The 72,089-nt window shown below is 45.5% G+C and overlaps 1 protein-coding gene across 1 annotated transcript; it reads right to left on the bottom strand.

Moving 5' to 3' along the window:
• Nucleotides 1-15,365: 15,365 nt before the first annotated feature.
• Nucleotides 15,366-39,440, bottom strand: ZFP64 (ZFP64 zinc finger protein). The gene is made up of 6 exons (XM_083446864.1): nucleotides 39,241-39,440; nucleotides 35,273-35,512; nucleotides 33,217-33,378; nucleotides 26,513-26,575; nucleotides 24,805-25,056; nucleotides 15,366-20,220 (listed from the first exon to the last, which is right to left on the bottom strand). The coding sequence occupies exons 1-6, from the start codon at nucleotides 39,287-39,289 to the stop codon at nucleotides 18,935-18,937; spliced, it is 2,052 nt and encodes a 683-aa protein (XP_083302990.1). The 5' UTR covers nucleotides 39,290-39,440; the 3' UTR covers nucleotides 15,366-18,934.
• Nucleotides 39,441-72,089: the final 32,649 nt, after the last annotated feature.

Below are 72,089 nucleotides of genomic sequence, written 5' to 3'. Positions count from 1 at the left end.
TCACGAGCCAGAGCTTGCCCCAAGAACAGAGCCCAAGGCAAGTCTATGCACAGGGAAGCACTAAAGAAATCCAACAGTTGTTGCAGCACAATATCCTGAGAACTTCAGAGCAACTAAGCATACGAGAACATCAGACTGGGCAGCCTATGAAACATAGTTCCAGCTCTCCAGAACTAGGTAACCATCAGGGAAACAGGTGAGACGGGTCAAGAAGCTGGATTCCATGAGAAGGCAAGGCTGGAGGCATAGATGGACAGGAGCAGCCTAGAGAGACCCAAATGAACAACCCCACCACTTAATACATAGACTTTTTGGATTCCCCAAAGAAGTTTGCTTTCTAAATATGATAATTCCAGCTGGCACTTGTAGACGTGTGCATGCCCATTTCCCCTTCTGTGGCTTACAACATGGGCGGGTGGCGCTGGGCTAGGGAGCAATATGTGTCATAGAATCAGCAGGGGATTGTGGTTAACCCTTCATCACCATGCCACAGTCCTAGTCCAAATTTCTTATCATCATTGGCTGCTTTTAACACGGGGAAACCCCCACAAATCCCATTTGGGATTTTTTGCATCTCATGTTATCTAGCCCATAATTTTCAGAGGCACTTGGCATAAAGGTAAAGGGACCCCTGACCATTAGGTCCAGTCGTGACCGACTCTGGGGTTGCGGCGCTCATCTTGCTTTATTGGCCGAGGGAGCCGGCGTACAGCTTCTGGGTCATGTGGCCAGCATGACTAAGCCGCTTCTGGCGAACCAGAACATATAGAGATGTATTTCTTGTATGTCCTGCAGAGCAGAATCCGTACGGAGCAGTGTATATCACTTATGAAAGAAGCTTATTGGATTGGGATGGTGATTAGAAATTAGGGATGCCCACTGATTAATTATTGGCCTCATCACCAGTCAATCAATTATAACTGTTGACCTCTGAAGCAGGACCAACACAACCAAAACTTTGAGAGGCTACCTAGACATTTTCTTGAAAGCTGTTTCTGTTCCCAGTTTTATTTATGTTACACAATGCCAGTTTTACATTTGAATGTATTTTAATAAACAAACAAACAAACAAACAAATAAACATACATACAGAAAAAAGGCTTCTGACACAACTGTATTACAAAACCCCAATTATTCATACATCAGGATTAAACTTCTGTGCATTTGTACCATATCTTCATATCACACATGCTAGATGCAAAATACTTTTACAGCATTTTTATTTTTTAATCATTCCTCATTGATAAAAGGGTCCAGGGTGCCTCCCCACCTGTAACCACTTACTGAGGGATGCTTAATGGAAGAAAAGCTAAGTGGAGTTTAAACAACTTTGCAAATGCCAGATATCAGCATCCCCAATACACATTTTATACTTGAAGAATCAAACAGCCATCTTAAACATACATGCCATTCTGTGGCATACTAAATCCGACATCAAAAGCCACCTTATCATCAAAAGCCAACAAAAAACCCCGGTAACAAGTTAAAGCTTAAAGCACAATGGACAGAGTTTACACTTTACTTCTAAAGCAGCAAAACAGTCCCTTACATTCCCAGTTAATAAAACAGATGCTTTTATGAATGCCCGAAGCACAGCTGGAGTGAGGTAATAATTGGCACTGAGCAACTTGGAACTAAATTTATGCAATTTATATTCTAATACATAAGGCATTCCTCCCCTATAAACAAAATCACAATTCTGATCCTACCTATATATGTGTTTGTTTATATGTGTGGGTGTGAATGCATTTGGTGTTTCCTTTCGAAAAAAAATGACTTTAAAAATGCTAGCGTTTCAAAGAACAAATAGTTATTGGCAGCACTTTTGCATTGTTAAGTGGCAAAATTCTCTGCAAAGGGTAACCCATTCCAAAGTTTACTGTTAATTCCTGTAGATCTGCATCATAATTGAACAGCCGGATCCTTATTTACAAAAGAAGGATGTGCTGGAAGAACAAACAGTGCGTAGGGAGTCTCCCCCCCCCCCTCAAAAAAAAAAAAAAGACATGGGGGGGGGGGAGCACAGCAGCTTTCTGAATAATCACTGAGAAAGCTTTTAACCAACATGAAATACATCATTTCCATCCCCTGGAGGGAAAAAAAATATTTCTTTTATGCTAAACTTTTGGGTTGCACATTTTCCTGGTCAGTATCTGTGTTGAAAGTTATTGGCAAGCCACTGAACAGCCAAAACTTAGTGTAAGCTTCTATAATAATGAGGACACTTCTCCCTAGTCCCCCCCAAATGAGATCAGGGGAACGAGGGACAAAAAAGGGGAGGGGGAATAAATTTGACACAAAGAAATTAAGCCCACCATAATGTCTGTGTTTCATGTTAACAGCCTTCTCTATCCTGCTGCGTTGACCATAATGCTCTATCACAAGTGCTGTCAGGGGCCCACGCTGAGTAGCTAATTAAAACAATTACAAAGACAAAGAAGGTATCGATGGCATTCCAAGCTGCAAACAAAGAGATAAAGATAAAGAGAGAAATTATCAATGGTTGATCTCTGCGGTCTGGTTTTTGAAGTGGTAACAGTGTTCCCCCCACAGATGGAGAGGGGGTCCTCATATTTTCTGGGAAAGAGGGGTGGGTTCAGCTGGAGCTGCCTGCATTGTCCAGAAGGCAGGAGCAATAACAATATTTTTTTGCAAAGGAACAACTGGAAATTGTATAAAAAGGTACCATTTCTAGACAGTAGCCTTAATGTACTGGGAGCGCTTTGAGTTCTCCTACTGGCAGAGCAATATGCAACAAATTTCCACTGTACTTGAATGTAAACTGGGATGACTGAGATTCAATGTTTACTGTATTTAGTAATGTTTCACCCTCATTTTTTTCGTAACCAAGGAGATGGGAGTGAAATTCAGTTTTTTTGAGAAAAAGGTGAGATACAGGAACACCCCCTTTACATACGTTCAATATGTGTGCAACTGTGTACACATGCATTGCGACGAACCCAGAAATGACCTGAAAACATCACAAAAACAAAACAAGAAGGGGTGGTCATGAGGCAGGGGTGGAACAGGGTGTTTTGCAGGCTTTTTCAATGGTGTTTCAAATATATGCCATTTCACTTAAACATGCAATGCCTTGGAACACAATCCCCGTGTAAATGGGGGGTTGTTTGTAGAAATGTCTTAAATAAACACATAAACAAATGGGTCTTCCTTGGGTGGGCCGGGGTGGTGCTGGTTTCAGGATTTGAGTGGGGGAAACTTGACCAAGGAAGTATCTGTGGGTCCTCTTACCTTGAAAGAGGTGGTGAATGTAAGCAAGAACTGCTCTCCAGCTGCATCCAACCTTCTTTGATTCATGCCAAGTGAGAATGCTTAGTGCCATTGGGACAATAGGTTCTTTACAGCTCTTGAGACCCTGGCAAATCCCTGCAGTGTCAGCCCTGTTTGGGACACAGGTCTGTGTTGCCCTTTGGCTTAAAGTCAGGGCTGTGGCCCAGGACAATTTGCTACCTGAGGAAAAGGACAATGCGGAAACCACATGCAGAAAAATACTGGATCTCACTTCAGCCCTGGAGAGGGGACACCACACTAGTTTACAGTTCACAGGGCACACACAACTCTTTGCTTCAGTTCTTCATCCCTATATCCCATCCAGAAAGTGCTACAATCTACCTAATGGTAGGGATGGCTTGCACTCATCTCACTACCACCATTTTGGGAGCTAGGATTTTAAAAAGAGAGAAAGACAGAGAGGGAGGGAGGGAGGGAGGAAGAGAAAATGAACGAAATAGGAACTATACAGGATCAGACCAAAGGACCACCTAGTCTTGCATCATGGTCTCACAGTGGTCAACCAGATACCCATGGTGAACCTGCAAATAGGCAGATCATCTAGCACAGAAGGGGGACCCTTTTCAATCCAAGTGCTACATTTCCTTGTGGGTGACCTTCCAGTGTGGTATATACCCCTGATGAGCAGAGTCTGAGGCAAAGGGTGGCAGAGCAGCAGATGTTCCAGCCAGGCAAAAGTCAGTGGTGCCTCTGACTCCCACCATGCTTGCCCATTGGCCACCCTGACTTGGGCTGCTGGGAGCTGTAGTCCATTGACATCGCGTATATACCTCATTGTCTAGCCATGCATTATAGACTTCCAAACCCACACTCCTGATTTTATAATAAGCTCAAATCCCAACAAATCTATGAATGGAAGCTCTATTTTGGCTTGAAGTGGGTACAATTTTGTGTGAAGATTTTTTGTCTGGAGAGCTAAAGTGAAGGCAGCGGAAATATTTCTGAAGAATTGCAGGTTTGCTTCACAAAAACGCCTCTCCTTTTAACAAGTCGTTTTACACTGGTGTAATTCTCCAATTTCAGTCGTAGGTCTTTGTGGTCCCGGAGATAAATGTGTATCATTCATCTCATCAGTGTGAACCAAGCTGGCGGCAGCTGAGGAGAGATTCAGCTACCGCATTTTGAAAAGCCTTGATAAAACGAAGCCAAGGGTGAGTTTAAATATGCAGCCAGCCATTCAGAAGCATTTACAGCCTAGAATGTAGAAATACTTTAGACAATCGTGCTTGCCTTAATTGCAGGTTTAAATAATTATATGTGTGTTGTTGTTTTTAAAAGTCTAGGACTGATAAAGTTAACTTCCTGAAAGAATGGTCTCTGACAAAGAAAATGGAGGAGGGGGGAACACCCCCAATAACTTTTGAATTTAAGAACAGCCCTGTTTTCTTTTTTGACATTGTTAAACTGTTATCACCTCTATTATTTGCGGAGCGTTTGTTTAGAATTGTGTAATAACACTGAGTTGAATAGTGAGGAATTCATTTGTTAAATTAATCAGCGTAAACTAAACAGCAAAGCTATCATGAACTGGGTGGGCCTGATCTGTAAATGGACTTTGAATTCCAGTCAGCTGTGCTTTTAATCATCTGTGCACAAATGAGCCAAAGACTTCCAATTAGCCAAGAAATAACCTTGAATAGAGTTAACAGTGGTTCCCTTCTCCCTATCCCCACCACATGGATGAAAACGACTCTTCGCTGTGCAAACTTCCCTGGGAATAAACCCCTCTGAGCACAGTAGAACTTTATGCATAGAATTGCACTATAAGAATGGGAAGAGAAGAAAGGAGATTTCAAATATGGGGAATTTAGGGTCTACCAAAAATGTGTGCAAGCGGAATAAGCAATGAAATCTTTGCATTGCTATTATTTTGCTGGTCTAATAGCAAGCATGACCTCTCCCACATGAAAACCTGTTGCACCTGATTGAGGGCTAATTCACACACCCCCAGCAACCAGGGAAGATGAGCGTGGGGTGGGGTGGAGAAGAGAGGAGAAATTCAGTGGTTTCATTTATGGCACAGTCCATCCTGATCCCCAGGATACCTGTCAAGTAGAAGGTCAATTTTCAATAATAATAATAATAATAATAATAATAATAATAATAATACCCCACCCATCTGGCCAGGCCTCCCCAGCTACTCTGGGCGACTTCCAAGAGAGTATTAAAAAAAACAACAACATCAAAACATCAAACATCAGTTCTCGCAGGGAGGGAACCACCAGAAGACCCTCGGAGTTGGACGATGGAGGTTGAGATGCTCCTTCAGGTATTCTGGGCCGAGTTCATTTCGGGCTTTAAAGGTCAGCACCAACACTTTGAATTGTGCTCGGAAAAGTACTGGGAGCCAATGTAGGTCTTTCAGGACCAGTGTTACATGGTCTCGGCCATATGATGTATGATTCAACTTTAACTATACACTGGTCTGTGACTTAGGATTGCGTTTGTTTTTTTAAGTGACTGTGGGCATGAGGTGGATCAGGGATTGCATGGCTATCTGTCATGGATGCTTTAACTGAGATTCATGCATTGCAGGGCTTTGGACTAGATGACCCTCAAGGTCCCTTCCAACTCCACAATGGTACAATTCTATGGTTCATCTAGCTCAGAATTGTTGACACTGGTTGGCAGTAGCTCTTCTCCCTGGTTCCAGATGGGGGTCTTTGCCAGCCAGGGATTGAACCTGGGACCTTCTGATTGCAAGGCACATGCTCTGCCACTGAGCTATGGCCTTTAACCACAAGTGCCCTACAATGCAGAGCCTCTCTATCACTGCAGAGGGGACTTTAGTGTCAAATGCAATACTTCTTAGTGGAGTAACATTCAACTGCAGGCCGTATCCTACAAGTGTGCAGTCAGAAAGGAGGAGTTCTGAGCACAGAAAGAGAACATCCATTCTCTGTTCGCACAATTGCTATTGCCAGTGTGAAATGATTCTCTAAAGTAGCCTTCCCTAACCTGGTGTCCTCCACATGCTTCGGATTTCATGAACCCAAAACCGTTTGAGGGCACCAGGTTGGGGAAGACTGACTTAAGAACACTCAGCAAGCTGCTTCCTTTGCCTTTTTGGTTTGCAAAAAGGTGGTAGCTCCCACCGTTGTTCTTTTGCAAAACACTTTCATTGCTCTTTTGCTGCATAACTAAACAGTGTGTTTCTCACACTCCCTGATTCATTATTGTAGTGTGCTATGAAAAATGCCTGTCTCCATGAAGTACAGGAATGCAGTTCATTGAGCAAAGTGACTCATTGGCTCAAAATCTGGAGACGGATCTTCAGACAATAAAGCGACTAATTTCTGTGCATAAATGTGGGGCTGGAACTCAGGTGACTGACCCGAATGGGCATATCATATCATTAGGTGCAGAATGACAAGTGTGGACTTCTCATGGCTTCCAATAAATGCTTAATTATTCAGACTCCTTACCACATTCAAGTGTTGTTCAGCTTTATAACCTACTTATATTAACTTCCTTTTCTAACCCTTTCATTCCTCTTTTTTGAAATTGTGCTCTTATGTACAAAGCAATCTCTCATTTTGCTAAGGGTTTCAGGTTGGTCTGATGCAGTCGAAATATGTGTGTGTGTGTGTGTGTGTGTGTGTGTGTGTGGCACCTTAGAGACCAACTAAGTTTGTTCTTGGTATAAGCTTTCGTGTGCGTGCACACTTCTTCAGATACCTGAAGAATAAGTAAAGGTAAAGGGACCCCTGACCTAATGGTCCAGTTGTGGCCGACTCTGGGGTTGCGGCGCTCATCTCGCTTTATTGGCCGAGGGAGCCGGCGTACAGCTTCCGGGTCATGTGGCCAGCATGACTAAGCCACTTCTGGCAAACCAGAGCAGTGCACGGAAACAACGTTTACCTTCCCGCCAGAGCGGTACCTATTTATCTACTTGCACTTTGACGTGCTTTCGAACTGCTAGGTTGGCAGGAGCAGGGACCAAGCAACGGGAGCTCACCCCGTCACGGGAATTCGAACTGCCGACCTTCTGATCGGCAAGTCCTAGGCTCTGTGGTTATACCCACAGCACCACCTGAAGAATATCTGAAGATATTTGAAGAAGTGTGCATGCACACGAAAGCTTATACGAAGAACAAACTTAGTTGGTCTCTAAGGTGGTACTGCACAATTTTTGCTAAGGGAGTTATGGTACCTATTTACTTGCACTGGCGTGCTTTTAAACTGCTGGGTTGGCAGAAGAAGAAGAAGAGTTTGGATTTGATATCCCGCTTTATCACTACCTGAAGGAGTCTCAAAGCGGCTAACATTTTCTTTTCCCTTCCTCCCCCACAACAAACACTCTGTGAGGTGAGTGAGGCTGAGAGACTTCAGAGAAGTGTGACTAGACCAAGGTCACCCAGCAGCTGCATGTGGAGGAGCGGGGAATCGAACCCAGTTCACCAGATTACAAGTTTACCACTCTTAACCACTACACCACACTGACTCGAACCTCCAACCTTCCGATCAGCAAGCCCAAGAAGCTCAGTGGTTTAGCTCTACCCGCTCTCAGCTAGACACCAATTGCCTATGGATTCGAATGAGGGGAACACAACAGGAAAGAAGACATCATTGCCAAAGGTTTACTGATATGGAACTTCGTTATACTGCCCTTCAGCCCTGGCAGTTTACACCTGAAATCTAAAAATAATAAAATAAACCAGAATAACACAAGAGGATGATAAAATATATGCCGTATCTCTATTTTTAAGAACATTAATTCAAGGAAGTTTACAGTTCCGATAAAAATACACAACAGGTCATAAAGCAAAAACAATGAGAAATAAATTCATAATAAAAATAACTATGATTGTGGGTATGCTTGCTCAAAAGTAAATCTCTCATTTCAATGAGCCTTCATGCCAGATAGTTGGGCATAGGGCTACTGGCTAAAATTATGGGTTGCGTCTAACTAAATATTATTCAGAGCTGATTCGTTTAAATTAATACACCTAAATTAGTCATGCCCATTCATTTCCATGGGTCTCCTTTGAGTAGGACTAACACTGGACACAATTATAAGGTGTTTTTAAAAAAATGTTTTTGGAAGAGACTTGGGTAAGGATTTAAAAAAGTATTATTAGTACTGTGTAATTGCAGCTTATTTAATCAGGACTCTTTAAGAATGTGTAATGTAACCCTACTGCTAGCATTGCTGACCTCCTCCTTCACTCTTTCACCTTGGTGGGCTGTTGGATTATTTATTTCAGAGCCTTTGGCGGGTGGGGGCGCACATTTGTTTTTACACTAGCTTGACTCTGAAGGAGGAAGTGCAAAGCAAAGAAGACCCGTAAAATTAAGTAGGCTTAATGAACGTCTGTCAAGCCAGTCAACTGCCATCACCACCTTGTCTGTCACCCACTGTAGGAAGTGGGAGATATGTTAAAAACAACAGCAAATTTCCTCTTTTCCCTTTCCTGGCCTCCAAGCTACCTAGAGGAAATCTCAAGGCCAAGTCGATTAGTGACATCTTAAGGCCAAGACCAGAACTGGCAGGGCAGTTTGATTTAACAGACCAGGGAGGCAATCCCTAGACACAATTTGGGAATGAGGGACACCAGCTTGGATGGCTCTCAAAAGAGGATTTCACCAGATTCATGGAGGATAAGGCTAGTAGTGGATACTACTAGCCATCATGATGACGTTCCACTTCCAGTCAGGCAACTTGTTGGCCAGTCTAAGAACAGTGTGGCCAGTCTAAGACAGGACTTTGGCTCGGACCCAGTAATGGTCTTCTTATATTCCCCAACCTCGTGCCTTCCAGATGTTTTGGACCATGATTCCCATCAGCCCTGGCCAGCATAACCAATGGTCAGATACAACAAAGGCTTTGGGGGGTGGGCGCGGGGAACCCATCTGGAGGCTCACATTTACACTCTATAGGGTCCAGACAGAAACTGACCACCTCATTTGCTGTTCTTGAGAACTAAGTATAAGTACGACAGACGCAAAAGAGGTTTACAACATTTGTGAGAGTTTTCAAAGTCCATTTTTCTCCCTCCCACTCAAACCATTACAAACTGAGGTCATTCTGTGAAGCTGACCCGCTTGCTAGTTCAGGACAGATGAAAGAAAGTAGTACCTTTTCATGAATGCATAAGTGCAGCTTACCACAAGATAGGGTGATACAGCTTTGGGACCAGGAGACCTAAAAGACTGGTGCATCCTTAACTGATCATGGCACACTGCAGGAGAGGGCATCTCACAGTGGTACCTCTGGTTGCAGATGGGATCCGTTCTGGAGCTCTGGTCGAATCCCAAGGTTTCTGCAACTGGGGGGACCGCTTCTGCAAATGCGCATGTGGGGCAGCAGACCACTTCTGTAGAGCACTTCTATGCATGCGTGCGCGGCGAAACACTTCTGGGTTTGCTGCTTTCGTATCCCGAAGTTTATGTTACCCGTATATGTGTATATGTGTGTGTGTGTGTATATATATATATATATATGTGTGTGTGTGTGTGTGTGTGTGTGTATGCAATTGTTTTATATATCTTTCAGTTGTATTGCACACTTGAAATGCTTTACAGGAAGCAATTCATAAATGAAAAAATAATCGTAATAGTAGCAACAACACTTATAATAAAAAAATAATAATTCTATATAACAGAATAAACATTAGCCACCAAACTCAGAAGACAAGATGAATATGGAGTTGGCAGTATACCTGTTATTGATTGCCACAACAGAGACACATCATGCATTTGATTTTCAGATGCCATGGACAAAATGGAATGGTTGACCGCTATTGAGTTTTCAGAGGTGCTGAGCTGGGCATTTTGGGAAAAGAATGTCCGAATTTAACAATGAAGTCTCAGCTTAATGCAGTGAGACACGAACAAGCCTTTTGGCCATGCAGGTAGCCCTTTTACATGAGCAAGCCAGGAAGTCTTAAGATATTTACAGTTTCCTTTCCTGGACAAACTGGGAAACTTCAGAACAAGCCAATATATACAGTATTTTTTGCTCCATAAGACACACCTGACCATAAGACACACCTGAGGAAAACAAGAAAAAAAAAATCTGAATCACAGCCTCCTCGGGAGGAGACTGATCCCTGCAGAGGCTTGGGAGGGAAGCTGCTTGCCCACCAGCCATATAGTTGGCGGGGTGCAGCTTCCATCCTAAGCCTCTGCATGGATCCTATGGAGACTTGGGAGGCTTTCTTTCTCCCCACTCCGCCCCCCCCAAGCAGCACAGGCCCCTTTTACAGCCTCCTCCTCTCCATCCCTTTTGCCCAAACTCCTCAGGCGACGTCTGCAATTTCTCCCCTTCGCTGCTGCCTCTCCTTTGCCCTCTACCACGACTCACGGCAACCTACCACCTTTCCCTTCGCCCCGCTTCTCGGTCCCCCTCCTCTCCGTCTTCTTCCTCCCCTCTCTCGGCAGCTGCCTCTTCTCGCCATCCTCTGGCCAACATCCCCAGAGCCATCAGGGGAAAGGGGAGGCTGTCCGCCAAAGCCTCTCAAAAAGAGCAGACCAGGAGCATGAGGCAACATCGCACAGCCTGCCCGCCGCTCCCATACCTTCCCAGGGCTTCAGGGGAAAGGGGAGGCCTCCGGGAAGGCGGGGCAATGGCACGCAGCTCACTCAGGCGATTCGCTCCAGGGACCACACCTTCGCTCCATAAGATGCAGACATTTCCCTTTACTTTTTAGAAGGGGAAAAGTGCATCTTATGGAGCGAAAAATACAGTGTAATACCATGCTTTGGGGAAGGTTAAAAAATATCTCAACTTGTTCCAAAGCTGTTAGCCATAGTTCTCTTTTTTGAACCTAATGGGAAGCAGTAGTTATGGGAAAGCTTCCTGGTTTGCACTTTCCCACTATAAATGAGTAAAGGGTCTGTGCGCACACAAAAAGCTAATCTGCATCTCGGTTTATTAAGCTGAGATAAGATAGTCCAAACTGTTCCAGTGTTATACTACTTGATGGAACTTTGGCCTGATTTTGTATGTCACTCTTTAGTTACATTCCGATGCCCTGATGCTGACAGGAAAACTAATAATTACTGTACGTCTTCTTCAAGCAACTGATAGTCTCAGCTTCGCTCCACAGACTGTGTTGGTGTTCTTCTGACACCTGTTGCATCTTGGAGAGGGAGGGCAAACTCCATGCGACTTTAAACATTGAGTTATCTCCTTGAGTGCAAGTTTTCTTCCTATAAATTGCCAAGCAGGGAGCCAGATCCCAGCAACAGTGATTGGGGGGAGATGACTTTAACCCTTTAGGTAGTGTGGTAGGGTTTTGATCTAAAGTGGACCTCCTGAGCTGGCAATTTGTGAATAAAAAATGCACTATACAGTTAAGGTCACAAGTAGTTTGGGCTTGAGTGTAGCCTCTGTAAAGAAATATGGGTTATAGATTTTAGGAATGATTAATTCTTAGCCCTTTAGGGGGAGACTGTCTCACCATATATTATGGTGAGGTCTTTTTGGGGTGGGTGGGATTTATGCATTTTAATTAGACTACAAGCTCCGAAGAAGCTGTGGAGAATTAGAGAATCCATTCCCTTATTTTTTACCTCAGTTTCTTTCTTTCTCCCTCCCTCCCAATCATTAGTCTGTCAAGGCTTATGGGATTTACATATGAATGTTAAAAGTGAACTGTCCACAAAATGGCCATAGAAGCTATTAGCACAGAAAGATAATCAATGGGGAAATTGTTCCTTACTGTGCATTTTTCATGCAAAGTCATCACCAGAAAGCAATTTTACTGCCATACATGTATGTATGTGTATATATCTATATATCTATATAAATATCATGAATATCACACCCCAGTTAAACAGTTTCCATATCCCCTTGGATTTTACAACATGGGTGAAAAGGCAGTATTGTGCATTTCTAATGTGATGGCAGTGTGTTATATACAAATACTCTGCTTGAACTTGGATCCAGTTGTAAAAAATGCCATTTGGATGAATAAAAGCAGATTGCTTACCTGTAACCATGGGTCTTGAGAGAGGTAAACTGTGGTGGCGCAACACACTCCTCCTTTCCCACTGCAGATGGCACAGTGACCTGCTGTTGCTCTGGAGCTTCCTTATAAAATCTGTTTATAAACCCTGAGGAACTAAACGGGAAGTTGGAGGCCATGCCATGTGCACACTGAGGGATGGTGGCAAGTTTCCTACCAAACTGCCCAGCAGGAGTTTATGCATGACAGTGCCTTCTTAGTGGTGGTTCTCCATTTGTGGCATGTCCTCTGCAGTGAGGGCGGGGGGGGGGGGGTCTGCCCCACTCATTATTAACTTTAAGCAGAAACTTAAAAGTGTGCTTTTAGTACAGTGGTACCTCTGGTTGTGAACGGGATCTGTTCCGAAGGCCCGTTTGCAACATGAAAAGCCTGCAACCTGAAGCGCCGTATCTGCGCAGGTGTGCGGTGTGATTTGGCACTTGTGTGCATGCACAAAGTGTGATTTAGCGCTTTTGCGCATGCGGCGAAACCTGGAAGTAACCCTTTCCGGTACTTCTGGGTTGCCGCGGGACGCAACCTGAAAAAACGTAACATGAGGTATGAGTACTCTGTTGGGAGCTGCTCAGAGTGGCTGGGGCAACCCAGTCAGATGGGCGACAAACACATTGTTGTTTTCTGTTTAACCAGGCAATTTATGGCTGAAAGCTACTGCTCTGGCCAACCCTGAAAGTATTACCTATGTGGGTAATAGCTTGATGGCTGTACTTTTAGATGTTATATACTGTTACTTCTAGGGTGCTGAGAGTTGTTAAGAAGCAACTCCATTCCCTTCAAAGAACTGCAGTTGCCAGAGTTCCCTGTGAAGAACTATTGATTGTTAAAGTACTATTGGGAATTGTAGTTCAAGTGTCTAGGGTGGGGGACAGGCATCTTCAAACATCTCTCAGCTCCTTTGACAAACTACAGCCATCTCCACCCCCCAATTATCTGGGTGAAGCCATGACTGTTTAACATGGCAGCATAGTGCTTTAAATGTTCAGTATGGCTAGAGCAATAGTCGTGGATCGGTATTATATTATTGTGCATAATGAGGAGTAATAGAATATGTCCTATGATTTTAAAAATGAGAGTCCCACTTGTTGTTAGTCCTCTGTTTCTGGTGTGCAGGCGTGAGAACTTTTGCTTATGTAGCCAAAATGGCATCACCCACAGAAAAGGCAGGGATCAGTAGATTGGGGGGGGGGGGGGGCATCAATATTTGCAGAAGTATAAAAATGATATATAATCTAAGATGTGGGGTGCAGAAGATGACCCCACAAAACAGTCCACTGAAGACCGAGCAGTGAGCATGCTCTGCGACTACAGAATGCTGGCTGATTGTTCAGGAGAAAGAAATGGAAAACTTGGTGGGAAGGTATATAAAATCAGAGAGGAAGGTGAAGAGTTGCTACCAGTCCATGTTCAAACCCCGACTAGTGGGACAATAACTCAATGACTTCAAAAAACAATAAAGCACAATTCTGATAGGTAAAGGTAAAGGGACCCCTGACCATTAGGTCCAGTCGTGCCCGACTCTGGAGTTGCAGCACTCATCTCGCTTTATTGCCCAAGGGAGCCGGCGTACAGCTTATGGGTCATGTGGCCAGCATGACTAAGCCACTTCTGGCGAACCAGAGCAGCGCATGGAAACGTCGTTTACCTTCCCGCCGGAGGAGTACCTATTTATCTACTTGCACTTTGACGTGCTTTCGAACTGCTAGGTTGCCTGAACAATGGGAGCTCACGCCATCGCGGGGATTCAAACCACCAACCTTCTGATCGGCAAGTCCTAGGCTCTGTGGTTTAACGCACAGCGCCACCCGCGTCCCAACACAATTCTGATACCGTACATTAAATATATATATGCTGCAGTCCGTGTCTGAAATAAGCTCAAGGATGGACGATGCTTCTTTATACCTGTCCAAGTTTTGCTCTTTAAAACCAGTGGCTGAACCTCCATTGGTTTGAGAGGGACTAGCTCACAGCCTGAGAATTACTCTGCTTTGGATTGTGAGCGTTCATCAGCCTAGAGAGCAAAACCCCCACAAACGGCGCCTTTAAACATAACACACCACTGTGGTGCAGAGAGCAGCGCTTGAGTTATCAGCTTTTTCATTTTCACGGAGGTTATCTTTCCTGTTTATCTGATAGAACTATACACAAACCCTGTGTTATAGGTTAGCCATCACAATGACATAAATATACTGGTTTCCTACTATTGAACCAACTCAATACCTCTTGCTCCGAGAAAGTGAAAAGGCAGAAAATGCGGTTAGAGAACCTAATTGTGGCGTTAGGTTCCTGTGTGGGAGTGCACTGCTCTCGCAGCAACGCAAAAAGCACATTTGTGGGTGAAAATACATACGTATAGGGTTCTGGCTCCATAGTGCTTTGCTTCAAGTACTCTGAATTTGTAGTTTAGTGTGGGTGGCATCATGCCTAGTGCTTTTTCACCTGCAATCTCCCATGCGGATTAGCAGGACATGCTGAAAATGCAGATTCCATATTGGCACCTTAGTTCTGCAGGGATCACCAACGTAGTGCGCACGGGCACACGTGCCCAAAAAGCCATCCCTGGCCCCAGCAGCGCCCCCCACAGTAGCCTCTCAGAGAATAGGATGTGCTTAGTCTTCTCTCATCCCTAGGGAGCAGGGGGTGTCCTCTGAGATCTCCTGGGCTCTGCGCCCGCTTCTCCCACTTTAAGGCCCCTTTCTCCCACTTTAAGCTTTGGGCAAGGTTGATTTGATCCTCTCCCTCTTGTTCCTTCTGTAGAGTTTTATTCCCTTGTTCTGTAGAGTTTTATTCCCATAGCTCTTCACTCACCCCTTCTTCCTTGGCCAGGGGGAAGGCCCTATGCTGTAGTTTGCCTTAGGTGTCAAAATGTATTGGGTCAGCCCCCTGATGTTTGGTTGCAGGGAGTCTATCTCTAGTGCCCATGACTATTTTTCTAGCTTACAAAAAGTTGGCAACTCCTCTACTGCTGGTTCAGTTTCTACAGCATGTCAGAATAGTGAAACAGTGAAGCAGAGATAAGAAGAATTAATCGTTTCAGATGTCAGAAATGATTAATGCTTTGCTCTTTAGAGGGAGATACATTCGTGATGTAAGCATTTTATTTTATTTTACTACAGTAAGCTTTGAGGGAGCTGTTGGGAGTTATGCAAGCCGTACCCTTAGTTTCACCTTCGTGTTGAGAAACTGTTATGCGTGTGCATGTATGTGCGAATACATGCTTGTGATTAAACCTTAAGAGGGGCACCATTTTCAATGACAAATTCAATTTTCATCAGTTCCAATTCTGCATTGTTTACTGATCGACGCTTTGCTACCCTTTTAGACTCATCAGAAAGAAACGAGACTTCATCCTGTTTGAAGATGAGAATGTAAAAGCAGCCTGCTGGATTCAGGCAGCCTATCTAATCCAGCATTCTGTTCTCACAGTGGCCAACCAGATGCCTGTGGAAAGCCTTCAAGTTGGACATGAACACAGAAGCCCTCTCTCCACCTGTGATGGCCAGAAATTCAGAGACATCCTGCCTTCGACAGCTCTGTTGCCTGCAATAGTACCTGTGAAGACAAACCTATCCTTAAAGTAATACACTTCAGCTCAGACCTCAGCTTGAGTTCTAGCACCACCTATGGATGAAATAAAATAAATCCTGACTGCCTATCTCCCAACACACAAAATAAGGCGGAATGGGATTCTTTCCCCTTCCCCAGCGATCTGCTGCAAACATCCTTTGGAAACGAAGCTTGTTCATATCAGAAAGCAGATTGCTGGCTCAATTTTTTTCAGTGAAATGGTGCAATGTGGGTTAATACAACATGGTCCTCCAAGCCCAACATAGCAAACCTCTGATGGGCTGCACTGCATGGCTGGCTGCACTCAGCGGGTCACATGTTGTGCAGGTGTGATCTTGTTAATTAGAACCCCCAAATGATACATTGACTGCAGCTGCTCTTATTGAAAGTTGCAGAAATGGGAGGGACCTCTGCTTCAGGTTCTTTTTTAAAATCTGCCCATATAGTCAGGAACACACACAATGAAATCTGCTCATTATTGCCAAACTGCCCCACCGAGTTTGTACAGTGGTACCTCGGGTTTCAGATGCTTCAGGCTATGTGATTTCGGGTTGCGCACCGCGCTGAACCTGGAAGTACCAGAATGGGTTTCTTCCAGATTTCGGCACTCGCGCAGAAGTGCTAAATCACGCTTTGCGCATGCACAGAAGCACTGAATCGCGACCCGCACATGTGCAAACGGAGCGCTGCGGGTTGCGAATGTGCCTCCTGTACGGATTATGTTCGCAAGCCGAGGTTCCACTGTACAGCATTGAGATACGATGTTCTGCCTCATGGCTGGCGACAGAGAGTATGCATGGAATGCCTGAAATAAGTGAGCTTACTGCACTGAAACCCACAAATCGCAAATATAGCTTGGCTTGTGCGCAGAACGTAGCTGCCCCAGGCTACACTGCTGTTTGGCTGCAAGGGAGGACGGCACACAATTCTGGCTTATGCTGTGGTTCAAGAGCTGTTCCATTGGGTTCCAATACAGACTATCCGATATTCAAAAAGGAGTCGACCGGCTTTTGCTTTGAGCAAAATCCCCAGGTCACGTCAACTTATTTTTATTGTTCGGCTCCTATATCATCAACAGGACCAAGGCAGGTTTTTCTTACCATTTTCCAATCTTTTAGTGTAGCGACACCTAAACTTTGGAACTCCCTGCCTACTGACATCACACAGACCCCTTTGCAATACTTGGTTGGTGCCTGGTTAGAACATTTTCATCTGGGCAGGCCTATCCAGATGCGGGTGGCGCTGTGGGTTAAACCACAAAGCCTAGGACTTGCCGATCCGAAGGTCGGCGGTTCAAATCCCCGCGACGGGGTGAGTTCCCGTTGCTCGGTCCCAGCTCCTGCCAACCTAGCAGTTCGAAAGCATGTCAAAGTGCAAGTAGATAAATAGGTACCGCTCCAGTGGGAAGGTAAACGGCGTTTCCGTGCACTGCTCTGGTTCGCCAGAAGCAGCTTAGTCATGCTGGCCACATGACCCGGAAGCTGTACGCCGGCTCCCTCGGCCAATAAAGCAAGATGAGTGCTGCAACCCCAGAGTCGGTCATGACTGGACCTAATGGTCAGGGGTCCCTTTACCTTTATCCAGACATTAAGAAGTTACTGTTGTTTTTAAACATTTGTTGAATATTTTCAAATATTAAACTTTTTAAAACTTACATATTTTTTTGTAAACCGCTTAGGTTTTTTACAATCAAGTGGTATATAAATTTTGTTTCTTTATCTATTCCAGCGATGGCTGGGACCCAGACAGAAACGTCAACGCCCCGCTCTACTGAGTTCTATGATAGCAACACTGAGACTGACAAGGAAGCTGACAGCTGGTGCTGGATTGGCTGTAAGGTTAAGGTTGGCTGGATGCAAATCCAGTGCTTTTGCAGCAGTGCTCCTTTCTCCCTATAGGACTAGCATCTTCTGCCTATTTACATGCACATCAAGCTACCATCAAAGATGCAGAAACGCAGCCAGCAAAAAAAAATTAAAGTGTCGGACCTCCCCGCTCAAACCCTGTTTTTGGAGCGAACCTTGCAGTCTCGGATTACTTAGTCCTACCAAAATCTCTGCATAATTGCAATTACAGTACAATTTGGCATAGGATTACAGTCCAAGGCTGTGCCATTATTTCAAAATATATTATATTTACTTTGAACATGATTGTGGAAAGCCTGGGAAATGAAAGCCAATGCGGAATTGGAAGAAAAACAACAACACACTCTTCCCTGAAATTCGCTGGGTTACAAACATCGTGACTGGAGTTGGCTGTGAAGCTGTAAGATAATTTCGGTGCAACTTTTTTTGCTATATGTATTTTAAGGCTGTAACCTTCAAATGGGGCAAAAGGTGTAGGAGGGACAGTATTTGCTACCAAGCAGCTGTGAAATATTGTGTCGTGCACCAAACGAACAATCTAGCGCAGGAATGGGCAAGAGACGAACCGTGTGTAATGAATACTGCACCTCACTGGGTGGCCCCTGTTTGTAGAATCTCATACTTTCTCCGCTCCCTGGTCTCAAAAGCATAACCACCACTAAGCCTGTTAAAACATGCACGCAATACAGTGGTACCTCGGTTCTCATATGTAATCCATCCCGGAAGACCGTTCGGGTTCTGAAACGTTCGAAAACCAAGGCGCAAAGAGCTGTCGGCAAATTCAGTTGAGAAAATTGAAAAACACACAGCAGAAGCCATTTGACTTCTGAGGCGTGGTCGGAAACAGAAGCATTCACTTCTGGGTTTTCGGCGTTCAGGTTCCGAAACGTTTGTCAATGGAGACATTTGAGAACTGAGCTGCCGCTGTATTCTATAAGAGGAGGGGCTCTATTTGCAGTAAGGCATGGAATGCAGGGGCAGTCAACACGGTGCCCTAAGAACGTTGTTGGACTACAACTCCCATCAGCCCCCAAGTCGGTCTGGCTGATGGTCAGGGATGATGGGAGCTATAGTCCGACGACAGCTGGGCTACCCCTGGAGTGAAGCAATGAACTGGCACAACATCAGGGATCGCTTCGCCTTCTGTACTTCTGTACTCTAATCTGGATCCAGGGCCAAATCTGATGTGCTAACTGAGCGCTGAGCAAATGCGCTCTTCTTGAACTAATCTGGTATGGAGTCTGCAGGACACAGCAAACTTGCACCACTTTGGATAATGGAGTAGACTTGCTTGGGCACGTCGGCGTGAGAAGGGGAGGAAAAGATGGGAGGAGGGGGCACCGAGGTGGCCACAGTGATGCTCTGGTCCTCATCGCTCACCACTGTCACCTCCCCAGCCCCTTCCTGAATCAAAGCATTGAGTCCTTCCAAGTCGGAGCAGCTGATCTCAGCACTGCTGATGAAAGCCTGGGTAGCCGAGGCTTCGTGGCTGCCTACAGGGATGTCGGGTATCAGAGTCTGGCCGGGCATGCTTCTGTCCCCTGGACTGTGGGTTGTGAGGAGCACGGCCGGTTGGCCCATTGAAATGCTTTCCGCTTGAGACCCCGGGGGCAGAGGGGGAGCCAGCAAGCTCACTTGCTGCAAGATTTGCAACTGGCCGTTGCCAGACAGATCTTCTTGGTTCTGGCTTATTAAGGTTGGCGGTACAATGTTCACAGAAGCCGCTTGCACCAGACCGCCGGCTTGGGGTACCTGATGTCCGACGATGATCTTCACCTGCCCTTTGCCGTAAGGTGAAGCCTGCAGTGGGACCTGGAGGTGGCTGACGGTAATAGGGGCGCCGCTTGGCCTCGTGGGGTCCACCTGGAACTGCAAAACGGCCAGCTCCGGGTTCTTCGCCCCGTTGTACTCGATGTGCTGCCTCTTGTGGCTCCGCAAGGAGTCTTCCCGGACGAACGAGGCCTCGCAGAGATCGCACTTGAAAGCTTTCTTGGCCTCCAGCCTGGCCACTTGCCTGGAGCCGCCTTCCTTCGGCCGGTCTCCTTCCCCCTTCTCGGCCGCCTTCTTCTTGGCCCTGACCTTGTCCCCGTGTGCCTTCTTCATGTGTGTGGTGAGGTTGCTGCGTTGCTTGGTGTCGAAGCTGCAGAACTCGCACTTGAACGGCCGGTCCTTGAAGTGGATCCTCTCGTGCACCTTGAGGGTGGCCTTGTTGGAGCAGGAGTAGCTGCACTCGGAGCATTTCACCGGCTGCTCAGGCTGGTGGGTGCGCAGGTGGTGCCGGAGGCTGGTCTTGTTCCCGCACTGGAACTCGCACTCGAGGCACCGGTAGGCGTTCTCCATGCTGTGCTTAATGCGGATGTGCGACTTCAGGTTGCCCTTCATGGCGCAGCGCACGTCGCAGTAGTCGCACTTGTAGGGCTTCTCCCCCGTGTGCACGCGCATGTGCCTCTTCAAGTCCGAGTTGATTTTGAATTTGGCGCTGCAGAGGCGGCACTGGAAGGGAGCGTCTCCTGTCCGTGAGAAAAGCGTTTCGAATTAGGGGTGTTTGGACCAAGAGATGCAGGACAATAAGGATAAATTCCAATGGATTTGTATTGGTGTTTCTGAAAGATGATGATTTTATAGGAAGTGTCGAACACTAAAAACATATTTTACAGAGTGTAATAATAAAAAACAAAGAATAAAAACAGATAGCATAATAAAATTAATCATAATATCATAATGATAAAATCAAATAACAGTACCCACCTGCAACACATTTATCAGGCCATTAAATAATAAGAGGAATAAATAAGAGGAAAGTTTTTGCCAGCCATCTAAAGACATGTAATGATGGTGCCAGGAGAACCTCTGTAGGGAGAGCATTCCACAGATGGGGAGCCACCACAGAAAAGGCCTCTTCTCGTGTTGTATCCCTACAAACCTCTTGGGGAGAGGGGGACATAGAGAAGGGCCTCGGATGACAAGTGCAAGGTCTGGGGCGATTCATATGGGGAGAGATGGTCCTTAAGGTTTTGAGGTCCTGAGCTGTGTGAAGCAGGCATAGGCAAACTCCGGCCCTCCAGATGCTTAGGACTACAGTTCCCACCATACCTGACCACTGGTCCTGCTAGCTAGGGATGATGGGAATTGTAGTCCCAAACATTTGGAGGGCCGTAGTCTGTGCATGCCTATTGTAAGGCTTTATAGGTCAACACCAGCACTTTGAATTGGGCCCGAAACTAATTGGCAGGCAGTGTAGTCGGGCCAGGATTGACATTATATGATCAAACCGTCTTGTTCTGGTGAGCAACCTGGAGCTAGCCCATGAACATGAGGAGACTCCTGCTAGATCAGACTAAAGCACCACTGCGTCTAGGATTCTCTTCCCATAGCTGCCATCCCATAGCTGCACATGGAAATCCCACAAACACCACAGAAGTCTCCAGGGAGTGACCCCCAGCAACTGGTATTCAGAGTAGCATATTGCCTCCAAAAAATGGACGTAATATACAGCCATCTTGACTACCAGCCACTGAAAGCATTATCCTCCACAAATTTGCCCGCCTCCCCTTTTAAAACTATCCAAGCCAATGGCATCACAAAGCAAACCCCACAGCTTAACAAAAATAATCAAGAATCTTTGGACACCCCAAAGCAGCCTTTCTCAACCTGTGGGTCCCCAGATGTTGTTGGACTACAACTCCCATCACCCCTAGCTAGCAAGGCCGGAGCTCAGGGATGATGGGAGTTGAAGTCCAACAACATCTGGGGACCCACAGGTTGAGAAAGGCTGCCCTAAAGGCTAATAAAATTTACTTTGACATCTGATGAAGAGGGCTTGAGCCCACAAAATCTTTGGCCACAATGAATTTACTACGACTTTGAAGGTGCCATGACACTTTGGGTTGTGCCCAGTCTTTCTCAGCGTAGTCCCACTGAAATGAATGGACCCAAGTTTTCATCATGCTACCCATTGCAACACCGGGATCCCTTTCGGCTGAGACCCCATCAGTCATTTTAGTGCCTGTTCTGTCAATTTGCACCATAAAATTTCATCGTCCCCACCCCTCTTTCGCAAGAGATGGGTTTCTCTTCTTTTGAGCGGGACAGGGCATAATTTGTCTGCAGCCACAAATGTACAAACCCAGCACTTTAACATCAAATGCAAATAAATGCATCTTTATACATACTATCTGAAGGGGAGGGAAGACAGGACACCTGCCTTCTGAAACCTACATTCTGAAATGCCACCATTTCCTTGTCTGCCCTTCGCTTTCCCCCATATCTCTCAATAGCTCTCCTCCAGTTATTTGTCTGCCGGTCTGATATGCAAGCTTTGCATATTTAATTATTATAGTAACATTATTGTTTCCCCCCCCCCAAGCGAAGTATCTGTTTGAAAAGGAAAGCAAACAGAATGCATTGAAAAGGAGAGTAAATGGAGAATACCAATGTTCAGGAGCAAAGACAGACCTCTGCACAACAATTTGCAGGAATTATATCCGAAAACATGCCTTAGCTTTCGTAGCGTTACGCCTCCACAGCTGGTAGGACCTGCCTAATCAACAGAGCAATAACAGCGCAAACATGCACAGTATTGATACCTTTCACAATACGAACGGCGGGGTTTTCGTTTCGCAAAGAGTAGCCAATTATCGCTAATACCACATCACAAAGCAGCACTGTTGACTTATTGCTGCTCTAAGCTACTTGAACAGCGCGGAGCTCCTTTGTTATTCCGTGTATATCACGCACACACACTCAGAAGTGAGTGAATGAGCCACGGGGTGCCATTTAAGGCAGAAATAAAATGTAAGGAGGTCCTTGGTTCAGTGAACGTTGCAGCTCTTTTAAAAAATCACAACACACATGGCTTAATTTACTTTACCAGTTAATATTTTATAGATCTTCATAAATGGGAGACTGTAAAAAAATAAAATAAAATGTAAGCGCAAGTTGCTTACCCGGCTACATATTTCATTGATCGGGCAGAAGATATTTCAAATTGCGATGTGGCATACTGTGCTAATCCACAAGCTTGCTTAATAATTGAGACCCTGGGTGTAAAATGTTTATTATACACATTTTATTAATGAAGACACACAGCCTGCCAGTTCAATTTGTTTTACAGGCTGGCCCTTCCAGCTGCGTATACCACTGGTGAACTGCAATAGACAGTCATTGGATTTTTACCCACTTTCCTGATGAAAACCGGGTGCGGCACATGATCCAATAGTCCCCAATTTCAGATGCCAAGCCATACTAGAGGAGATCTGCAGAAGCTAAATGTCAGCCGTACATTTAATGTTCCAATCTAGAGATTGATCTGTGTCGCCAGTTGTTTTTCCTCCTCAATGACCCTATTGGATTTGACTTTGGCAAAGGAAACTTAATTTATTACTATTTTCTTTTTCTTTGCAGAGCTTCATTTGTAAAAAATGAAATGCCCATGCAAGAAGAGAATGGAAATTAAGAGGGGACTTCTGAATGGCTGGGACGCGGGTGGCGCTGTGGGTTAAACCGCAGAGCCTAGGGCTTGCCGATCAGAAGGTTGGCGGTTCGAATCCCCGTGACGGGGTGAGCTTCCGTGGCTCAGTCCCTGCTCCTGCCAACCTAGCAGTTCGAAAGCACGTCAAGTGCAAGTAGATAAATAGGCACCGCTCCAGCGGGAAGGTAAACAGCGTTTCCGTGCGCTGCTCTGGTTCGCCAGAAGCGGCATAGTCATGCTGGCCACATGACCCGGAAGCTGTATGCCAGCTCCCTCGGCCAATAAAGTGAGATGAGCACCGTAACCCCAGAGTCGGCCATGACTGGACCTAATGGTCAGGGGTTCCTTTACCTTTACTGAATGGCCGAGCCTAAGACCTGCAGGATCTGAGTCCAAGCAGAGATGGCAAGGATAGCCTTTCCTTTGGAGATTCTAGCAGGGTTGTGTGAAAGGGCAGAGCATCACATTCCAAGAACCTCAACGCACCTGGGAAGTCCTCTCTAGGCACAGGCGTGCTGCATCATTCCTTGCACTTGATAAGCAACACAAAGCCTGTGGATGGGCAATGCCTAGTAGAAAGATTTAGCACCCTGGCCTTCTGACCATGCCAGGTCAACAGACCAGGGGCTCTGGCTTGCTGTTCCTCAGGCTCCAGCTCCAGCTGTTGGTCCTAGGAACCCTAACTTTGAGATCCTCCACACTGAAGCAGGTCAGCCCACAGCCCTGGTTTGGCCCTGACGCAGCTCTGTAGTTTTAAGTTTTTACTCATAATGGGTGGAACAGCATCTGGAGAGGACATGGGCAATGTCTGGTGAACGCCTTAAGATGTGAGATACTTACAGGCAACCTTTGAGCAGGCCAACTGTTGGGAGTTCCAGTGTGATGCAGGTTCTTAATAGTTTTCCCCAACGAATCCAGCACTAGACTTTTATACACATGTGAGTGTTGGGAAACCTGTGCCTTATAGACTCAACTGCTATCCAACTGCTCGCTCTATGAAAATTCACTTTACAAAAACGAGGAACCTTGCTATGCACATTGTAGATTCAGATACCCAAATAGCCAGTCCTCCATGTCCTCCTCTGTAAACCAATAATCAGCCTTAGAGATGCCTTACTTTTTGGTGTTTTGCTGGTCTTGCGACAGCCATTTCAACAGAAACCATGGTGGGAGGAATAGGAGAGACTGGACAAATAAGAGAACATTTTCTCCTTCCTTGTTTGCCTTTTGCAAGGTTCAAGAGGGTTTTCCGTCATTTGGGGGACAGATTTCCATGGTCAGGAATACAGTCAAAATTTCCCCATAGGAACCAATGGAATTTGAAGAGTCGTTATGTGAACTCTCGCCTAGCAATTGATTTCCTGAGAAGTTGTTGTGTTTGCATAGTGAGACGTGCTTGTATATAAATATTTGGGGCAGGGAAACACAGCTAAAAGGAGGTTTGCAAACATCACCACTCAGCTGGCCCGAAAAGCTCTGTGGAAAGCTCTCTGCTTAAGGCTTTGCAAGATCATCGGATCGCGTGAAGCCCCTTTGTCTTTTTCCTCCCTGCAATAATCACGGAGCATCTGATCCCCCTATCCCAACGCGAGACAACGTATGGCAAACCTGCCCCTGTCCTTACCTGTATGGGACCTGAGATGCACCGTGAGCTGGCTGGAATTGCGGCTTGCGTAAGGGCAGATCTGGCACTTGAAAGGGCGCTCGTTTGAATGGATGCGCTGGTGCTTGTTCAGGCTGCTGCTTTCGGAAGCTGCGTAGTCACAGTGCTTGCACTTGTAGGGCTTCACTCCACTGTGGGATCGCATGTGCATTTTCAGCTTGTCTTTGCGGCTGAAGCTCTTTCCGCACACCTCACATTTGTGGGGCTTGTCACCTAAGACAATGGCAACAACAAAAAGCCAAGGTGCAGCAGGGTTGAGATCAGTTGCATTACACGGAACAAAGAGATCCTTAATGGAAGAATGTTTCCCTTTCCCCTTTTGTCATGGGCTTATTATACTTTAGAGGTTTCCTCCATGCTATTTGTCTTTTTCTCCAGCAAACTGAGGATGTGCAGAGAGGCAGGCATAGTTTTGAGAATGCATCTGCTTGCAATATATTAATTTTACAGGTGGGATCTGAAACAAAACACTGCAGTGTGCAATGCTTTCGATAAGGGCTCCAGCCACCCAATTCTATCCCCTCCCTGCACCATCTTCCACCTCAATAGTCAGTCATCCTTCTACACCTATTGAGTATGTCCTGGTGGATCCTTTTCTTTCCGTTTCGGTTTTTCTTAATGGAGAGGAGGGTGGAATCCAAGCTATGCTAAAATATTTTATTTATCCATTGAAGTCTATCAGCAAATCATGCTTCCATCCTTGGGACGCTTTAAAATAGCTTCTCAGCATGAACCAAGAAATGGGACTCGGGTGGCGCTGTGGGTCAAACCACAGAGCCTAGGACATGCCAATCAGAAGGTCGGCGATTCGAATCCCCGCGACGGGGTGAGCTCCCGTTGCTCGGTCCCTGCTCCTGCCAACCTAGCAGTTCGAAAGCACGTCAAGTGCAAGTAGATAAGTAGGTACCGCTCCAGCGGGAAGGTAAACGGCATTTCCGTGCGCTGCTCTGGTTCACCAGAAGCGGCTTAGTCGTGCTGGCCACATGACCCGGAAGCTGTAGGCCGGCTCCCTCAGCCAATAAAGTGAGATGAGCGCTGCAACCCCAGAGTCAGCCAAGACTGGACCTAATGGTCAGGGGTCCCTTTACCTTTATGAACCAATAAGTGACCTTTCCAGAGAATGGGATGCTTCATTCTACCCATTTTCATATCTCTGTCTCCTTTCTTCCCCTTTCCAGCCTCTCCTTTCCCCCTCCCATGGTTGTCAGTCCCCACCCCCCCCACTCTCTCAACATTCTGTGTGATATTTATGGGTTGCCCAATTCCTTCCGCCTCAGGTACTCCCCTCGCCCAAAGATTTTTTTAGCACCTGCAAATCTCAGGGTTACTTCAAGTCTGCAGGTACTCCTGGGGGTGGAAATGAGGGAGGAAAAAGAACAAAGATGTGTTTAAGGAAAAAAATACAAATACAAAATTGCAATGTAACACACTCTCATGCACTCCTGTATAAACTGATACAGTGTTATTATCTTAATGCATATATAGATGTTAATCGCCTACTACGTTCGGTATAAACTCATTCCAAATGTTATCATATTTATCCAAGTGAAGTCTGCGCCCGTAAGCAGAACGCAAATGGGCCCAGAAGATCTGTGTACATTGGTGGTGGGGGGCAGGTAGGGAAATTAGGGCTATATAACTCAGTTTAAGGCTCTATAAGGCTGCTTACCAGTGTGTGTTCTTAAATGTCGTTCCATGTCTTTCATACCGTAGGATGTCTTGAACTGGCAGCCTGGGGAGGGGAAAAAAGGAGAGGGCCAGCTATTATATATTTATTGACTTTTACCCTACGCTTTCTCCAAGGGTCCCAGGGAAGGGTACGCGATTCCCCCCGCCACACAACAACTTTAAATCTTTGAGTGGCCCAAGGTCAATGACTGGGGATTTGAACCCAGGTCTCCCTGGGCCTAGTGCAACCCTGGTCCTCAACAGGCATACATGACCTAGAACTAGGCCTCGGCTAGAACTCTCCTCCTTATTCCTCTCCCTGGACGCCAAACTTCTCCGTATGCCAGCAGTCACCAAGTCCGCTGGGAGACAGCCATGTTGTTTCCTGACATTGGCATTGCTCGCAATTGACATGGCAACAGGAAACAGGGTAGCATTTCCTTCAGGGCAACCTTCGGGTGGGCAGAGCAGAGGCAGGAGTGGGTGGAGCAACAGATGTAAATTTCCCCTTCGTACAGTAGGCATGTTTCTACCCAAACTCGCACACACCTCGGTGTTAGAAATTAGCCAGGCGCCAGGCGCGTTTTGCTACTGGCGAGGGTCCAACTGCAACCACATGGAAATCTCTGTTTGCCACGCTGGCAACTGACATCTCCATGTGGCTGCCCCCTCCAGGTTTAAGCAGAAGAGCTTATTTATTCTGTTTATATTGCACTTTTTTCTCCAAGGAGTACATGGTTCACTCCCCTCCTCGGTTAATCCCTACAATGACCCTGTGAGGTAGCTTAAGAGGCTGTGACTGGCCCAAGGGCACCCAGTGAGCTTCATGACTGAGTGGGGATTTGATATCCCAAGTCCTAGTCCAATACTCTAACCACTACACCACACAGGCTTCCTAAAGCACTTATGCAGCTATATAAATTAAGTAAATAAATACAGTGGTACCTCGGGTTACATACGCTTCAGGTTACAGACTCCGCTAACCCAGAAATAGTACCTCAGGTTAAGAACTTTGCTTCAGGATGAGAACAGAAATCGTGCTCCGGCGGCGCGGCAGCAGCAAGAGGCCCTATTAGCTAACGTGGTGCTTCAGGTTAAGAACAGTTTCAGGTTAAGAACAGACCTCCGGAACGAATTAAGTACTTAACCCGAGGTACCACTGTATGGGGAAAGCAAAAGACCACTTAGAGGAGGATCTGAAATATTTTCAGTGAAGCTTGAATTTATTTTATTCTGGATTACTTTATTTGATGTTTTATTGTGTTGTAAACTGCTTTGAGATTTTTTCTTTAAGATATAAAGCGGTACAGAAATGAAATTAAGTAGTAGTAGTAATAATAATAGTAGTAGTTTCACAGCAAAAAAGAAAAAGAAAAAATAAGGCACCTAGACATTCCGTTGTGGCAACCGTAACCTAGGTTTAAATTGCCATTTGGGGATTAGCTTATATATCTGAGTTTATAACCCTGCTCTCCATCCTCTATCCAGAGAAGCAAGAGACACTGGCAGAGTCAAAAAGCATACCCCAGCCACTCGGGACACGAAACACAGCCAGTGAGGGTGCAGTTTTGGGACAGCTCCATGGGGAAGATAAGAGAGGTCCCCTGGGTCTGGGATCCCCCTTCAATTCCACACTCAGATCCCGGATAGGCAGATAAGGTTGAAGTACACTCAGCAAGCTTCAAAGCTGAGCAAGGATTTGATTCTACACCCTCCTGGTTCAGGTCCAATGACCCCCTAGTAGGTAGGTGTGCAGGTGTTTTGCCTGAATTACCAACACTGTCTGAGGTTAGAATCACAGTGAAAAATGGACATAACTTCCAGGGCATAACTTCTCAAGGGAAGACAGGTTCTGAAACAGAACATTCTGATGAAGTTAGCTGACCTAATTACACAAGCAAGGCTTCCCACCCACCTACCTTCCCGTGACTTTGGCCTGCGTGATCAATGGCTATATAAATTAATTAAAAAGCGCTTCCATGAATCTTCTTGAAACTTTGCGGCCATGTCACTGATTAAAATTCGTTTAAGCATTTCCAATTTATTTTTTCCCCCTCTGGAAGCAGCAGAGCAAAGCAGAGGATGTAAGGAACGATTTGGAAGAACAATTCACGAGGGGCAAAGACACTTGAGGTCCCTGAGACTCCTTAGGGTGGGATGGGGTGGGGTGAGGCAAGAAATACCTGAAAAAGGAGGCTACCATTTTTACTGTGTATCATCTATATGTATATAGAATCCATACTGCTGAGCCTCACTTACTGGAAAGTGCATTTTTTCTTTCCTTCCAAAGACTATTTTTGTCAATCATATTCCTGCTAATATGCAGGCAATATTTGCCAAAGCTATGCCAGCTAAAGAGGGTAGTGTGGTGTAGTGGTTAGAGTGTTGTACTAGAGTTCAAATCCCTACTCACCAATGAAGCCCCTTGGGTGACCTTGGGCCTCTCAGGCCAATCTACCTCACAGGGTTGTTGTAGGGGGCTTGGGTAGGTGTTTGTTGCTGTTGCTGCTAATTTTTTTTATATATTTATACTGGATCTTGTGATTTAAGTGGAAATTTGGCTGTGCGCTTTTTGATGTTTCGCTTATTGTTGATGACTAGTTTTGTTATGTTTGCAGTTATGTATTTTTTTATAAAAAAAAAAAAATTTTTTTTTTTTTTTATACCCCTTCATGGATCACTGCCTTGCCGTGGCGAAGGGGCTTGAAGAACTCAGAGAAGCTATGAACTATGCCGAGCAGGGCACCCAAGATGAACAGGTCATAGTGGAGAGTTTGGACCAAACGTGATCCACCTGGAGCAGGAACCGGCAAGCCACTCCAGTATCCCTGCCAAGAAAACTCCATGGACAAAGACAACAGGCATATAAAAGATATGACGCTGGAAGATGAGCCCCTCAGGTCGGAAGGCGTCCAACATGCTACTGGGGAAGAGCGGAGGACAAGTACAAGTAGATCCAGAGCTGATGAAGCGGCTGGGCCAAAGCCGAAAGGACGCTCAGTTGCGGATATGCATGGAAGCGAAAGGAAAGTCCAATGCTGTAAAGAAAAATATTGCATAGGAACCTGGAATGTAAGAACCATGAACCTGGGTAAGTTGGATGTGGTCAAAAATGAGATGGCAAGAATAAACATTGACATCCTGGGCATCAGTGAACTAAAATGGACGGGAATGGGCGAATTCAGTTCGGATGACTATCATATCTACTACTGTGGGCAAGAAACCCGCAAAAGAAATGGAGTGGCCCTCATAGTCAACAAAAGAGTGGCGAAAGCTGTACTGGGATGCAATCTCAAAAATGATAGAATGATCTCGATACGAATCCAAGGCAGACCTTTTAACATCACAGTAATCCAAGTTTATGCACCAACTACTGGTGCTGAAGAAACTGAAATTGACCAATTCTATGAAGACTTACAACACCTTATAGAAGTGACACCAAAGAAGGATGTTCTTCTCATTATAGGGGATTGGAATGCTAAAGTAGGGAATCAAGAGATAAAAGGAACAACTGGCAAATTTGGTCTTGGAATTCAAAACGAAGCAGGGCAAAGGCTAATAGAGTTCTGTCAAGAGAACAAGCTGGTCATCACAAACACTCTTTTCCAACAACACAAGAGACGACTCTACACATGGACATCACCAGATGGGCAGCATCGAAATCAGATTGATTATATTCTCTGCAGCCAAAGATGGAGAAGCTCTATACAGTCAGCAAAAACAAGACCTGGAGCTGACTGTGGCTCAGATCATCAGCTTCTTATAGCAAAATTCAAGCTTAAACTGAAGAAAGTAGGAAAAACCACTGGGCCGGTAAGATACAATCTAAACCAAATCCCTTATGAATACACAGTGGAAGTGAGGAACAGGTTTAAGGATTTAGAATTGCTGGACAGAGTGCCTGAAGAACTATGGATGGAGGCTCGAAACATTATACAGGAGGCAGCAACGAAAACCATCCCAATGAAAAGGAAATGCAAGAAAGCAAAGTGGCTGTCCAATGAGGCCTTACAAATAGCGGAGGAGAGAAGGCAAGCAAAATGCGAGGGAGATAGAGAAAGATACAGGAAATTGAATGCAGAATTCCAAAAAATAGCAAGGAGAGACAAGAAGGCCTTCCTAAATGAGCAATGCAAAGAAATAGAGGAAAACAACAGAATGGGAAGAACCAGAGATCTGTTCAAGAAAATTGGAGATATGAAAGGAACATTTCGTTCAAAGATTACCATAATAAAGGACAAAAGTGGTAAGGACCTAACAGAAGCAGAAGACATCAAGAAGAGGTGGCAAGAATACACAGAGGAACTATACCAGAAAGATATGGATGTCTCGTACACCCCAGGTAGTGTGGTTGCTGACCTTGAGCCAGACATCCTGGAGAGTGAAGTCAAATGGGCCTTAGAAAGCATTGCAAATAACAAGGCCAGTGGAAGTGATGGTATTCCAGCTGAACTATTTAAAATTTTAAAAGATGAGGCTGTTTAGGTGCTACACTCAATATGCCAGCAAGTTTGGAAAACTCAGCAGTGGCCAGAAGATTGGAGAAGGTCAGTCTACATCCCAATCCCAAAGAAGGGCAGTGCTAAAGAATGCTCCAACTACCGCACAATTGCACTCATTTCACACGCTAGCAAGGTTATGCTTAAAATTCTTCAAGGAAGGCTCAAGCAGTATGTGGACCGAGAACTCCCAGAAGTGCAAGCTGGATTTAGAAGAGGCAGGGGAACCAGAGACCAAATTGCAAACATGCGCTGGATTATGGAGAAAGCTAGAGAGTTCCAGAAAGACATCTACTTCTGCTTCATTGACTATGCAAAAGCCTTTGACTGTGTCGATCACAGCAAACTATGGCAAGTTCTTAAAGAAATGGGAGTGCCTGATCACCTCATCTGTCTCCTGAGAAATCTCTATGTGGGACAAGAAGCTACAGTTAGAACTGGATATGGAACAACTGATTGGTTCAAAATTGGGAAAGGAGTACGACAAGGCTGTATTTTGTCTCCCTGCTTATTTAACTTATATGCAGAATTCATCATGCGAAAGGCTGGGCTGGATGAATCCCTAGCCGGAATTAAGATTGCTGGAAGAAATATCAACAACCTCAGATATGCAGATGACACAACCTTGATGGCAGAAAGTGAGGAGGAATTAAAAAACCTTTTATTGAGGGTGAAAGAGGAGAGCACAAAATATGGTCTGAAGCTCAACATCAAAAAAACGAAGATCATGGCCACTGGTCCCATCACCTCCTGGCAAATAGAAGGGGAGGAAATGGAGGCAGTGAGAGATTTTACTTTCTTGGGCTCCATGATCACTGCAGATGGTGACAGCAGCCACGAAATTAAGAGACGCCTGCTTCTTGGGAGGAAAGCAATGGCAAACCTAGATAGCATTTTAAAAAGTAGAGACATCACCTTGCCAACAAAGGTCCGTATAGTAAAAGCTATGGTTTTCCCAGTAGTGATGTATGGAAGTGAGAGCTGGACCATAAAGAAGGCTGATCGACGAAGAATTGATGCTTTTGAATTATGGTGCTGGAGGAGACTCTTGAGAGTCCCATGGACTGCAAGAAGATCAAACGCATCCATTCTTAAGGAAATCAGCCCTGAGTGCTCACTGGAAGGACAGATCGTGAAGCTGAGGCTCCAATACTTTGGCCACCTCATGAGAAGAGAAGACTCACTGGAAAAGACCCTGATGTTGGGAAAGATGGAGGGCACAAGGAGAAGAGGACGACAGAGGACGAGATGGTTAGACAGTGTTCTCGAAGCTACAAACATGAATCTGACCAAACTGCGGGTGGCAGTGGAAGACAGAAGTGCCTGGCGTGCTCTGGTCCATGGGGTCACGAAGAGTCGGACACGACTGAACGACTAAACAACAACAACAACAAAATTTTTTTATATGCTGCAAGCCGCCTTGCACACGGTTTGAACTTTGGAAAGGCAGTATACAGTCATACCTCGGGTTGAATGTGCTTCAGGTTGAGCGCTTTTGGGTTGCGCTCTGCGGCAACCCGGAAATAACGGAGCGCATTACTTCCGGGTTTCGCCGCTCGCACATGTGCAGACGCTCACAACGGCATCGTGTGCATGCGCGGAAGTGGCAAAATGTGACCCGTGCACGCACAGATGCATCTTATGTTCTATTCAGGATGCGAACGGGGCTCTGGAATGGATCCCGTTTGCATCCCGAGGTACCACTGTACAAAGGATTGATTGAATAGGAGGGGGAATAACAATGTTTACCCACCTTATTTATTTATTGAATTTATATACCTGCCCTATAACCGCAGGTCTCAGGGTGGTTGAACTCCTTGGAGTAAAAGATGGGGTGTAAACACAGCAAACAAATAAATAACCCAACCGCTATGAGGTTTATAGCAATTTCCACTGCTTTTTTCCACCTGCGAAGAAGGAGATTTTGAACCTTCCTACCCCAAAGCAACAGAATAGAACGGAGGGATCTGTGAACCAGCAACAGCCAGGGGATCTAAACCACAGAAGCAGTCACTTCTATGGTCCCAAGACTGCCACACTGTCTAAACCAGGCATAGGCAAACTTGGCCCTCCAGATGTTTTTGGCCTACAACCATGATCCCTGGCTAACAGGACCAGTGGTCAGGGATGATGGTAATTGTAGTCCCAAAACATCTGGAGGGCCAAGTTTGCCTATGCCTGGTCTAAACACAGGCATATACTTTACCTGGATAGCAGCAGTTAAGTTTCTTTTGCGCCCCTGATGTGGCGGACTTTCTGGCGCGAGGTTTCGGTGTAGTGGTGACAACGGCGGCAGGCTGAGGCTCACTGCTCTCACCAGGTAAGTAGGTTTGGTAGCCATGCTCAAAAACAAACTCTGGCGCAGAAACTCAAAAGCAACCAGGAAAAAAAGAAGACTTGTTTTAACATCAGAGCACTGCAAAACCACATAGCTTCTGCGAACCCTCAATACAAGAAGAGCGTAAACTTACTCCCCATCTCGAGACTATAATGCAATCTTCTTTTCTTTTTCTTAACTGCTTCCTTGTCAGTGAGAGAAATGCCACAAGTTTCACTAATCAGGAAGGAAACTTTTAAGTTAGCTATGAGACTAAGCTCCCATATGCACTATGAATTTGAACAGCTGTGGCTCCCTGCAGAGAATCCTTGGAGGTGTATTTTGTGAATGGCCCTGAGAGTTGTTAAGCTACCCCTCTTCCCAAATCATTTACAGGCAAGAAGAAAAAAAGAGCCAATTTTTGCAATACTTTTCTGCCTGTCACCTGGAGGTGATTTTATTTGCCATAGGTGGCAAAGTACAAGAATGAACAAGGAAGGGAGCTTAGGGACCTAGAATCATAGAATAGAATCATAGAATCATAGAGTTGGAAGAGACCACAAGGGCCATCGAGTCCAACCCCCTGCCAAGCAGGAAACACCATCAGAGCACTCCTGACATATGGTTGTCAAGCCTCTGCTTAAAGACCTCCAAAGAAGGAGACTCCACCACACCCCTTGGCAGCAAATTGCACTGTCGAACAGCTCTTACTGTCAGGAAGTTCTTCCTAATGTTTAGGTGGAATCTTCTTTCTTGTAGTTTGGATCCATTGCTCCGTGTCCGCTTCTCTGGAGCAGCAGAAAACAACCTTTCTCCCTCCTCTATGTGACATCCTTTTATATATTTGAACATGGCTATCATATCACCCCTTAACCTCCTCTTCTCCAGGCTAAACATGCCCAGCTCCCTTAGCCGTTCCTCATAAGGCATCGTTTCCAGGCCTTTGACCATTTTGGTTGCCCTCCTCTGGACACGTTCCAATTTGTCAGTGTCCTTCTTGAACTGTGGTGCCCAGAACTGGACACAGTACTCCAGGTGAGGTCTGACCAGAGCAGAATACAGTGGCACTATTACTTCCCTTGATCTAGATGCTATACTCCTATTGATGCAGCCCAGACCTGTCTTATAGCAGCTAAGAATCTTCTCCCATCTTGCTCAGTATTTACTGTTCTGACTGGCAGTGACTGAATGCCAGGATCAGGCAGAGAGGACTTTTCCATTACTTGCTATCTGAACCTTTGAACTGGAGATACCAGGGACGTTTTGCACGGAAGGCATGTGCTCTACCACTAAGGCACTTTTCCCCAAGTTCACAACCCACAAGTGGCATACATTGAGCCATACCAATGACCAATCTAGGCCAGTGTTCTCAGCTCGGACTGGCAGCAGCTCTCCACGATCTTAAGCAAAGACATTTCTTTTCTTTGGAGATGCCGGTGGGACAAAGCTTTAGTGCAGGGGTCAGCAAACTTTTTCAGCGACTTTCCCTGTCAGCATCATGGCATCAGAATGTAACTAAAGACTGACATAGAAAATCACACCAAAGCTCCATCAAGTAGTATGACATTGGAACCGTTTGGACCAGGGGTCAGCAAACTTTTTCAGCAGGGGGCCGGTCCACTGTCCCTCAAACCTTGTGGGGGGCCGGACTATATTATGAAAAAAAGAAATAAAAAATGAACGAATTCCTATGCCCCCCAAATAACTCAGAGATGCATTTTAAATAAAAAGACACATTCTACTCATGCAAAAGCACGCTGATTCCCGGACCATCCGCGGACAGGATTTAGAAGGTGATTGGGCTGGATCCGGCCCCCCGGCCTTAGTTTGCCTACCCATGCTTTAGTGTTTCCTTTGCCCAGGGTACCCCTGCTGCTGAAGCATACAATGCTAGGGCTTAGTTTTGCCACGAAGATGCCACTACCCAAACTTCTTGGATAAATACCTGTGATCGTTTGGGTTTCTGAAGTGATGGTCCTTGTTGTGGTTTGGGTCTGGGTCGCTGGCACGGTTTCTTCTGCTACAAACTGTACTGTGCTGGTGGTCTCCGCTGTCGTGCCGGACAACTGGCAGCCGCTTCTCTTGTGAGCGACGAACGCATCTAGGTTATTGAACTGCTGCTTGCACAGGCCACAAATGTGAATATCTGGTGTGAGCTCCACCAGGACAGTGGTGCCTCCTGGAACTGTCAAAACACATCAAATTGAACAAAGCAATTAATAATCACCACCGAAATGGCAACAGAAATTTTATGTGTTGCCAAGTCTGTTGTTTGCAAGTTACTGGAAAGAACGCAGAAATGGTTGGACAGGGCTCACCAACATGGCAGGCATCCTGGTACCCATTGAGCCTCTGAGCTTCCCCATGAACTGCCCACTTGGTCATGACGTAGGGAGGGCGGTTACTGTATCCTCTTTTGGAAATCACATAGAGTTGAAGGAGAAAGTTGGAAGAGTGATGTTCTTTCTCATTTCCTCTTTCAGCTCTATGTGCTTTTCCAAGCTGATTAATTCAACTAGCTCTGACCCAGATTGCGCACAAAAGTGGAAAACGTGTGCATTCACTTTCTTTTTTCTGTCTCGTGGGGGGCGGGGGGAGGAGTATCCAGAGCAGAAAAAAGAGGGTTTGGTGTCCACAGCACTTGCTGAAAAATTCAAGTGTGCTCACTGACCTTGGTGAACTCTGCGTTAGAAAAACATTACAGTCATACCTCGGGTTACAGACGCTTCAGGTTGCGCTTTTTCGGGTTACAGATGTGCCGAAACCCGAAAGTACCAGAACGGCTTACTTCTGGGTTTCGGCGATTGCGCGTGCGGAGAAGTGCTAAATAAAACTTTGCGCAGAAGCGCCGAATTGCAACCCGCACGTGTGCAGACACGACGCTGCGGGTTGTGAACATGCCTTCCACACGGATCATGTTCGCAACCCGAGTGTCCAGTGTACAGTGGTACCTCGGGTTAAGTACTTAATTCATTCCGGAGGTCCGTACTTAACCTGAAACTGTTCTTAACCTGAAGCACCACTTTAGCTAATGGGGCCTCCTGCTGCTGCCGTGCCGCCAGAGCATGATTTCTGTTCTCATCCTGAAGCAAAGTTCTTAACCTGAAGCACTACTTCTGGGTTAGCGGAGTCTGTAAACTGAAGCGGATGTAACCCGAGGTACCACTGTATTATCCTACAATAGGTTATCAGCAGCTCAAAAGAAGCTTCAGCACTAAATAAATATATAATTTTTTATTTATACCCTGCTCCCCCCAGCCAGGCCTGGCTCAGGGCGGCTAACACCAAATATGAATTACAATAAAACTTAATAGAGAAACAAAAACAAACAAACAAACAAACAGTTAATTAAAATACGGCTTTAAATGCAGCTTCATTTTAATCGTAGCCCATAAATCAATACCATAAAGTGAGGAAACATCAGATATTTACCCCGAGCCAGCTATCCATGCTGGTCCTACATGGGCCAGCAAAAAAGCCAAGGGAAAATTTATATACCAAATCCCATATAAGGGGTCAGAGTGAGTCTAAGCCAAACGCCAGGCGGAACAGCTCCATCTTCCAGGCCCTGTGGAAAGATGTCAAATCCTGCAGGGCCCTAGTCTCTTGTGACAGAGCTTTCCACCACGTCGGGGCTGAAAAGGCCCTGGCCCTAGTTGAAACCAATCTAACCTCCTTGAGGCTTGGGACCTCCAAAGTGTTGTTATTTACGGACCTTAAGGTCCTCTGCGGGGTATTCCAGGAGTAGTGGCAATATGTGAGCTGGCAGACCACACACTGCACACTGCTTTAGCATCCATGTGCATTGACACTAGTCAAGATACATCTGCTCCCTGCTCCAAGATTTAACTTCTGAAGTCCGTAGGAATGGAGCTCAGCATTGAAGGATGGCAAGTCTAGCAGCCAAGACTAAAAAATTTAACAAGTAGAACATAAGGTACCTTTATTTATCCATCACAGACCTTATTATTGCCAGCTGGAGTTACAAGATAATAGTGCACATGTTCATGCATGAGAGTTGCCAAGATGTCAGGTTTTAAATCCTCTACAGATTGCTATAAGTTAAATGGCGGATGTGCAGAGAGGAGAATGAGATGAGACGAGGCCTTTTCAGTGACTGCACCAATATTGTGAAATATCTGTGAAACATGGATGACCCCCTCTGTTGTGGTTGAATTCCATCAAGATTTTGCTTGCTAAGTTCATTTCTACCTATGATCTTTGCAATTGCTTTTAAACAGTTTAAAAAAACAAACAAACTGCTGTGTTCCTACACACACCTGTTCAAAACATATTTATTTGTATTGCTTAATTCTTTGTATTTCAATGTATTTATTCTAAATTTCTGTATGGCACTCTTGACTGATGCACCAGAAGGATGGAATAAAAACGAATGTCAGGTAGGTCAGGTTGTGATATTGTGATGGGCACAAGATTGCCTACTGAAACACCCCTAGGCTAACCATTTTAACCTGCTTACGCTATATGGAAGCTTTATCCCAGGAAATCACGCACAGGAAGGCAGCTCGCAATGTCACTTTATGCATATTTACTCAAACTGGATTTACTCCCAGGTAATTGGGACGCGGGTGGCGCTGTGGGTAAAAGCCTCAGCACCTAGGGCTTGCCGATCAAAAGGTCGGCGGTTCGAATCCCCGCGGCGGGGTGTGCTCCCGTTGTCCTGTCCCAGCGCCTGCCAACCTAGCAGTTCGAAAGCACCCCCGGGTGCAAGTAGATAAATAGGGACCGCTTACTAGCGGGAAGGTAAACGGCATTTCCGTGTGCGGCTCTGGCTCGCCAGAGCAGCGATGTCACGCTGGCCACGTGACCCAGAAGTGTCTCCGGACAGCGCTGGCCCTCGGCCTCTTGAGTGAGATGGGCGCACAACCCTAGAGTCTGTCAAGACTGGCCCGTACGGGTAGGGGTACCTTTACCTTTACCTTTAAGTCTGTGTAATGGATTGCAGCTTTAACGTATTTAAATTCCAGCAGCACAAATAGCTCCATTGTGTGATCTCTTAAAACCTTCCCACGGAGAGAGCACATTCGCTTAAGAAACTTTTAAAACCATCTTTTCTTTTAACGTATTGCTCTGGTGCCGGACAGGCTAATGCGTCCTGAGTTCAGCCTTGAGCAATTGCAGAATGGCTCATGTGGAGAGGATGCACATGGAGCGTCCATGTGAGGTTATGGGGCTGGACATACCGTTAGTTTAGGGGAAGAGCATATGCATACTAAGAATGTTGATGCCACTCAGTGTAGCCAGTACTGGACGATTGGACTAATCTGGTGTGAGGCAGCCTTCTGTACATACAAATACATCCCCACCACTTTTTTTGCTGGGGGGGGGGGGTACAGAAAGTCCAAATGCAAGAACAAAAGCCCTGGCCTAGGAAGGGCCTCTGAATTCCTTGCAAGCAAAAGAGTAAAACAGCACCCCAAACCAGATTGCATTGGAGGTGCTGGAACCAGGCCTTGATCTGCTTGCACGCAGCGATTTGGCGCACGCTGCAAATTGCACGGTCAAAAAACCAGGATTGTGTCACCCCCTCCATCTGCTGCAATCCTGCAGAGAATTAAATGCGACTAAACCCACCAAGCATGCTCAAACCTGCTGGCTTTAGCACCCGAAACCCTCCCGGTTCCTTATGAAAGGCGATGCACCTTTTTTGACCCTCTCCTCACCCGGCCCCCAGCTTGTCTCAATGCCACCCTCCGGCCCGCCTTTCCCCAACCTGCCGGCTGCTCTTCCCACCCAGGTTCCCGGGCCCCGTTTTCACGCTCCAGATTCCCGGGCTGCGCGAGCGCTCGCTTCTTCCGCTACTCAGGTTTCGGGGCCGGCCGGAGCGCAGGCTCCGCGCGGCTTCTGCCAGCTCCGGGCCCGGGAGCGCGGATAAGCCGCGCAGCCACTTACATTGCACGGGGCTGGCGAAAGGCTGGCCGGTCGCGGCGCTCGGGTTCATCGCAGCCGTCGCGGATTCGCAGCAGCCGCGCGCCAGGCGCAGCTTTGCAAAAAAGAAAAAAGGGGGTGGGGGTGGGGAGAGGAAAAACGAACGAACAAGGAGACTTTGCAACGTCCTCGCGGGTGTCCCCCCCCACACACACCAGAAGGCGGGGACGGATGTGGAGGGACTGTGGAGCATGCTCTGTAGCAGCAACCGATGCCGTCGCGAGGCTCTTTGCCCACAGAAGGGAGCAAAGGGCGCTTGCATGCCTCTGGCAGCAATGCAACTCAGGAGTAAGCCTGCTGAGTTGAGTTGGACTTGCTCCCCGGTCAGTGCGCACACAGGATTGCAACCCTGGAGAAAAGCGAGGGACAGTGTAGCAAAATAGGCTCTACCGGTGGCATTTCTGGCTGAGCTGCGGCAAGGCAGCAAAGGGTTTTCTTTTTCTTTGCCTCCTTTATCCTCGGGACAATACTGTAGATCCGAATGGGGACATTTCACTCGGTGCTCGGAATGTGCATCTATTTAAACGTCCCTGTTCCGAAGCTGCTTTCTCCCCGCTTGCCCATTCATTTATGGCAATCGCGTGCCACCCAGCGAAACAAGTCCACTGATCACCTAGAAAATTTAAATTATTAAAACACAAATACAAGAAGTTAGCCGCTAAAATAATCAATACAAAAGCTGTGCCAACACAGAATTAGTGTAAAAAATCATGGTGATACATGGTGACTCCAGAGACTCAATATCTGCATTCTGGAACTTCAGGTCTGTGCATTAAAATGGTTTAAAGTGCTCCGCCACCCTAGCATAACAAATGCACTTCGAAATAAAAATAAGAAATGGACCTCTTTGCAGTTTGGAAAGTGACAGGGAGATGCATTGAAAGGTGTGTGATTAATTGGAAAATGTGCACCTTGCAAGCAAATCAGAATGAATGCAAGATGAATTCTCATTGCCATATAAGCACTCTATAAAGAAAGCAATGATTGTTCAATAAAGATTGGACCCGAGCCACATTTGTAGAGTAAACCCTACCCAAATCTGGAGCGGAGTCCCTAAGACAGTTGGATGGTGCATTGCACGCCTCCTTCCGGCAGCTCCTGCAAGCTGGTGGCAAACATATTGCTCTGCTTTCCTTTGGATTACATCAGTGAGATCGAGAGGGGGCAGCCCAAGAACTCCATACACACTGTCCAGCCTTCTGCCCCAGAGAGGTCATTTTGGTGCTTGCTAACCTTACAAAAACAATGTGGTTTGACTTTAACACCCCCGCCCCCCAGAGTGCACTCCATTGTCTCTTGAGACAGAGGGATGCCACTAACAACTGACATCCGGACCATTATTAATTCTATATCATTTCTAACATGTATAGGTCGTCCTTTATTGCAACAAACTCATCCCAGGGTGGTTTCCAACAATGCATAGGTAAAGGTAAAGGGACTCCTGACCATTAGGTCCAGTCATGGCCGACTCTGGGGTTGCAGTGCTCATCTCGCTTTATTGGCCGAGGGAGCCGGCGTACAGCTTCCGGGTCATGTGGGCAGCATGACTAAGCTGCTTCTGGCGAACCAGAGCAGAGCACGGAAACACCATTTACCTTCCCGCTGAAGCGGTGCCTATTTATCTACTTGCACTTTTGACGTGCTTTCAAACTGCTAGGTTGGCAGGAGTTGGGACCGAGCAACGGGAGCTCACCCCGTCGTGGGGATTCGAACCACGACCTTCTGATCGGCAAGCCCTAGACTCTGTGGTTTAACCCACAGCGCCACCCGCGTCCCTATCAACAATGCATAAGATGCACCAAATATATCTATTATATAGGGGTGGGCAGGAGGGGGTGCTGCTAGTTAGAATATAGGATACAAATATTGTACCAGTTGCATGCTCATGGCTGTCCTGGATTGAATGGCTGTCCTGGATTGAACATGGCAGCATGTTTATGTTGTTTGAAGCGAGACAATTTGAAGGGCTTCCTTCACCCTGCATTAGCCTGCTCCCCCTTTGAGATCGGTCTCTTTTCATTTCTTTGCTTATTTAATAATAGCAGCCAAAACTCAAATCGGATGGGAGACAGGGGGTTTGTTACGGTATTGGAAAAATCAAATGGATCAATTCAAGAATTCTAAAGTTCAAAAGGTGTCGTTGATGTAAATGACATGTGGTAGAATCCTTCTATACATCCCCAAATGTGGCAGGTTTAGCCAATCCTTGTACAGTGGTACCTCCGGTTAAGTACTTAATTCATTCTGGAGGTCCGTTCTTAACCTGAAACTGTTCTTAACCTGAAGCACCACTTTAGCTAATGGGGCCTCCTGCTGCCGCCGGAGCGCGATTTCTCTTCTTATCCTGAAGCAAAGTTCTTAACCTGAAGCATTATTTCTGGGTTAGCGAAGTGTGTAACCTGAAGCATATGTAACCTGAAGCGTATGTAACCCGAGGTATCACTGTACCTTTGCCTTAAGATTCCTTTAGAACCACTTTTTCTTCAAGCAACAAATATGTGGAATAAATAATAAAAATGGTAATAATAATGATAACGCTCCCTCCCATCCTAGTAATTTTCAACAAAGTCTATAGAATCTATAGAAAATTTGGATGGTCCTGTGTCTATAGGTGATACAGCAGAGATGGGAAACCTGAGTCCACTGAGATGTTATTGGACCAAAGTTCCCATCACCTCGGACCAGTAGCTATGTTGTCTGGGGCTTGTGAAAGTTGACGTCCAACAACATCTGAAGCCCCTCCGTTTCCTCACCACTGCAAGAGGGGATTTCGGTAGGAAGTGCATTTCGCGTCATCTTTCTAGGGTCTCACCTGCTCCACCTTTCCAGGCGAAATGTATCCTTTTGAGCCAAGGTTCTCTGGCAGAGATGGCCAAAATGATGAGCTTTCCAGCGGCAGCTGCATGTCTGCATGTTGAAGCTTCCCCTTGCTGGATGCTCAGATATTTTATCTGGAACTGTCTGATGCAGCTTGACTTCTGAATGCCCTGCCTGTCTCTCCCCCTACCCACCCTTTGCTCCGCCTGTGATTGACATTTGTCATTACCGTGCCACGTCGCTTGTGCAGTACTTGCCCACTGCCTGCAGCGGTGGAGTATCTTCTTTTTCTGTCAGGTTAAGGGTGAAAAGGATTACACATGCATACTGATTTATGCCTTCTGGGCTTGGAATAGTGTCAGTTGTGATTGCTGGCATGCTCGTTCAGCGTTCCTGCTTTTTCTTTTGGTTGTTGGGTTACATAGCGTTTCAGTCTTGGGGCCGTTACACATATTAGGGGAGATGACAGTTGGATGTGCCTCTTGTTGCACATGCATCGATTTTAACAGCCAGTAGTGTGTTCTTGTGCATCCCTTTTATACCATCTTTGGAAACTGGTGTTTCTCGTGCTCATGCACATTACGGTTTTAGCATAGAAAGAAGATTCCACCTAAACATTAGGAAGAACTTCCTGACAGTAAGAGCTGTTCGACAGTGGAATTTGCTGCCAAGGAGTGTGGTGGAGTCTCCTTCTTTGGAGGTCTTTAAGCAGAGGCTTGACAACCATATGTCAGGAGTGCTCTGATGGTGTTTCCTGCTTGGCAGGGGGTTGGACTCGATGGCCCTTGTGGGCTCTTCCAACTCTATGATTCTATGATTCTATGATGTGCACCTCGACTACATGTGGCTGGTCAAGACGCATGGAACACATGTCCTTAAAGCCTTGCAAACTTGCTGCCTGTTTATTGCCAAGCCAAATTCATGGTGCCAGTTTTGACATATACTGTACCATACTTTTCCGTGTATAAGACTCTCCCATGTATAAGACTCCCCCTATTTGGGGGTATTCAGATCTAAGAAAATGGGGGAGATGGCTCACAGTTGTTGAGCTTTCTTGGGGGAGGATTGCCCAGAGTTGTACTTTTGGGGGGGGGGGGTTGCCGAAAATCGATTACGCGCCCCACCAATGCTGACAATCGCATTGGTGGCCGGCAGCCTTCAATCGAACACCCGCTTGCTGCAGCAATAGCAAATCGCAAACAGACCCTTTCCCAGCAGAAAACCAATAACCCAATGGAGAAAAGCTGTCCACTGCCAATCGCACACGTCCCAGAACAGCAGCTGCCAATCACAGCAGAGACAGCCAATCCACAGCAGTCCTTGCTGCAAAAACCAATCACCAACCCAATCAGATCAGCAGCAGCCAATCCAAAGCAGCTCTAGTAGCAGCCAACAATTGTCACTGACAAGTTCCTGCTTGTGGCTGCAGCCAATCACCCGTCCCCCCAATTCACTATCCATGTATAAGATGAGCCAAGTTTTTGAACATTATTTTTTGAGTAAAAAAACCTCGTCTTATAGACGGAAAAGTACGGTGAATCCTTAGATGGCTTAGGACCCAGCTATCCAAAGGAATGTCTCTCCCACTATGGTCCTTCCTTGAGAGCCACTCAAGAGCCCCTTTTGCGAAGTCCAGTTGTCTGGAATTTGTGGCGCTGTGGTCTAAACCACTGAGCCTAGGGCTTGCCGATCGGAAAGTCGGCGGTTCGAATCCCTGCAACGGGGTGAGCTCCCATTGCTCGGTCCCAGCTCCTGCCAACCTAGCAGTTCGAAAGCACGTCAAAGTGCAAATAGATAAATAGGTACCACTCTGGCGGGAAGGAAAACGGCGTTTCCATGCACTGCTCTGGTTTCACCAGAAGCAGCTTATTCATACTGGCCACATGACCCTGGGAAGCTGTCTGCGGACAAACACCGGCTCCCTTGGCCAGTAAAGCGAGATGAGCGCCGCAACCCCAGAGTCGTCCACGACTGGACTTAACTGTCAGTGGTCCTTTACCTTATTATAAAAAGATAAGAAAAGCCCTGTTGGATCAAGTCAAAGGCCCATCCAGTCCAGCAGAGGCTTATGGGAAGCTGTGATGTTTTCAAGATTTTAATCTGCAAGGGTCCTCAGGGTGTATACTTTTACAAATAGGAACGAGTTTGGAAAGGATTGTATCAGAACTTTTCACTTTACCACTTTTCAGCTGAGTTGCACATGCAAACTATATTGGTGTTGATGCCCATCAGTGGGGAAGTATGAAAAGAAGTTTATGCAGTGAAATGAAACAAAACTTGCACATAGGCTTGAATGGAGTCAGGATTAGTGCCTGACGAGCAGCTCAAAATGAAAATTGAAGGATGGATGCAGGGAGAAATCAACAGGCAATTAGAATAACTTAAAGATTTTAGAAAACAGTTCTTAGTAATTCATAATTATATTGATGAATAATGACAAATACTGAAAACAAATGCATTGTGCATAAAATTAATTATGTTAAAAGAATAGCTAATCTGTCTCTGTGTTGATAACATATAATTATGATGATGCTTTCTCACATGTTTTTAAATAATGTCATTTCAATTCATAATTCAGAGGAGGTATTTTGACATTTAATACATGTTGCAATTTATACAATATTTTCAATATAATTGCGCTGTGCCGCATTAAAGAATCACAGCCTACTCGGAGACGTTTCTTACCACCACATGAACATTAAAATAATAGTATGGAAGACTATTATTCGCAGTGATAACCCATGGCAAGCTGACAACAGGGAATCACCTTCGCACAGAGAGAAACAGTGTTATTCTTTCAGGTTCTTAGTTGATCGTTCTTTTTATTGTCCCAGTCGTACGTCATACACAATGTTTGTGTGGATTTTTCAGAGGTTTGTGGACTGTAGCACCATCAAGATATCTGAGCCATAAAATTACACAACCCAAGGTTTGACTTTTAAGAGAAACAAGAACAGTTCACTTGTCAAGTTGGAGGTTTGTTTCCTGTGGGTGCTACATTTATCATCGAAAAAGTGGTGGAGAAACCATTTGTCCTCAAGGGCCACATTGCCTCATTGCCAACCCCACAAGGGCCATATGCTGGCAGAGGATGGGACCAGATTGTGGGTGGGGTCAATGTTCGCAAGTCTGCATTCTCTTTCTCATCCATGCCTTCATACTCATACACAGACACCACATTCAGATAGACACAAACATATGCATGCACACCTATATACTTGCAGACAGACTTGCACCCCAAACCCAGATGATCCATTCAGATCAGCTGAGGAGTGCAGGGGGCAGGGATTTTTTCATCCTCATCACTGCACCGGAATGGGCAGGGAGGTTTGGACACATAATATTAGATCCTAGCCACCCATCACCTGAACGTAAAAAGGTAAAGGGACCCCTGACCATTAGGTCCAGTTGTGGCCGACTCTAGGGTTGCGGCACTCAGCTCGCTTTATTGGCCGAGGGAGCCGGCGTACAGCTTCTGGGTCATGTGGACAGCATGACTAAGCCGCTTCTGGCGAACCAGAGCAGCGCACGGAAACGCCGTTTACCTTTCCGCCGGAACGGTACCGATTTATCTACTTGCACTTTGACGTGCTTTCGAACTGCTAGGTTGGCAGGAGCTGGGACCGAGCCACGGGAGCTCACCCCGTCACGGGGATTCAAACCGCCGACCTTCTGATCGGCAAGTCCTAGGCTCTGTGGTTTAACCCACAGCGCCACCCGCGTCCCTTTCACCTGAATGTACCTAGAGACAAATTTAATGTACCGGATCCAGAAAGTGCTGTTGACTTCCCATAGCTCAATAGGCCCTGACAGCAAGAGCAAGAGGGCGATGGCAGATCTTGCGGTCTCAAATTTAGGCGGCGCCTTCTGCAATGCCAGAATTCAGCGCCCCTCTGCCTCTTGTGCTCCATTCTAAATCATAGTTGTGGCACCCCTTGAGACTCTGTGCGCAGTGTGACAGAACCCATCACGCTGCCCCAAATCTGCTTGTGCAAAAGGGTGATATCTCATGTTTATTATACTCAGAGTAGACCCATTGAAATGAATGGACTTAATTCATTTCTGTGGGTATGTTCTGTGCTGAATATCGCCTAGAGTTTGTTTGCCTTGCGCAAAGGTGCTGGCTACTGGGGGCCAAGGTACTGTGGCCCTCCTAATCTTTTCTTTGAAGGGTCTGGGCGAGGGCCCTCTCTGTGATGGCAGAATGTTGTGCGCAGGACATTGGGACATTTCGCATCATCACACGTGGGCTCCCTCAATCCTGCAGAGAAGGTGGTGCCTCTGTCAAACATTATGCAAAATGTGTGTTGTGGGTCTCTGCCCTGAGTCTAGCAGTGCCCCAGTTGTTGAGGTTCACCATGCATTTTAGAAACTTTCCTTATTGGGGTTCTGAAATGTACAAGGAGCTTCCCTGGCTACAAAAGCCACCTTGCTTTAGATTGTCACATCCCACAGGTTGGAGAGCAGCAAGAATTGCGATGGGACGAAGCTAGGGTGCTTTGCTCCACTGTCCCCTTCACGTATTTATAATAAGGTTACCAGATTTTCTTCAATGAATCCGGGGACACTTTTCAACTTTAGTAGGAATGATAGGATTTTGTCAGGGGACTGGTTTGCAAATCCGGGGACTGTCCCTGGGAAATGGGGACGTCTGGTAACCTTAATTTATAAGAACAACAAAACATCATCAACAATGAAATTTACATTCAGGCTGAGAAGGATGCTAATTTGTTCCTGGATCCATTTGGTGGTTCTTGGGGTTGGGGTAGAAAACAAAGTAGATGCTACAAGCCTGAAGTCTGCCCACCATTATATCAAACCTTGTTTTCCCTGCTTGTCTTTTACTAATTGCTGTCCATCAATCATGTCCATTTCTTGTCCTTTTGGGGTGTGTGTGTGTCTTTTAAATTCCTGGTCATCGTGCTCCTTCCACCCCCATCTCCGGGTCCCTAGGAGTGGCTAGCTGCCCTTATCACCCACATAAACCCCCAAACAGGAAGTTTATTCTGCCAGCTGGATCTTTGGCATTTAAGGAAACTCTCCAACGATAGACATGTCACTTCAGGAAAGAATGGGGGTGGGGGAGGAACCCCACACCAAACTAGTTATCTCCAAAATGTATACCGACACATGTTTATATAAATAAAGCTTCGAGGCAAAATACTTCTGGGAGTGCATGATAACCAGCAAATGTATGGTGGATTCAAAAAGTTGGACAGCTCCAGATTAATATTTACCCATTTTTATTGCGACGCTGGATTGAAAATGGAAAGCAACACCAGCAGAGGGACTCTTTGAATACTCTGCGGTGTTTTGCATTCGATGGGTAATTCTATTCCAGAAGCTTTCGAATGCTTTACTAGTAATAGAAACCAAGTGGGAAAAACCTATTCCATATTTTAGTGATGACATTTTCACAGCAGATACCCACACACACATTCTTGTGTGTGCAGAAAAGCAAGGGAATTCTGCAAAACGCCACAAAGTCTTTAGGTACTGAATCACAGTCTGGTTCTTTAATGCTTACATGTATGTTTGTGCGTGCACACTTATATACAGATACACAAACACACACACACATTTATCTACATGTAAACATTAAAGATTTCAGAGTGCTTTGCTTTGATTCAGTACCCAAGGACTGTCTGGTGTTTTGCAGAATTCCCCAGAGCCCTATAAATGCTTCTGTGCTAGAGGTACCCATTCTAAGCTTGAGTCACTTATACCAGTTTATCAAACTAACGAGCCATTGAGTGATGCTATTTCCAAGTTCAAGCTCCACCAGGGAAAGAATGTGGAAAACAAAACTGAAATTTTAGACAGAACTGAATTCCTAAGGGCCAAGACAACTAGAATTTATTAACTCGTACACGCCAAAGCTCACCAAGAATAATGTTCCTTGAGCTTTTTCCTCCACAAATCTTACCATCTTTCATAAAATCCAGGGACGTGGGCAGGCTACATCATTCTGGATTTGGCAAGGTGTCGTGATTTAGCTTGCTGTTAAGCAGCCTTTGTGCTCTGCCCCTCAGATACAAGCACTGAAGGATCCTTGGGAGAAAAGGGGAGCTGTGCCATGGACTTGCATTTGTAACGAAGGGCTCGTTCGCACCGAGGAACTAATCGCTCACGAGCGATGACGTGTGCGAACGAGCCACCAGGAGTTAATCACCAGGGATCGAACTTTCATGTTTCCCTGACATGAATTCAAACGGAACTGTCACGGAGCAGCTGCTTTTCCATTAGGCTGCAGCAGAGAGAAAGACTGAACAGCAGGCCCCTCTCATGCGAGAGACCAACTACATTTAGGCCCTCCTTTCCCTGAACTGTTTCCATGCCAGTGGTGGACAGGGCTAGAGGCAGGGATAAGAACTGACCAATCGGTCAGAACCACAAACAGACCCTTGGGTTGCAAACCAGAAGAATATACCCCACCCCTCAGGTGCCCCTATTTTCCAGGGACTTCCTGGATTTACAGAAGCCATCCCAGTTTCTGATTTGATCCCAGAATGTCCCGCTTTTCCTTAGGACACCCCTATTTTCATCAGAGAAATGTTGGAGGGTACGGAGTTATGAAGCAAGCCAAGAAGATAAGTAACTATACAACCTTTAGAAGACATCTGAAGGCAGCCCTGTATAGGGAAGTTTCCTAATGTTTTTATATGTCTTTATATATGTTAGAAGGGACGTGGGTGGTGCTGTGGGTTAAACCACAGAGCCTAGGACTTGCCGATTAGAAGGTCGGCGGTTTGAATCCCCATGACGGGGTGAGCTCCCGTTGCTTGGTCCCTGCTCCTGCCAACCTAGCAGTTCGAAAGCACATCAAAGTGCAAGTAGATAAATAGGTACCACTCTGGCGGGAAGGTAAACGGCATTTCCGTGCGCTGCTCTGGTTTGACAGAAGTGGCTTAGTCATGCTGGCCACTTTACCCGGAAGCTGTATGCCGGCTCCCTTGGCCAATAAAGCGAGATGAGCGCCACAACCCCAGAGTCGGCCATGACTGGACCTAATGGTCGGGGGTCGCTTTACCTTTACCATTATATATGTTAGAAGATGCCCAGAGTGGCTGGGGCATCCCAGTCAGATGGGCGGGGATATTACTATTACTATTATTATTATTACTGACTCTATTTTCAATGGAGAAATTTTGAAGGGTATGGAAGAATAGGGTATGGAAGGAGTTTGATCTTGGAGAGAAGATAGATGCTTCTCCTTTCTGCTTCTCCTTCTCCATCCCCTACTTCACCACAAGGTTCAAGGGCAAATTACAATACAGTGGTACCTCAGGTTACAGACACTTCAGGTTACATACACTTCAGGTTACAGACTCCACTAACCCAGAAATAGTACTTTGGGTTAAGAACTTTACCTCAGGATGAGAACAGAAATCGTGCGCCAGCGGCAGCAGGAGGCTCCATTAGCTAAAGTGGTGCTTCAGGTTAAGAACGGACCTCCGGAACGAATTAAGTTCTTAACCAGAGGTACCACTGTACTGTATATCCATCTAACAATCATCTTGAAATGCCAAGAGTGCATTTTCATGCTAAATTCACTGCTAAAAGTTATGCACACCTGCACATCTTCATTTCACTGGCGGGCACATCTTTGCCTTCTGTCAACTCCACGCTTGTCTAGGAGGGTTGTTAGTTGCCATGACACAGACTTTGCACTGAAGCTAGTCGGTGCTGTCCAGCACAAGCAACAGAATCAATACGGTCAAATGGATTGCGCCATTTCAGACTGCAGAGGGTGTATCGTATTTTTGACTACCCTTTGCTGTGTTGAGGGAAGAGGGGGTGGGGCAACCCCAACCTTACCAGGCTGGAAATTGAGGACCGCACTACAATTTATTTACTCAGTTCTTTATAGAAATTTTCTTTCATGGGGCCCATTTGAAAGAGATTTTGGATTCTACCTCATTCTACTGTATATGTGTTCAGCTGCTTTGGGACATTACTTCCTTGTGTAAGCAGCTAACAAATTCAGTTAAAAGTGATAATAAAGGTAAAGGTACCCCTGCCCGTACGGGCCAGTCTTGACAAACTCTAGGGTTGTGCGCCCATCTCACTCAAGAGGCCGGGGGCCAGCGCTGTCCGGAGACACTTCTGGGTCACGTGGCCAGCGTGACATCGCTGCTCTGGCGAGCCAGAGCCGCACACGGAAACGCCGTTTACCTTCCCGCTAGTAAGCGGTCCCTATTTATCTACTTGCACCCGGGAGTGCTTTCGAACTGCTAGGTTGGCAGGCACTGGGACCGAACAGCGGGAGCGCACCCCGCCGCGGGGATTCGAACCACCGACCTTTCGATCGGCAAGCCCTAGGCGCTGAGGCTTTTACCCACAGCGCCACCCGCGTTCCTAATAATAGTAAGAATAATAAATGTGCAGAAACCATGGTCTTGACATCAAGTTGTGGCCCTATTGCACAGGATTTTTTAATTTGCATGCTTCTCCACAAATTATTGTTTCTCTGTAAGGCATCCTTTGGTATGAATGGATCTCCATTGCTTGACCATTGCAATGAATCCCCTCCCCTCATTTCATCCTGACGCACCCTAGGGATGGACAAATCTGTCTAGTTTGGCTTTCTATCAGTTTTTCTAGTCCCAAGTTTGGGCTGTCACATTTCCTCATTTTCCCATGAAGTATCACCAGCATGTTAGTGCACATTTCTCCTCATAAACACATTTTTTTTTAACATGCAGTTTTGCCTAATATACACAATTATTGTTCCCTAATATAACACACTTGTACGTTAGTTTCCCAAATGTATGCATTTTAAAACACACACTTCCCCCTAATGTATACATTTATGTACACTTTTGTTGTTGTTGCAAAGTTCAGAGAGGTGTGAATTTTTTAAGGATAAGGTATGCTTCAGTATGCGTCTTGTTTCAGGGAATGCGACTTGGGATCGCAATAAAATGAAAACCAACGTGAATATTTCCCCCCCCCCCCCCTTAGCACCCCCTCAGTCAGCAGAGTCAATAACTGTTCCTTTAATACAGGCTCAGCTGTAGTCTCTCTCCCCCCCCCAAAGGCCTCTGTACGTGTTGGTTGCAATTATTATTATTATTATTATTATTATTATTATTATTTACACATTTATTCAAAAGTTACCGTACAGTTTTGTCAGCTGCCACAATACCACGGAACAATCACTCCAATCTTCAATCCCTTATCGCCGTCACGTTGGCTTGCCAAATACCCTCACTTGGAACCCAAATCCAAGCATCGTTGTGTTATGATCATATAAGTTAGCTGCTCATATGCTGCACGACACACGAGACAATGTTTTGGGATTTCCGTGTTGCATCCTGAGTATGCCCTCTTGTCCGGTAGAGGGTGCTGTTTGGTTGCTTATGCCATTTTCCTCTGTCTGCGTGGAACAGGAACGCCACAACCGAAGATTCTTTGAAATCTGCTTCCAGACATTTTCCTTTTTTTAAGGCTCATTAGTGTGAAATTCCATTCCAAAGAGCTCTGAAAACTTCAATACCAGCATAAATTCCAGCTCAGCTGTATTAAGCAAAACACCTATCAAGTTTAAATTCCAGAGCTCCCTGGTGTCTGTGGACCAGTTGTCGCCTCTGCCTGCCAATAGAAAGGTAACTTCAGAGTGATACAACTTCTGTCCCCCTGGGGCGCGCATGAAAATGAGGTGTACATCTCGAGAGGCCTTTCCCTGTGAACTAACTAAAAGAATTCAAACAAGGAAATAAGAATATATTATTGATAAGAATACTGAGAAGGTTTTTTTTTTTGTCATTTCAAAAGCACTGAACAAAGATAAACTAATGGGTCATCTGCATCCGCCTTACCCCACATTGCCCCCAGATTGTTGGGGAAGAAACATGCGTTTTTATCCCTAGGCCATATGCTGGCAGAACAATACCATGAATGTTCTACGTTGCAAGCAATGTTTTTGCACGCTCACAGATACAGAGGGCCCATGCCTTTAGTGTCATGGGAGCTGCTACACTGCCACTCCTCCTGGTAATGTCAGAAGCCCATGGACACATAGGAGCGCAGGTGTAGTGGTCTGGGGTCACAGGGGTTTCAAAAACTGGCTACTATTTCTGCAGCAGGGTCCCTGACTCCAGCATCCGACAGCCACCCAATCAGCACAAAAGGGGGAGCTTTTCAGCCACTGAGAATAAGGCTTCTCGCTGTTTGTGCCGATTGGAGCCAATCAGAGTGAAAGGAGACGTATCAGCCACTGAGGATTGGCTCCTTGGGTCACTTCAGAAAATGCTCCACCCGCTAAGCATTTAGGAGCACTGAAAACACAAGGTGCTTCAGTTTCAAGAGAACGGTGTGTAAGTTCTGTTATGTACAATGGAACGTCAAGGAAAACACAAGCGAAGTAACTGAAATAAAACATCGGAGCACTCCCAAATCATTTGCCCATGTTCATGTACAGAAAATAGCTGGTCTAAGTCAGGCATAGGCAAACTCGGCCCTCCAGCTGTTTCGGGACTACAATTCCCATCATCCCTGACCACGGGTCGTGTCAGCTAGGGATCATGGGAGTTGTAGTCCCAAAACATCTGGAGGGCTGAATTTGCCTATGCCTGGTCTAAGTGAAAGGCAACACATGGAGATCTTCACTGATCGTTGCAATACAGCCCTGATTATTATTATTGTCTAATTATAACATTATTATTATATACTTTTAGAATGGCTTCTGAATTTGCTGCTACATTACTGCATAGGATAAATATGCACCACACCTCTTTCCTATTCCAAAGCTGGCCCTCAGAAATATTAATGTGGAAAGCTCTCCCACACGAACATAGGAAGCTGTCCTTAATCTGTTGTTTGGCAGCTCTTTGAATGCATTTTCATTGACTGTAATGTTTGCACAGAGAATTGTTCTTAGCAGCCGGGTGTTTTGCTTCTGTTATTTTTAATACAGAAAAGCAGGATAACAAAATGTTCTGTTTTTATCTATATAAATAAAAATGCCTAGGTTTTATTTACTTGTTTACGGATTAATTCATTTATTTAGATGTATGGCTTGTTTCATCCTTTTGCCTCGATGTATATAATAATAAATAATAATGAAATGACAAAAGCTCCACTAATAAAAAATAAATAAAAGAGAGACTACAATGAAAAATGCACAACCTTCGTTTCTGAATAGGTAATATGATATCGGCCCTCTTAGTGGAGCTGAGACAAAACTAGTTCTATGTGCTCTGGGCAACCACTCATCCTTGCTAAGGTTTCAACCCTACGCTCACTTAATTGAAATTTTGCCCATGGAACACAGTAGCCTTACTTGCTGAGTAAACACAAAAAGGATCAGGCTGGTTGACTTGTTCAAATTTCCCCTAGATATCAGGCAGGCAGCTTATTTTAACATCTATATTCTACACACCTTTATGGGTTGTTTCCAACGATCACCCTACTCAGAGCAGACCCATTGAAATGAATGGGCATGGCTAACAGGTCCACCAGACCCTTGAAGTGTCCCTATTTTCTAACACCATCCCTGATTTAGAGATGCTGTTCCAGTTTCTGATTTGATCCCGGAACGTCCTGCTTTTCCTTAGGATGTCCCAATTTTCATTGGAGAAATGTTGGAGGGTATGGAGCTAGCCAGGCCCTGAGACATCTGAAGGAAATCCTGTATAGGGAAGTGTGTGTTTTTTATGTTTAATGTTTTTTATGTTTTTATATATGTTGGAAGCTGCCCAGAGTGGCTGGGGCAACCCAATAAGATGTGAGGGGAAGAAATAGTAAAATTATCATTATGGAATGGGACATCCCTATTTTCATCAGAGAAATGTTGCAGGGTGTGCTATACAAAGTAGACCCATTAAACTAAATTGATATGACGGTTTTGGGGCCATTATCAGGGTTGCCATACCTTGGGATTTCTGGCACATACCCGGGATACTGAAGTCAGAAGCAGTGTCCGGGCAGAAATCGGGAAAATGTCGGGGATAATCTGGATGTATGGCCACCCATGTTGACAGTGTCGTTTTTGCCGATTTTCCTTAAACAACTTTTGCGTCCAGATTTTCACTTTTTGAAAGATGGCAACCCTAATTCAATTCAGTGGGTCTACTCATTGAATACAACTCTATGCATCAGGGAGGTCCCTTTTTCTATTAATTAGTAAAAATCCACTCTAGTCTATGAAATGAATGACTCTAATAAATAGTTTATTGGAAACTGCCTTGTGGTCTTTGGATGAAGAGCAGTATAGAAATTTAAGAAAATAATAATAATAATAATAATAATAATAATAATAATAATACATGCCTACTCAGAAGTAAGTACAATGGATTTCCTTGGGGCTTACTCCCAGGTAACTGGATTGCAGCCTTAACTGAGCACATATAGCTATATGAGCTATGATGTTACATCCGAAGTAAGGAATCTGGTGTCCTAACCTCACAATTGGTATATTTGAAGGATATGCCTTAGCTTTACTAGGTATGCACCAGTGATGATATGTATAATGGGTTATTGCACCAATGCCTGTTGTGTGTGTGGTGGTGGGGCTGCCCTTGAGACTGACCCAGAAACTCCAGCGGGTGCAGAATGCCACAGCGAGACTCCTTACGGGGTCTTCGCTGCGAGATCACATTCACCCGGTGCTATACCAGCTGCACTGGCTCCCGGTGCAGTACAGGATCAGGTTTAAGGTGCTGGTTTTAACCTTTAAAGCCCTATACGGCCTAGGACCCTCGTACCTACGGGACCGCCTCTCCTGGTATGCCCCACAGAGAAACGTACGGTCTTCAAATAAAAACATCTTGAAGGTCCCAAGCCACAGAGAAGTTAGGCTGGCCTCAACTAGAGCCAGGGCTTTTTCGGCCGTGTCTCCGATCTGGTGGAACACTCTGTCACAAGAGACTAGGGCCCTGCGGGACTTGACATCTTTCCGCAGGTCCTGCAAGACAGAGCTGTTCCACCAGGCCTTTGGCCAGGGCACAGCCTGACTCCCTCCCTCAGCAATCTTCGCGGAGCTCTGGCCCAATGGTTGCCAGTGGCTTGAATTAATTAATTTTATAATGAATGATTTTAGAGTGTTGTTTGCGCTGTACTTTTGTACTGTTTTATTGTTGTTAGCCGCCCTGAGCCCAGCTTCGGCTGGGGAGGGCGGGATATAAATAAAATTTATTATTATTATATATATGTATGAATGCAAAAAATACCCAATAGTAGTAAGACTTAAGTATCCAAGAAGCAGTTCAACATGACATGAGTTTTCATCTGCTCATAAGCTACAGGGATTCGGGCTACAGTTGATAAGCTTATCTTGAAGTAAGACAGAAGTTAGGCTGCTGAAATTCTTACCATTTTGCTGCCATTATACAGCTGAGAGTCAAGAACTGTCAAATTACATGAGTAATAGCTATCCATATTCAAAAGGGAGAGCTGTTGACAATTGCCTCTCATCCCTCCTTTCCATTCCATCTGTGCTTGCTGCAGAGCAGGCAGGACTAAGCAGAGCTGGGGCCAGATATTGCCACATTCCCGATAAGACGCCCCAACACAGAGCGCAGAGTGTCGGGAGAGGCGAGGATAGGGCGAAGAGAATTGTCGATTGCTCTGAGTACAAAAGTAATGAGAGAGATAATTTCCCCCCCTCCTTGCATTACAGCAAGAATAATAATAATAAAAAAGATGATGGGAACCGCGCTGACATTGTTTGAGGTTACAAGTGATGAAGCAAAGGACGTTTACTTGATTTTCTTTGCTTTCCCCCTTCTCTCTTCCCCAGCCCAGCCTTTCTTCTCCCCCTTCTCTGTCTTTTAAAAACAATCGCATTATATCTTCTCATAAGATACGAGGGAGATCATTATCTGGCATAACGAAAACCCAAATGACAGGGCCGATAAACTTAGCAGCTGTTTATAAAGTCTTGTAAAGGCACTCTCAGAGGTATACAGATAAGGAAATCACATAACCGAAATGGCTAAAAGCAGCATTCGATACAGAAAAACAACAGCGCCACACAAGGCATGCTACTGTAGACTGTATTCAAATCCTGAACGGCTAAGCAGGAAATGGGCAAAGATATAAAGGAAGACCATTCAGGTTTCCGGCCCTGAGCCAGAACTACATGCTCTGCAACCACCTTGCTTATGTAAACGTCAGACACTGGTTCTCTTCTGCAAAGCAGCAGCGTAAGAAGGTGGTTTGGAAAGATGTGTAAGTCAGGGGAGAGGATACTCATCCACTTCCTTACCTACCACTTTCCCCTTGCAATTCCAGTTCCAGCAGTTCCCCTCCCTGCTGCTGATCTAATGCTTTGTAAAAACTGCAGGTGTGAAAATGGCAGGTAGCGGAAGGGCTAAGTTCTCCCCATTTCTTTCCTTTCAGTGCTACTTTTCAGAGGAGAACCAGGGGCCAGGATTTCAACATGCAGGGTAACCACAGAAAGTGGTGTCCTCTGGATGTAGTTGTGTGGCAAGTCCCCCCTCCCCCCTTGTGAAATAAAGACACAGGACACTTTATTTAAGGTTAGTGGGCGTAAAAGGCCACAACTTTATTGATTACAGGAATTGAGAGGTATTGGCTTAGGCATTGGTTTCTATCGACTAACTGGCTTCAGCCCAATTGCATGAAGACCGGTAAGGGTTAACCACCAGTGGGGGGATTCCTGCTGAAGTACGTCAACTAGGAACCCCCAGGTGTCACCTCTCGGGGGCATGCCTTAGGCCCACACCTCCATAGGCTTCGGACAGGGCAACGCCCCCCAGAGTCCTTTACCCTTTGCCCCTGCCAATGCTTAACCACCAATACCGCGAAAGTTGTGACGTTTGCTACGAGGTAGGCGAAAAACCAAATGGCTGGTGCCAATTTGCCAAGTGGAAAAAATTCCTACCAGGCCCCTTGACGGCGACCAACCAGAGTCCATAGCAAGGTCAGAGAGCTAGACCTAAGGGAGGGAGGATGGGAAACCGGTGCAGCTGAAACGGGAAAGAAAGGAAAGTCCTCAGGCGCGCCAGCCTTAAATGCCCTAGGCCATGCCTCCCCAACCAGCCGATTGGCTGGTCGGGGCAATGATGCGCCCAAGGATTCCCTCACTCCCTCACGGGGGCTATGAGCCAGCCCCCGCATGCGTGGGGAGGGCGTGGGCCCGCAACCCCACCTCCTCCCTAGCTCGGTAATGGCTATGTGGCTCTTCAGATTGTGTTGGCTTTGGAGAAATTTTTCGGAAGGAAAATGGCTGGTTTTGCAGGAGAAGACAAGCAGCAGTGGTTTAACTGCAGGGCGAAACGTTATTAAGAGCTTTCTAAATGCAAGAGAGAAGAGTTTTCTAGCATTCATGCATGATAATTCCTGAAGAATGGATGTGGTCGCCCACACTAATCCTGCCAGCTGGGTCTGCATCACTCCTAGTTCACTAGTAGGATTCTTGTGGCTGGCAAATCAATCTTTCCTGTATAAAAAACTTTCCTTTCTTCCAGTGCTACTGCAACAATGGGACTCTTCTGTATAGTGAACTTGCTCAACTTATGCATGCAAAAAGGCAGCAGTTCCAACCTGTGTTCATCACAATCAGCATCGTTTCCATTCCACCTCAGTTTGGTTTCCACCAAATACAACATTATTTGCCTTGCTGTCTGCTGCTCAGCGTAAGTTACAGGTAAAGGGGCCCCTGACCATAAGGTCCAGTCGTGACCAACATTGGGGTTGCGGCGCTCATCTCGCTTTATTGGCTAAGGAAGCCGGCGTACAGCTGGTCATGTGGCCAGTATTACTAAGCTGCTTCTGGCGAACCACAGCAGCGCACGGAAGCGCCGTTTACCTTCCCGCCAGAGCGGTACCTATTTATCTACTTGCACTTTGACATGCTTTCGAACTGCTAGGTTGGCAGGAGCAGGGACCGAGCAACGGGAGCTCACCCAGTTGTGGGGATTCGAACCGCCAACCTTCTGATCAGCAAGTCCTAGGCTCTGTGGTTTAACCCACAGCACCACCCGCGTCCACAGCGCCACCTCCAGCGTACGTTATTTAACTACCGGTATTTATGTAACTTTCATACATTTCAATGTAAAAGAAACATAAAAGCAATAGTTTAAAAAGTCATTAATCATTTGTGAATATCTTTTGAATTCGTTGGATTCATCTACTTTCCTGCCCACAGACAGACACAAATTGCAGCAATTTCTGCTTCTTTCTTTGTTTTTCTTGGAATTCTCTGACAGTATCCCAACTAAAGAATACTATCTGGCCCTCACAGGGATAGCAACTAAACTGCAGTTCAAAACAACATGAATCTCACCTCCCTAATAGATTTTGCTGTGAATATTTCAGGATTTTTTTTTGGGGGGGGCATTGTGGACTCCAATACAAAGAATGGGATTGCGTCAATTCCTTCTTTGCAAAGACATTATTTAAGAACCAGTATATTCTGAAAAGCTGGAAATTGCATCTTTTTAATATGTATTAAAAGCACAGTGCTTTGTGAGGATATACTGCTAAAAAGTGGGACATAAAATGAAATAATAAATATATTTTTTATCACTCAAGAGGACAAAAGGTACACACTAATTTACTATTTATTAATCTGGATAGCCAGATTAGGCCTCTTTAAATGGTTTCCGGCAAAATGTCTAACTTCCTTAATTCAGTCTTGCTGTGAACTTTACAAAGTTGGCCTTAAATCATAATGAAACCCCATATCCTAATGCAAGCCAGTGTTATAAACCCTGTGTCAATGCAGTATTTCACTAATTAAAAGGGTCACAAGTTCAAGTCCAGATGGAATTCTTGTGCTTATATTCTCTCATTAGAGGAGAAATAAGAAGACAGAAGAGTGAAAAAAAGAGATTTTTTATTTTATTTTTTAAAAAACAAACACCCGGTACTTTAATAATTATGCTTAGTTGGAATATAAGAATTAGACCTCTTCGGACAGAAATAAAAGTTTTCATGAAATGTGGGTACTAGAGGCTGCAAGTTTTATCTGCTGTGACACAACACCAATTAGGGACGGACGATCAGATCCTTAAAAGCTACTGGCAGACAATCTCTCTGCCACCAATTCAGTAAGCAGGATAACTTTTCCTACAGCAAAGAACTGTAGCAGCTTCCAATGACTGTGCAGCACATTGCATCAGTCTGAAAGCCAGTGCTCCCTTTCTGATGCTGCTTTGCAGTGGACCCCAATGTCTGTCTTTGTGAAGGATTTTAGCACATGGGTAACTCCTTCTGTTGGCGCTGTGGGTTAAACCACAGAGCCTAGGGCTTGCCGATCAGAAGGTCGGTGGTTCGAATCTCCGCGACGGGGTGAGCTCCCGTTGTTCGGTCCCTGCTCCTGCCAACCTAGCAGTTCGAAAGCACGTCAAAGTGCAAGTAGATAAATAGGTACCATTCAGATGGGAAGGTAAACGGCATTTCCGTGCGCTGCTCTGGTTCGCCAGAAGCGGCTTAGTCATGCTGGCCACATGACCCAGAAGCTGTATGCCAGCTCCCTCGACCAATAAAGCGAGATGAGCGCCGCAACCACAGAGTTGGCCACGACTGGACCTAATGGTCAGGGGTCCCTTTACCTAACTCCCTCTGTATTCAGCAATGCTGAAAAGCTGAGCGGCATTCATGTCCCTTTGTCCTGCACAGAACACCAGCAAAACAAATGTTCTTGAATTCATTGTTTACAGTTCATTGTAAAGATTTCCATTGCTTTCCCAACCCTCCTCTGTTTGACAGTGGGAGGGACTCCCTCAAAAGGCAGTGGGCTCTCGTTCCTTGGACGTTTTTACGCAGAGGTTGGATGGTCGTTTGTTATGGATGCTTTTGTTGAGATTTCTGCATTGCAGGGTGTTGAATTAGATGACCCTCAGACAGTGGCAGAGGAAGTCGCTTGGGTGCCTGGGGTGCCGTGCCCAGGGGCGGGGCAGGCGGCCCATAGGGGTGGGGCACACCACAGGGCCTCTGGAGTCTGCCTACCTCCTCCCACTCAGCTACAGCTGGGGGGGAGGCAGTGGGTGGACCGTTTGGGCAGCGCAGAGCCTGTGTTTGCCAAATTCACTGTCTCTCTCCGAGGACAGAGGAATGGCTCAGGCACGCTGCAGGTCCCGCAGTGAGTGCCACCCAGCATTTTGTCCAGTGGTGACACCCGGGGCAGTCCACAGCCACTGCACCCCCCCTTCCTCTGCCCCTGCCCTCAGGATCCGTTCCAACTCTACAATTCTATGATTCTGTTATCATATTGTACCCCACCTGTCTACAACTCTGCTGTTCCTAGCAGTGGCGTAGCGTGGGTTGTCAGCACCCGGGGCAAGGCAAGTAATTTGTGCCCCCTAACCCGGGGCAAGGCAAGTAATTTGCACCCCCCCGCTGCACTGTCCCTCCCCCAGATAGTCCCTCGCTCTCTCTCCGCACCGCACCGCACGCCTGGCACCCTCCCCTCCACAGTGGGCGGCGACCCGGCGGCTCGGATCGGATTCGCACAGCCAGCACTGCAGTGAGAGAGAGTGAGTGAGCCAGGTAGGGGCAGAGAGCTGCGAGTGCGAGCGCACCCCCCCCCAGATGTTGCGCCCGGTGTGGCCGGCCCCCCTGCACCCCCCACGCTACGCCACTGGTTCCTAGGGATGTTGCATTCACCAAGTTTACCCCAGGCCGTTCAGGAACGATGTAGCATAGTTCAGGAAACATTTAACTGCATTCTGGGAAAGGATTGTAACTTAGTGGAAGAACATATGCTTTGTGAAAGGTTACACATTGAATAACTAGAACATGGGTAGGCAAACTAAGGCCCAGGGGCTGGATCCGGCCTAATTGCCTTCTAAATCCAGCCCGTGGATGGTTAAAGAATCAGCATGTTTTTACACGGGTAGAATGTGAGCTTTTATTTAAAATGCATCTCTGGGTTATCTGTGGGGCATAGGAATTCGTTCATTTCCCCCCTTCAAAATATAGTCTGGCCCCCCACAAGGTCTGAGGGACAGTGGACTGGCCCCCTGCTGAAAAAGTTTGCTGACCCCTGAACTAGAATCTATAGGTTTGATAGAGATTTACTTCTCTCAGAAATCCTGTTGCCAGTCCGTGTAGGTCAGGGGTTGCCAACAAAGTAACCCCTGTTGAACCCACTATTGGTCTTGTCAATCTGCCAGAACCAGTCTTTGCATGCAGGAGAAGTCCCTAACTCAATGAGGGTTTGAGACCCAATATTCTGTATGTACAAGGCAACATTTGCTTAAAAACCTGTGAGAAGTGAGGTTACAGGGAACCAGGCAGAGGGCCTTCTTGGTGGTGGCACCCGCCCTGTGGAATGCCCTCCCATCAGATGTCAAGGAAATAACCAACTATCTGACTTTTAGAAGACATCTGAAGGCAGTCCTGTTTAGGGAAGTTTTTAAAGTTTGATGTTTTATTGTGTTTTTAATATTCTGTTGGGAGCCGCCCAGAGTGGCTGGGGAAACCCAGCCAGTTGGGTGGGGTATTATTATTATTATTATTATTATTAAAATATTATTGCTATTATTATTCGTATTTGCACATTTTAAAACTTAGCTTCTCTGATCAGTCACAGACTGCAGGATGCTTGCAGTTCTGTTATGATAGCATGGTTAAATGCTGATTCAATTAATACAGGCATGATGTGACTTAGTTCTTATGGAAATCAATGGGATATATGTTTGGCTAACTTTATCTAGATCTAGCCCCAAGAGAAGCAAGCAGGTTTCCCACTGTTAATTATGTATGGAGGTGAGTCCAGAGAACCACAAAATGTTTCCCCAGGTCCAATAACTCTGACGTGTTTCTGAAGACAGCAAATGTTCATGCTGTATGGTGAACCTCTTTTGAAACTCAAAAATCAGTTTGTGATATGCCAAGGAGATTGGCTGTTCTACAGGGTGGGTGAAAGGAGGGAATAGAATTACACCAACTGTGCCAGAGTCCTTGATAATTCCTTAACTAGCTTTCTGAATCCTGCCTGTGATGTCTTAAATTAAGCAGGTTTTGAAAGAAATGAAGTTTCTAAAGAAACAATTGAGCCTTGCAAACATCATCATGTTTCCTAACGTCAAAAATCCCCCCTCATCATCAGAATGATTTCTCTCTCTTTCTGATTTTAGCTTTATTAATGAAACAAAAAGGCATCTATAACAGATAAATAATACATCATATGAGATTCAAGCACACTATTTATAATGCAGATCACTGACACCTATCAACTCTGATTAAATCAGATTCTGCATATTTTGCCACATCTGCAGTTTGTCAATCTTTGTGTTCTTGTTAATCACTGAAGCAGCTACGTTGAACACTTCGGCAGAGAGAACCAGCTGCACAGATATAAGATGGGGGACACCTGGCTTGCCAGTAGTACAAATGAAAAGGATCTAGAGGTCTTGTAGACCACCAGCTTAACATGAGTCAATAGTGTGAAGCAGCAGCAAAAGGCTGCATCAACAGTATAGTGTCCCAATCAAAGGAAATAATAGTACCCCTCTTTTCTTCCTTCTTCCACACCTGGAATACTGTGTCCAGTTCTGGGCGCCACAATTTAAGAAGGATATTGACAAGCTGGAATGTGTACAGATGAGGGCAACCTCAAGGGTCTGGAAACCAAGCCTTATGAGCGAAGGGTGAGGGATTTGTGTATGTTTAGCCTGGAAAAGAGGAAACTAGAGGAGATATGATAGCCATCTTCAAATATCTCAAGGGCTGTCACATGGATGATGGAACAAGCTTGTTTTCTCCTGCTCTGGAAGGTAGGCCCCGAATCAATGCATTCAAGTTACAAGAAAAGAGATTCTGACTAAAATATCATAGAATCATAGAGTTGGAAGAGACCACAAGGGCCATCGAGTCCAACCCCCTGCCAAGCAGGAAACACCATCAGAGCACTCCTGACATATGGTTGTCAAGCCTCTGCTTAAAGACCTCCAAAGAAGGAGACTCCACCACACTCCTTGGCAGCAAATTCCACTGTCGAACAGCTCTTACTGTCAGGAAGTTCTTCCTAATGTTTAGGTGGAATCTTCTTTCTTGTAGTTTGGATCCATTCCTCCGTGTCCGCTTCTCTGGCGCAGCAGAAAACAACCTTTCTCCTTCCTCCATGTGACATCCTTTTATATATTTGAACATGGCTATCATATCACCCCTTAACCTCCTCTTCTCCAGGCTAAACATGCCCAGCTCCCTTAGCCGTTCCTCATAAGGCATCGTTTCCAGGCCTTTGACCATTTTGGTTGCCCTCCTCTGGACACGTTCCAGTTTGTCCAAAATATGAAGAAGAACTTTCTGTTCCACTGTTCCAGACAGTGGAATAGACTCCCACGAGGGGTGGTGGACTCTCTGAAGGTTTTTAAGCAGAAGTTGGATGGCCGTCCATCATATATGAACTAGTTGAGATTCCTGCATTGCAGCGGGTTGGACTTGGTGACCCTCAAGGTCCCTTCCAACTCTATAATTCTACAATTTGATGAATGAATGAATGAATGACAGAGAGAGCTGTTCCGAGTGTGCGAAGCCAGGGACCAGTGTGTTGATGGGGTCCCAATGTCCGCAGCAAAATTTGCTGGGTTCAGGTGCATGAATTTAATAGCAGTGTTTGCACCATTATCCCTCATTCCATTTTTTTTAAAAAAGTATTTCTCCTCTGTTGTCTCTTAATTTTTATTTGTATCTATATGCACCCAAGCATGTACTGAGAGAAACAAAAGAACTTTCTGATGGTAAGAGCTGTTCAACAGTGGAATGAAATCCCTCCGTAGGTGGTGGACTCTCCTCCACTGGATAAACAAAGGTTGGATTGCCATCTGTCAGGGATTCCTTACTTTTGATTCCTGCATTGCAGGGTGTCGGACTAGATGACTCTTGGTGTCCCTTCCAACTCTACAGTTCAGAGATGGCTCCAGGTCTGAGTGGTCCAATGGCACAGCGCCCTCTAGTGGGCTTCCTCCTACATAGCTGGTCCTACCTGATTCATACTTCTTGGGACAATATAGGAACCAAAACACAGGTACCCTGCAGGTATCCTGCAAGGTTTCTCCACCCCAGTACTGCTCAGATAAGCTGCAGTAACAGTAATGGTTGGGGGGGTGTGTGTAGTTCTGCAGCGCTGCTCCTGGCACCAGCTGTACATGGCTCAGATCAAAGTGTTTTCCATCCCTACAGACTTCCCTATTCACAAAACTTTAACCTTATTCTTATTCTTCTTATTTAAAAACCATGTTTCCAAATAATCAAGCTGTGGGAAGAAGAATATTTGACTATGGATTTCTCGTTAGTAGTGCATACCGATCTCTTAAGTGTTGCTGAAACAAAGACTTTTAAGTGAAGGTTTCGGAACTGGGGAGGAATGGGACAGGGGAAAGCAGGGGATGGCAGGGGGGAGAGGCTGGACCGCCGTGCAGCTTTTAGAAAATAATTAGTGCTCTAACATAAATATATGTCACTGACTGTAGTAATGTCTACAGGAAATAAATAACAGTGGAACACAATAAAACTCCCTGTAATGTACTCTGTTGTAATATTGATGGTAGCATATGGCAACCATCTGACAGCTGTTAAACAGATGTGGCAATTAGCAAACCTTATGGTCATGCTGTTAAGATTATTATGCAACACGTTCTTTAGCAAAATTAGATGACTTCCTACTTTCAGTAGCTTTACACATGTGGAGAGCTAGCCTAATGTCCCATTTAGGCAGTATTGTTAGCTAATGTCTCTTATATGTGTCTGGATATCTGTGTGTGCGTGTGGTTTGTTTTTTGCTTTTTTTGTGCGTGTGTAGAAAGAGAGAAAGAAAGGGGTGATGCCTCATGGAAGATTTAAAGAAATTCAGAATTTAAACAAGAACAATATCAATTCCGCTGTGCAGCAGATACTTCAATTATAATAGCTAATGGACAAATTGAGAGATAAAAAGACTTTTCTATCATGTTGAAATTCAATGAACAGTTTTCAATTAGGCACCAAGTATAAAAAGGGGGAAGAGGAAGATACTTTTCCTTGATGTTAACATTTCAGAGAAAGATGAGAGCAGCTCCACATTTTCATTATACAGAAGAGATGCATATAATGATGCATATTTAAATTATAAATCAGGTCAGTATCTGCCAAATGAAAGCAATATCAATTAGAGTGAAGGTGGATCAGGCTTTAAAATGCCTTATATTTAATGACAAAAGTATGATTGTTAATCTTGCCAGGCCAACAAAGAGATAATTTAAGGCAGTAACAAATCAAAGAGTAATGTCACAAAAATAAGCCCTCGCAGCTTTTTTGGGGCAGTATTATTATAATTAATAGACTTCGAATGACTTTTTTTTTTGGTGGGTTATAGGCTTTCACCAAAGCGTTTACGGCAGGCATAAAATATGAAACTCGAAATAGTGGGTTTGACTAAGGTTGACTTGAGGGTCCTTAAGCCTTTCCACTACAGTAATTCCTGTAAAATAATAGTTTCATTTATGGGCTTAATTTATAATGTTGAATTTATGCCAGTTCATCTAATATAAATCATGATTATGGCATGATCTATCGTATGTCACTGGAGCTAATGCAAATTAAATATCGGTACATTTTAAGTGAAGGAGGAAACCCCTCTGTGCTAAAATAACACTAAGTGTCTGGTCCACAAAAGCTTACTTAGCTGTTTTTTTTAGTGCAGATATACTATGAACTAGTGAGATGGTGGGATGGCTGTAGCTTTGGGGCACAGCTATAGATCTCTTTATGGGCCAAATGATTTCCAGCATAGTGGAGAGTGGCTGGAACGTGCTTAGCGGATCTGCTGGCCTATCTATCCCGACACTCCTATGGGGATTGATGTTACAATTAAATGGCAACCCATCACTCCGACCGCCCCAAATTAAAACAGAGCTCAGTCTGATGACTAGTTACACCAAAGCAGATGTTTTCAGTATACGAGTATAGGAGCTTCTGCAGGGATGAAGGCAGACATCTCAAGAAGACGCTTTCAAAATGCTCTCATTGTGATCCAAAGAAGAGGGAAAGGTAAAGGACCCCTGGACAGTTAAGTCCAGTCAAAGGTGACTATGGGGTTGCGGTGCTTATCTCACTTTCAGGCTGGTGTTTGTCCACAGACAGCTTTCTGGGTCATGTGGCCAGCAGGACTAAACCACTACTGGCAGGGCCAGATTTAGGTTTGATGAGGCCCTAAGCTATTGAAGGTAATGGGGCTCTTTATATGTCCAGCTGTCCTTTGTCAACAACAAACCATTGATATTTTTGGGAGGAGACCAGCAGGTGGGGCCCATTACTTACATCATAGGAGCCTACACATCACAAAACACTGTTGCTGTATGTAGGTTTTATTTTATTTGTTTTTTATCATATATTTTGGAATTGTACATCCAGTTTTTCCCCCTTTAATTTTTCCGAGGGCCTCCAAGAGAGTGGGGCCCTAAGCTATAGCTTGTTTAGCTTACACATAAATCCAGTGCTGGCTACTGGTGCACGGAAGACCATGACAGAGCACACGGAAATGCCGTTTACCTTCCCACCACAGCTTTACCTATTTATCTACTCTCACTGGTACGCTTTTGAACTGCTAGGTTGACAGAAGCTGGGACAGAGCAACGGGAGTTCACCCCATTGTACGAATTCAAGCCACCAATCTTTTGATTGGCAAGCCCAAGAGGCTCAGTGGTTTAGACCACAGCACCTCCCGCGTCCCTTTATCCAAAGAAGAATACCTCTTTCATTCCCAGAGCAAGGTCAGCATGAACCAGGGAAAATTCACCTAGTGCCTCCAGCTTTCTGAGTCCAGCAGAGGCACACCTCCACCAAGGGTGCCAGCTCCTGGGGGCCGAGGCACTTTGAACCCCCCCAACATATATTTTTAGGAGGCCTGGTCCTCTCAATATTCAGAGGGCCCCACGACACCAGAACATCGTGAAACATTGCACATGTGACATCAGGATGCCGCGTTGTTGTTGGAATTTTTGACTATGTGCCATTCTGTGCAGCTTCACACAGAGTCAATTAAGCGTTGGCCAAAAGCCAAGGATGACTGAGCAGAGAGGAGTTATTCTGCCTGGGGATATGGGACCTTGGAGACAGCTCTACCACTTGTTGAGGTCTCACACAAGCAAGATGACTTATGACCTTACTGACTGGATAGTTTGTTGGTCAGTGTGGTGTTCTGAGTTCTGAGAGTCGTTTGGAGTTTGTTAAGAGAGAGCTAGTAAAGATCCGTATCTGTTCTTGTATATAGTAACTTGTAGTTGTTGTTGTTTTGTTTCGTCGTTTAGTCGTGTCCGACTCTTCATGACCCCATGGACCAGAGCACGCCAGGCACTCCTGTCTTCCACTGCCTCCCGCAGTTTGGTCAAACTCATGCTGGTAGCTTCGAGCACACTGTCCAACCATCTCGTCCTCTGTCGTCCCCTTCTCCTTGTGCCCTCCATCTTTCCCAACATCAGGGTCTTTTCCAGGGAGTCTTCTCTTCTCATGAGGTGGCCAAAGTATTGGAGCCTCAGCTTCATGATCTGTTCTTCCAGTGAGCACTCAGGGCTGATTTCCTTCAGAATGGAGAGGTTTGATCTTCTTGCAGTCCATGGGACTCTCAAGAGTCTCCTCCAGCACCAAATTCAAAAGCATCAATTCTTTGGCGATCAGCCTTCTTTATGGTCCAGCTCTCACTTCCATACATCACTACTGGGAAAACCATAGCTTTAACTATACGGACCTTGTAGAGTCTGCTATAAATAATAAACATCTCTAAGTAACCAAGTTACTAGTAGCATCGTCTTGTTCCTGCTTCCTCCATCCTGCCTGCAACTGATTGCTTTGTGGAACTCTGCATACGTATGCTCTGCTAAGATCTGGCTATGGTCCTGCAACAGGTCAAAGTTGTGAAACACCCATAGTTGTGCCCTCCCAGTCATGCGGAGAAGGTGGCGCCTCTGATCACTGACATGTTTGAAGCTGCTTGTCTGCGGTGGGTTGAGTGTGCAGTACATCTGTCATGGAAGCTACAGAGAGAGACTCACCCTACTGGGGACGAACCTGCAGTGACTGCTCTGAAAATATTACACCTGTCTTCAGATCAACAGGACAACCATCGTTTTATTATGGTACGGTTAGAGGGTTAGAGGGTATGTTGATGGAAATCCTCAAAGACAGGGAAGAGCTTTCATTCATCTGGCAAATGCACAGGGGAGTATATTCTTAATCCTTTTGCCGGACCTGGTGTCGTCAGATCATACCTCTGGGCTGGGGTGTCATGGACTGGCTGAATGCTGAGGAGTGGTGAGAGGCAGCAGCTGGGGAAGCCCCAAGGGAACCCCCAGGGGAAGAAGGCTCAGAGCCAGTGGATTGTAGTGCCCACCAGTCTACACTGTTCTCCTTTTGTTACCGCCACTCTCCTGCTGCTAGGACTACCAGCACAGTAGTGGACCCACTTGGGGGCGCTCTTACGAGGGCCTCCTGAAACAAGGAGCCGGACTGAGATTCTGTTAACAAGAATGCTTGGAGATTGCACCTGCATGCTTGAAGATGGAGGCAAGTCCTCTACTGCCAAACCATTGCCTTTACCCCGAAATTTGGGAGCATGCGTGAAGGGTGAATTTTCAACAATTGTTTCACCTTGTATAGAAGAAACACTGTTCAGATAGACATACATTTCAAAAAATACTCTACAAGACATGTTGCCTTCTGTAGCACTTTGCCAAAATGGTCACTTTTAATAAACCTCCCCAAAGCCAGCTAAACTGGACGACGGCAACACAGTCCTGTTAATCGTAAAACAAACAAACAAACTTAAATTCGAGTTTAAACAAATGTTGAGCTAGATTTTCAGATGCCATATTTGCCTGGTAGCACAGTATCCACAAAGCACATGTCCATTTTCCAGAGGCATCATCCATTACAGGGTAACTGTTGAGAAGCTCTAGTAATTTATGGTGGTGTGACATGAATTCCTGGATGAGATCCGAGACATCCCCTGGCATCAAAGTGATGGTGGTGGTGTGGAAGGATATGATATTTTGGGAGCAGATATATCCATCTTTGTATGACATGATCAAATGGATTAGGAATTAAATATTAGATTCGAACAAGAATCTGCTCATGTAGTTCACTGGGAGTGATAAATAATAATAATAATAATAATAATAATAATAAATTGGATTATTATTATTATTAATTTATTGGATTTCTTACCTGCTTTTCGCAATAAGTTCCCAGGACAGGTTACTTACAGTAGTATAAAAATACAATATTAAAATCAGTTAAAACAAGTTACAATCAGAAAAAGCATGGGTTCTAAAAAAATATGGACCTCCGGTATCCAAGGAGGAAACGTAATCAAGGCTACAGCCGTAAGCCTACTTACTTGGAAGTAGGTCACATTCAACTCAGTGTGGCTTATTTCTCTATAAATGAATTTAGAGTGATGCTCTTTGTTTGTTTTTTTTTGTATTCTGTCTGTGTAATCCACCCTGGGAATTCTTTGAAAGGTGGGTTAGAAATAAATAGAAGAAATAGATAATTGTTAGACTGTGGTATACATTTCTGGTTAGCATTTAATTTATTGATTATACATTTCTATCCCATCTTTCCTCCCAAAGGAGCTCAGGGTGGCATTTAAGGATGTTCCCTAACTGCACAGTTTAGTAATTTTGACATTGCCTCTTGGAGGGTGGGCAGTGGGTAGCAGCTACATTCGTTTAGCTTCACTTTCCTTTTCTTATTGTCATTGCTAGCTTCAGGTAGACACAGGAAGAAGCCTAGCCTTAGCTCAAGAATTGTGGGATTATTGTACAAATAGTTTGCAGTTATGTGTGATGCAGTGATCAGACTAAGACTGTGAACACCCAGATTAACATAAGAAGAACCCTGCTGATTCCTCAAAGCCAAAGGCCTATCTGTTATGTACTGAAGTTCTCACCCTGGGCCAGCAGGGGGATACTGTGGATAGTTATGCAAATGAAGGATCGAAAAGTGACGTTCAGTGATTGGATAGTTTTGTATGCAAATGAAGGATTGAAAAGTGACGTTCAGTGATTGGATAGTTTTAGAAAATGGCAACAGTTGCATTGTTCTGGAGCTCTATATAAGAAGGCTGACTGAGCTCCTCAGCCCAGTTGTGTTCTGGCATCTGAATAAAGAAGAGCTGTTTAAAGAATTGCTGTGTCGTCTGACATGTTCGCCCACAACTTAACACTATCTTTACAGGATCCCGTTTCCTACAGTGGCTGGGCAGATGCCTCTGGGAAGCCCAAGAAGGACATAAAGTCAATAGGCTTTTCCTACTTATGCTTTCCCCACATTCAGTATTTATAGACTTGCTACTTCTAGTCCTGGTCAGAATGACTACTAGCCAGTGGAGTAGTGGTCTGGGGTCATGGAGGTCAATGACAGAGCTGCCCAATCTGTATGGAAGGAGAACTTTTTGGCCAACCCAAAGCTAAGCATTTAAGATGACTGAAAAAGCAAGGTGCTTCCGTTGCGAGAGAACGGTATGCAAGTTCTGTTACATGCAATGGAACGTCATGGAAAATGTAACTTCTTTGAAAAATCATTTTTATTTGATTTTTACAATACAAAATTATTAGAATTCAAATACATACCCTAGAGTGGCTGCATCTTTAAAACTGCATCTTCTTCGAAACTCTATTATATTGATCCATATTTTCCATGGTAATTGTCACACGACTAGTGAAATGAAAATCCTGCCAATGTTTCCAGCTGCTTACAGTGGTCTATAACATAAAATTTTCCTATTCTTTTGTATAGTTTTTGTCCCCTTGATTCCTGAGTCTTCCAGTCAGCTTTGCCATTTTGACATAGTCCCTGAGGTTGGTTTGCCATTCTTCTCTGGTAGGGAGCTTGTCTTCTTTCCATCTCTGGGCTAATAACATCCTGGCTGCTGTAGTTCCATACATAAAAAGTCTTTTCTGATCCTTTGGAAAACGTAACTTCAGTCACTCTAAATGAAGATATTGCAGCACTCCAAATCATGTGCCCATGTATGTGTGCAGAAGATTTAGCTTAAAAGCGGCATATGGAGATCTGCATTGATGGTTGCAATCCATCCTGAATTATTAAAGGTAAAGGGAGCCCTGACCATTAGGTCCAGTTGTGACCGACTCTGGGGTTGCGGCGCTCATCTCGCTTTATTGGCCGAGGGAGCCGGCGTACAGCTTCCGGGTCATGTGGCCAGCATGACTAAGCCGCTTCTGGAGAACCAGAGCAGCACACGGAAATGCCGTTTACCTTCCCGCCAGAGCGGTACCTATTTATCTACTTGCACTTTGACGTGCTTTTGAACTGCTAGGTTGGCAGGAGCAGGGACCGAGCAATGACAGCTTACCCCGTTGTGGGGATTTGAACCGCTGACCTTCTGATCAGCAAGTCCTAGGCTCTGGGGTTTAACCCACAGCACCACCCGTGTATAATTGTAATATTATTGTACAATTTTGGAAGGTTGTATAACCTTAGAAGGGGCGTGGCTGTGACTATCGTAATGGGACCCTGAAAGTCTGAATTTGCTGGTACCCTACTTCCAGCCTAAGCCTCCATGAATTTTGTCTAATTCCCCTTTAAAGACTAAATTGGTGACAATCACCACAACTTGCAATAGAAAATTCCATAGTTTGAGTACATAAACCATGATAGAGATGAACAGGGCCTCTGCAGTTTATCATAAAGTTCAGGCGGGTCCATGTGGATATAGACAATTCTTTAAGTAACCTGGACCCAAACTATTTAGGGCTTTAGGTGCTGACAGTGACACCTTGAATTGGGATCTGCAGGCTTCCTGTGAAAAAGCTGTAGGATGTCACCAAGATATCTCTTCCTCCCAGTTAGTCTACAGAGCAACCTTGCAACTGTTTCAAAGGTTCCTCTGCCTGATAATGTGAAAGATGGATTCAAATACATTTAAACACATACAGTGGTAAGTCGGGTTAAGTACTTAATTTGTTCCGGAGGTCCATACTTAACCTGAAACTGTTCTTAACCTGAAGCACCACTTTAGCTAATGGGGCCTCCTGCTGCCACTGCGCCGCCAGAGCACGATTTCTGTTCTCATCCTGAAGCAA

Source organism: Podarcis tiliguerta (genome assembly GCF_965153285.1).
Source record: "Podarcis tiliguerta genome assembly, chromosome: 6".
Classification (NCBI taxonomy): Eukaryota; Metazoa; Chordata; class Lepidosauria; order Squamata; family Lacertidae; genus Podarcis; species Podarcis tiliguerta.
The sequence above is the reverse complement of the archived record's forward strand: the minus strand, read 5'-3'. Positions and strand labels throughout refer to the sequence as shown.

What these genes read in the sequence shown, in the direction of transcription:
- ZFP64 (XM_083446864.1), bottom strand. Translation starts at nt 39,289, where the DNA reads ATGAACCCGAGCGCCGCGACCGGCCAGCCTTTCGCCAGCCCCGTGCAA. An exon ending in AGAAACCCAAACGATCACAG is followed by an intron (nt 33,379 to 35,272) that starts GTATTTATCCAA and finishes GTTGCTTTTGAG; the next exon opens with TTTCTGCGCCAGAGTTTGTT. An exon ending in ACATTTAAGAACACACACTG is followed by an intron (nt 25,057 to 26,512) that starts GTAAGCAGCCTT and finishes CCATTGTCTTAG; the next exon opens with GTGACAAGCCCCACAAATGT.